A 72,089-nucleotide genomic window follows, 5' to 3' on the forward strand; every position below is an offset into this window, starting at 1 on the left:
AATGGATATACAGCTGCAGGTAACGAATTGCTAGTTATTTAAACATATGAAATGTACCAATGCCGCGTGAAATATTTTCATCTCCATTGGTGTTTTGTTCTGGGTTTTTTTTTTCAAAGGAATGTGATTGGTTGAGTGAAAATGACAAGATAGGAGGATTTGAATGGCGAGGTGGATCCGAGCGCGTTACGAATGGTATTCAAATGTGGAGCAAACCATTTGTATACCAAAATACATTTGGGGAAAAGGTACGCTTCACTATAACCTCGTTCTAGGTTTTTACATATATGGGTTAATATTTCAGTAAAAAACGGGACATTTTCATTTTGGCAAGTAAAAGCTGCTATTCGTGAAACATTTGAAGCATATTTCATAGTTTGGTTTCGCAATGAAATTGTTGAAGGTTAGTGAAAATACTGCGATTTCTTTATCTTTCGCAGGTCGCCGTTTTACTCATGGACACACAAGGGGTTTTTGACAACGAATCAACACTTCAAGACTGTGCCAGCATATTCGCTCTCAGTAATTTGATTAGCTCAGTGCAGGTGAAGTAAATGTTTTATCCTCTTGAACGTCTAGTATTTTATGAGCATTTTTATTTCACGTACAGAGCTGTAAATTAGTTCGGAAAACAACGATTGGAAATAAGATGCATAAAAAGTTAAAGATTGTCTACCTTTTAAAATCAGATTTATATGTAAGAGTACTTAAATACATTTCTTATGTTCTGTAATTGTTCATTGGTTTTGTCGTTTATCTCCGTATAGATATACAATTTAATGCAGCAGCTTCAAGAAGATGATTTGCAACACTTAGAGGTAATATATCAATTCTATTTTTCTGCTTTTACTATTCACAACGCTTTAGAAGTGCATTTCTAATGGTCATATAAAATTTGAGTCAGTAAAAGTCAGTGAAATACAGGGCGCATAATACTTTGTCATGAAAACAAGGCTCGTGTCCTGTTTTTGTTTAGATTGGTTCATTATACAAAAAAAATACTTTGACCCGTGTGTGCACAGGTTGACATTGTAATGATATAGGACATATACAAAATAGATACATCGACACACCGTATATTTTTTACAATAACTTAACCAAGCTTTAGTGCTACAATAATGCTAGTTATTTCACTACACTCAGCTTAGTTGGAATAATCTGTGTCTCGGGACTATGGTTTCACCACAGCTAAAATGCCTCCCATCAGAGACATAAATAACAGATTGGCAACCGATCGAAATCTTGCGGTCCCTATTGTAAAGTGTTTCCAGTTTAAATCAGTATATCTTTCTAATTAACAATTTAATCGAAATATAAACAGCTAAAACCTATTACCTATGCACACTTTTCGTTAAAACAATATACTTTGGTTTAAGACCATTATCTGAGTTTACTAAAATGTAGTTCTCAAGGTTGGTCCCGTATCATTTTTCAACAACAAAACACGCTAATGGCGGAGTTGCCAATCTCTGTTATTTATGTCTTTGCTCCCATATACCCGTAATGTAGCAAAAAATTGTAGAATCGCTCCGAAACGATTTTGAAAAAAATTAATGAAGCTGCATTTGAAAATAACAATTAAACTATTCATAACAAACCATTCTGAAGCTGTAAGTACCTTTCATCTAAAATCAATTCATATTAATAAAGAATTATACACTTTTTCACCAAAGTTTTTTACTGGCTTCCAATTTACCCACCATGCTGACATTCGGAACTCTCACGACTTTTCATATTAAATGCACTGAGTTAGAGCAATCGTAACTACTCAGCCATTTCCGCTGGCTAAAAATATTATTTTTCGCAAGCGGAAATGGCCGATTAGTTACGATTGTGACTTAGAGTTATCCTCCGTATTTCCTATGATAAACAGAATATATGACAAATTTTCAATTGAAATTTTCATGTATTTGTAATATTGATTTTTGAGTTTATCCGTGCAAATGTGATATTGTGGTAACAAAGCCTAAAGAGCCTCCCATGATTAAACGGGAATGTAATGCGCATGCGCAGGATTGTAAAACTCAGATGAATTCCGGATTATTTAAAGGAATTTTCATTGATTATTAACAAGCGAAGCTTGATTAAGAAAAAATGAAAACAAATTGGTAATCTTCAAATACCAATGATGTTTAAAATAGATAAAACAAAAGACATTACTCTTCTGATTTCTCGGTATTAAAGCCCAAAAATTCGAGTCTATTATTTTAATGTAGTAGTATACATTAATTAGAGTCTTTCATACATATGTTACTGTTTCGGACTCTAATGGATTTTTTCTTCTTATTTCTTTATTTGGGGGGTGGGGGTGGGGGGGGGGGGTAGGTGTGGTGGTTACACCGTACTTACTATTATCCTAGCATTTTATTTTTATCGAAAGCACATAATTATATTTGGACATGCATCTACATGTATATCAACTTTCTTTTTCCTTTTAATTTTTGGGCCAGTATTCCTTTAAATATGTAAGGTGCAAGCCCATTACTTTTCCAATCTCTGTACGTATAAATGGAAATTAACCAATATATATATAAATGTGTAACTATGATAAACTTCTCTTGCAATTAAATCGCCGTGTTGTGGAGAACTGCCAAATAAAGTATAAGTCACGGGGTGTGAGATACCTTAAAAAGTATCTTAAAATATAGATATATAATTATGGTAGAGTCAGTAGATATAAGATCAATTGATATACAATCCATTCTATATCTAGGCAACGTAAAAATTCTTTTAATAATGTTATTTATTCAATCTGTTTATGATTTTGTTCGGAAAATGTTTTATAACTGCTGTTCAAGTCTGTTGGAATTTAAAAATTTTCAATTTTTAATTACTAGATAAGTGCATTTTCCTGTCAGCTTCTTTTAAAAATATGATTGTTTGGTAATTTTTAAATGTAAGTGGTTATTAAAATCCTAATATTATCTAATTATTTAAAATGTAAACAATGCTCGTTTTTTTTGCACTTTTTATATGTTCATTTCTAGCGATTATGCTAAGATGGCATATTTTAATTCTTATTTAGATTATTCTACTATGCGATTCAAAAAAATAAATATACTGGGTTTTTTTTCGTTTTTTTCAAAATAAGACAATTTTATATCTCTATCCAAATTAGAGAATGAATAAATAAACAGAAAATTATGTTATTACTTTCAAATGCTATAACGTTTTATTTATTATCTTCGAAAAGTTTATTCATTTATTTATTAATATTTTCGTAGAAAACGCACATACTTATGATGATTTTAACATCCGGTTATATATTTTTACGAATATTTTATAAAGTAATAATTTCGTCTTGTATTCATAACAAATATTGGACCAATAAATTATCACGTTAGAATTGACATTTTAACAGCCCTGAGGGTGTAATACAGATTGTTTGTTGTTGTTTTTGCTGTTTTTTGTTTTGTTTTCTAATTTGTTTTTGGGGGGTTGGGGTTTTATTTCAAATTTTCAGTTTTTCACTGAATTTGGCAAGCTTGTTAGTGAACAAGCAGATAAAACTGGTGTCAGCAATTCAGTAAGTTTAAATTTTCGAACTTTATACATACATGTATCTCAGTACTTTATAAAACTACTTCCTCTAATATTAACTGATTTACTACTATTTACAAACTTTAATGTATAAATTATAAGTACAACTATAGTTTCACTGCGTTTGTTAAAATCCGCGAGCTCATTGTAACGCCTTCTTAAAAATATATTTCAGTTGTATTTTATTGCAGAGACTTATATTTTTGATACGAGATTGGGGATGTCCCTACGAATATCCTTACGGAAAAGATGGCGGGGAAGCTTATATTCGAAAAAAACTAAAGGTTTATATCTATACAGAGTAAAATGTATCTATCAAAAACATTTCGCAATAACGTGGTTTTTATTTTAAAAACGATATGACAAACATATTTAAATATTGTAGATATAAACTCAACTTTAGTCCATTTTTTTTTTCGTATGTGTAAATTATTTTGCTAAGTAAACTTATCTTCCAAGTGTCAGGGCTTACAATGCTTCTACTCTGACTTAATGTTAGCAATAAAGGAAGTGATTCTAGGAGTTGCCGTTGTAAAGATAGTATGTAAAATATAATCTATGATGTTCATGGGTATTTGTGTTTGTGCCAACAAAATGTTTGATCGAAATGCGTTTATTATACTTCTGTTAAAGATAAAATCAAATCATCACGAAGAGCTTAAGAGAATCAGAAGAAACCTCAGTAGGTGTTTCCCAAACATCGGTGGCTTTCTCTTACCACATCCGGGTAAGGCCGTTGTGACGAAGCAAACATACGATGGAACAGTTAAAGGTAAACTTTGTAATTTTTGTGACCACAGAAGTTATTTTTTTTTATTTACAGTTTTTCATTTTATAATACACTGTACATATAACACATTCATACACACATACATACAAGTCATGATCTCAATAGATTTTGAAAACTATTCAAGTTGATACAATTTTGCATATACTGAAATGAATAAAGCTCTTGAAGTTAAATATTAAGAAAAAGGTTTTTCCATTCAAACCATCTATCATTATGTTTATCATAAGAAGAGTTTCTTATAGGAACACATTTTTCAATTTCATATCTAAAGTTTAAGTGACATAGTAGACCTGCAAATATTAAAACTTTTTTGTTGTACAGACATTGAAAAATATATTGTTTTGTATACATGATCAAAAAGTTGATGACTTAGTTAGAATTAGAAGGAGGAGTCTCTCCAAATAATATGTTATACTCATTAAAGCCAACTCTTTTTGAAACAGCATGATATATATGCATACTTAAACTACTCCATAAATCTAAAGCAAAGGAACAGGATGTGAGGACATGTTCAATAGTTTCAACTTCATTATTACAAAAAGAACATATATCATTATCAACTATTATTATCTTTTTTAGATACGATTTTACAGGAAGAATTCTATGTAGAGTTCTATATTGTAGCCACTGTACAGTAGTATCTGTTGTAACTTTGAAACATACTTTCAAAATATCCTGTAAAATTAGTTCGGAGTAGCCTCTCATGACAATTTTTGAATTCCATCAAATGATTGAGTTTGGAATAATCCATTGGACATTTGTATTGATTAAATTATAAATAGGTTTAGTGTATTTCTTGTACAAAAGTAGTTCAACACAGTAAAAGGGTAGAAAAGGACCAACAGTATTGACATAGTTCTCCTTTGAAAAATTTGAGTCTTTAACAAACTTTCGAACAGCACGAATTGTGCTGTTTTATTGCATAAAACATCCTTTGTTCAAATGAAATCTGTTTTCAAATTCAGATTTTGATAAAAATGACCCATCATCATGTAAAAAGTCTTTAACAATTTTTACACCTTTTTTTTTACCATTCTTTATAAAACATAGACTTCCTCTCTACTTTGATGTTTGAGTTAGCCATATTGGAGAAAATATTATATTATTGTTAGAATCAGAAATTTGGTTAGAGTGTATGTTCATAACATTAAGCCAAGCATCAAAGACCTCTCTCCAAAATATATTATTGCATTGTTCTATAAGTATTTCAATAAAATTATCACCAAACTCTAAAAAACAAACCCCTATGTCACCAAAGATAGCTTTAAAAATGCTCATCCATGATTGTCCCCCTTGCACCACTATTTTGATCCAAGAACATTTAAGCAAAATTATAAAAATTTTAAAATTCAACATTTTCAAACCTCCACTGCAAAAGTTGTGGGTCAAAATTAAAGTTGGACTTTGTCACACTTGGATTTCCAAACAAATCTAAAAAAAAACTCATTATTCAAAAATGTAATTGTAATGTAATGTAATCTTTCTTAGGATTCGGTAGAAAAGTGAGTAAATGGTTTAATTTAGGTACAATAAGACTCTTAGGTACTGTAATTCTTCCAATGGGAGTAAGAACTCTTCTTTCCCATTGTTGAATCAAAGCAATAATTTTGGGAATTTGTATCTCATAATTGAAGTCTTGAATTTTTTCTAAGTCCACTGAAAAATGAATACCTAATAGCACAAATTCAGTGGCCCCCCAATCTAGTTTCCATCTAGTATGATGGAAAACTTCATAAGAGAATTTGTTTGACCACAGAAGTTATTTATTATTTTTTTAATTTTAAAAGTTAGGCATAAAATTATAGTGTTGATTAAACATACAAATCATTTCTCAGCGAGCTGTTCAAAATTACACAGATTGTCATTAGTTAGCCTTTAGTTTTATCAGTAAGATATAATTTTAAAATATTCTGATTTTTGGATTACATCTCTTGTTTACTGCTGTTATGTATTTCAAACTGTTATATAGAAAGAAAATTTATCTTTAATGCATACTTGTTGTTAAAAAAAATAGGATAGAATAAGCTTTAATGAAAAAGAATATGGATTATTATTATTAATGCTTCAAATCAGTTATTCTATTTTCCTAGCATAAACCTAATGGTAAATTTGCAGTGTTAAACATAGGCACATATATTTTCCCAAAGCTATGGAGTCTTTAGAAATGCACTGATATGCCCTTAAGATGGATAAACTTTGCTTTTATTTCTATGTAGTGAAGCGGCTTAGGTCGAAATTTCAGCAAGATATCTCAATTGTGGAGACAAGCACAAAATTTTGCATGAGGGTGCCATGAACAGAACTTAAATAAAAAATATCGTTGGCCAATCAAATTTTAGTCATTTTCAAGATGGCCGCCTTTCATTTCAAAATGAAGTCTTTTTATGATTTCCTGATTTTTCAAATATTTCTGGGTAACATATTTATTTTCTGTAAAATAATGAATAAGTATGTGTTATATAATATAATTTAAGGTTCATTCAATGTTTGAACACTCTGCGCATGCATATAATGACATGCTGGAGATTTTTCTGAACGTACATGATATGATCGTCTGAGCAGTTGCAGATGCAAAGAGTAGTGCAAAGTACACTGTAATTCGGACTTGAAACATTTGCATTTCCCAGAACAACTGATAGTGCATCCATATTTCAGTGGTTCTTGATATTAAGCCACAGTTGGTGGTGAGGATGTCCATTGTGAAACCAAAAACTCGCAATCTTTTCCCATAACACATATGCAAGGGAATAGTGAAGATTGCAACTTACATAGTGACTGATCCAATGTATGTCCAGATTGCAATACATATCTCTAAATGTGCTCTACAAGAGCAGATCTTGAGAGAGGGATGTCATTCTAATGGTCGCTGCTTACGAGCAAAGAAGTCAAGGCACGTGTCATTTACTCTATTGTTCGTACTTGACCTAACATACATGATGACTACACATTCTTCTAGTTTATTTATTATATGTTCTGTCACACTGTAACAGAGTAGCTTAAGAATGATTCTTCTGTTCTCAAACACATTTCAGCCTGTCATGCTGTCTTTTAACCTTTTTGCAACAACTGCTGACACTATACCACAACCTGTAAATGCATAAAAAAAATGACGGGTTTTGTTAATCTTGGACCCAGTGACCTAACAATATCATGAATTGGTATCTATCGCAAACCCTTGTCCTTTCTGAATGTCGTCCATAACTCATCAACTTTTAAATAATCAAAAACAGCCACACTTATAACAACATTTGTGTCCAAACCCATTATGTTGATTAAACTTATACCACGTACCCAAGGCTACATGCTGTGCATGTAGGAACATACAAGGTTCAGCTTCCTCGTGGTTGCAAGATGATATAAATTCTGTATTTATAGTTCTCTTACTGATATCGTTTTCTTTCTTTGTTATAACGATAGTTTCTGTCATAAAAGTTGCGGATACAATTTTGTCTGCTAAAAACCAAATGGTTCAATTTAGTTTTCCAAGTGTTCCAAGATTTTTGCGGGCTAGTGTTTCCAGTTATCTTCCTTCTAGATCCTACGTCTAGCTTTCTGTTAGATTTAACTATAATACTATCATCTCTATAAACATCGAAGACAATGTCTGCTCTCCAGTGGCCTTGGGCAAGAGAAATGATGTGCGGAAGGATAATGTCATTGGCATAGATGTTAAAGGTTTGACTGTGTTTGGTTGTTTTGAATTGACTAATGAGGGGTTGCCAATAACAAGTGAATTAACTGTAGGTACACTGTTTGGCAATATTTAACCACCTTTCAAAATAGGCATCGACTGAGATTTTACACCAGTATTTAACAAGCCATTTTGGGAAAGCGAGAAGGGAATTTCTGATTTTCATGTTTGAAAAATTCTTATTAATCACATCGCCTACTCTAACAGGAAATAAAAATCTAGAAAACACGTTACATACAGCCATCTTCCAAGTTTGCTAAGTATAACTTTGAAGATCAGTTTTTGTTTGGAAACTTTCTCATTAGAAAAACTGAGGCAAGTTTTTAAACATAGCCATTGAACAAGCCCATGAGCAGAACAATGCAATTGTAAAAGGTGATGGTGGTGCGATATGGCTAACTGTCAAAGGATCTAGAAGGAAGGTAACTGGAAACACTATAACGCCAAAGTCTTGGAACTCTTTTATTCGATTTATCAAGAACTTTTGGGTTTTTTAGCAGACAACATTGTATCCGCAACTATTACAACAAAAACTATCATCGCGGTAACAATTAACATAAGAAAATATTGTCAGTAACAGACCTATAGATACTGACTTTGTATCATCATGCACCGTAAAAAAGATGGCCCTTGTATGTTCCTACATGCAAACTAAAGCATGTAGTCTTGGGTGGTATCAGCTCAATCAACATAATGGGTTCGGATACAGATGTTGTTCTTACTGATGTGGTGGTTTTTGATGATTTAAAAGTTGTTGAGTTCTGAACGACATTCGGAAAGAGCAAGGATTTGCGATGGATACCAATTCATGATATTGTTAGGTCATTGGGTCCAAGATAAAAAAAAAACTGCCATTCGTTCATACATTCACAGGTTGTGTTGAAAAGAGTAAAACACAGCATGACAGGCCTGGCATTCTTTTGAGAACGTCAAAGAAATATTCAGATTTGAAGTTTTTCTTGTGACAGTGTAACCAATATAATCAATGAACAAGAAGAATTTGTAGTCATAATATACGATCAATCCACCACTGCCAATAGAGTAAATGACACGTGCCTTGACCTTTTAGCGCGTAAGCAGCGACCACAGAAAGATACCTTTCTCTCAAGAGCTGCTCTGGTCGAGCACATTTAGACATATGTATTGCAATCTGGACATACACTGGATCAGTCGTTATGTAAGTTGCGATCCACACCATCCCCTTCCAGATGGGTTTGGGAAAAAGATTTGGATTTCCACACTGGATATCCTCACCACAAATTGCGGCTTCATATCAAGAACTCTGGAATGTGAATGTAATATCAATTGTTCTGGGAATTGCAAATGTTACAAGTCCGAATAACATCGCACTGCTCTTTGCAGCTGCAACTGCGCAGGCAATAAGATCATGTACGTTCAAAAAAGGAAATGCCCCATGTCTTTAAACGCATGCACAGATTGTTCATATATAAAATAAACCTAAATTTTATCGTGCAACAAATTCTTATCCATAAATAAAAAATGATTTACTACATCAGGGGAAGTCTTTGGGTCTGACAAAGTAAAGACAGTTCGTAGGTGGAGAAAGTTATTTCTGACTGGTAAATAGTGCATCAAAGATGCAGCAATATCTGGCCGACCTTTGGTTGTAACAAGCAAGGTAAATGTCTCAAAAGTCAGGGTTATGGTTGAAAGTGATGGCATATACACGATAAGTAATATTATCAAAGCTGTTGGTATATGGCCATTGCGGGTACATTTCATTTTGAAGCCTATTTGGAAAGTATGAAAGATTTCTGTCAGATTGAAATCGCATATATTGACAGATGACCAAAATCGGTTAGGAGTACAACTCACTAAGCAATTGCTAAAAATGTTTTCCAAATTGAATTTCAGAGAATTTGAGAATATTGTTACTGGTAACAAAAATGTGTTTCATATTTCTAACCAGCAAGAAAAATTTAACGCAAAATACCATAAAGGCCTGTAGTTCACAAAAGAACCATAAGCACATAGAATTTTCTTTACTGCATATTCTTCTCATATGAAGGTATTACCATACAAACTCCAGTGCGGAAGGGCAAAAGTGTAACGCGTCAATATTACCGAGATGTTATACTAAAAAACGTTCAAGAAATATCATCATATTAAAACGGCGCCCTTTGTCAGGTATTAGCTAGGCATTTTTGTTTTCTTTAAAATGATGACAGTTTTACCGTCTTGTCGCACCCAACACACTCTCCAAATCTAGACCAATGCTACTTTTTCCTTTTTCCAAAACTTAAAAAATTATTATCTGGTCATTGATACAAGTCCCGACAATCTCTTGGTTCAGCCACCAACCAGTGCTACATATGTCTACATAAATCAGCTTGCCTTGACACATTTCATAAATTAATTAAGAGATTGAATTTAAGTAATGTATTTCAAACCGCGGGGAATACTTTTAAGATTAAAAATATTACGAATGTAGATTTTTAAGCAATATAATTGATTTCATTAAGTAACAGTGATTGTAAACTTTTTTTAACGTTAATTATTTTCCCAAAAATAACTCTGATACAAAATTTTTACCGAATTCATAACTTTCCCTCTTTACCTAAAACAGTTCAACAATCCCCTTTTGATATCCATGGCCCTTTTCTTTTGTTTATGATGATTGCAAAGAAAACACAAAGTCAAAAGTTTGACAACAGATATAATAATAATATAAATTATCTAAAAATTCAAAGTGTCAACTGCCAGGGCCTCGGAGACAAAAGTAAAAGAAAAGATGTTTAAACTACCTTCATAATAAAAAATATAACATTTTTTTCTGCAAGATACACGTTTTGTATAAGAGGACGAGAAAATGATACAAACACAATTGTGGTTTTGAAGCTTACTTTAGTTCCTATAGATCAAATGCCCTTGGAGTGGCAATTTAAAAAAAACAATTTTGAATTTAAGATGCATTTTCAGTCTAATGTTAGATGTAAGTATAGAAAATTATATGGACCAAATGAAGACAATCCACAATTTTATAAACCTTTAGGGAAAAAAATGTAACAGTATTAAATAATCACTATATTATTATGGGTGGTGACTTCAATATGGTTATGGATAAGAACTTAGATATTATGAATGAATAATCCCAAGGCTCGGTCTGAATTAATTTATCAAATGGAATCCCTAAAGAGTGATAAATTTAGATGTGCAAATCCACAATTAAAACGATTTACCTAGAGGAAAAAAATCCAATTTAACAAGCAAGAATAGATTTTTTTTCTTATATCATGTGAATTATCTCCCTATATACAAACTATTGAATATGAAAATAGTAATCGTTCAGACCGCAGCCCAGTTGTGTTACATATAAAAACTACAGACTTTGTACAGGGCAAAGGATATCGGAAGTTCCACAACTCTCTTCTTTCTGATAAAGAATACATACAAACAATAAAGACACTGATAATTGATACAAAAAGACAATACGCTGCTCTTGTCTACAACATAAATGAAATTCAAAATATCAAAGACTCCAAAAGAGTATTTCAAATATCCGACACTTTTTTTTTTCGATACACTATTAATGGAAATAAGGGGGAAATCTATCTCTTTTAGCACATACAAAAAAAAAGAAAATTAAAATAAGAAGAAAAAAACTTAAAGATGAGATTTAAAACTTAGAATTTTTTTTTAGATGAGTCTAGCAAACAAATACTGGTTGTAAGCAGATAAAATAGATAGATAGAAAAACTTAAACATTACAAAGTCAAACAGATCAAGAATCAAATAGTTTTGAAGGTGTAGACACCAAAGCATAGGTTTTAAAAACTCTAATGCAAATGAAAAATGATCAAAGCCCAAGTGCAGATGGATTGAGTGCAGAATTTTTCAAATTATTCTGGGCAGACATGCAAATTTATAACAAGATCAATAAATGATTCTTACAATAAAGAAGAATTTACAAAAATTAGGGATAATAACTTGTATACCAAAACCTGATAAAAATAGTCAACTTTTAAAGAACTAAAGACCTATTACACTCCTCTCCGTAATTTACAAAATTGATTCAGAAAGGTTGAAAACAAAACTCCTTACAATAATAAATGATGATCAAACCGGTTTTTTAAAAGGAAGATTTATTGGAGAAAATAGTATTGTATATGATATATTGAGTTACACCGAATTCAATTATATTTCAGGCCTATTGATGTTAATAGATTTTAAAAAAGCATTTGATACGTACACAGTTACATGGGACTTTATATTCCAAACTTTAACCTTCTTTAACTTTGGACAAAAAATGAATCAAGTGTTTTTATCAGAATATATCCTCTTTTATTATTCAAAGTGGTATACTCTCCCAGTATTTTAAACCTCAAAGAGGCTGTAGACAAGGAGACCCAGTATCTCCATACTTATTTATTCTCTGCGCAGAAGTTTTAGGTAATTTAATCCGAAACAATAGAGATATTAAGGGATTTGAGATTGACGGAGAAGAATATAAGATATCACAATATGCTGATGATACATCCTTGATATCAGATGGGTCATCATCATCTCTAGATGGTATTCTACAAACATTGGACTATTTTGCAGAAATATCAGGCCTAAAAATTTATTTCAGTAAAACAAAACTGATATGGATAGGCAGCAAAATTCCTCAAAAATTGTTTATCACCACACAAGATGGAAATTTAATTAGGAAGAAACAACGTTCGATTTACTTGGAATAAAGTTTTCTGTTAACTTAGATGAAATGATAGATCTAAATTATACCAACAAGATGGAACAAATATAGTTAATAAAACAGTGGAAAACTTACCCCTCTTGAAAAACTATCAATCATTAAAACCCTTTTTATTCCAAAGATGAATCATTTGATATTAACTTTACAAAATCCTCCAAGCCACTATATAACAAATTTTGAGAACAAAGTGTATGAATTTTTGTAGGATGGTAAATTGAACAAAATTTAAATAGCTGCAGTTATACAATATTATAAAGATGGTGGTCTAAAGATGATAGAATATTCAGATTTTATAATTGCTCTCAAGTCTAGTTATTAAAGACGACTAATATCATGCACGGATTCAAAATTGAAGAAATTATTTGAATCTGATTTAAATGTTAGTATACCAGACCTTATGAACTTTTGAATACAATTTGTCAAAATTATAAAAGACTAGACTTTGACCCGTGCGTGCACGGGTTGACGTTGGATATCGGACATTAACGAAATAGATCATCGGCACACCGTATTGTTGACATTTACATACTGACAAAGCTTTCAGCCTACAATAATGCTATTAATTTCACTACATTCTGCTAAGTGAGAATAATCTAACTGTGTCTCGGAACATTTAAATTGTCTCCCATAAACCCATAATGTAGCAAATTTGGATAAAATTAATGAAGCTATATTGAAAATAACAGTCAAATTATTCATAACAAACCATTTTAAGGTTGTAGATACCTTTCATCAAATGTTTAATTCATATTAATTGTGGCGTAACAAGAGAACTCAACAGGTGCAGTTCTTTATTACTTAAGCATACCTCCGGAGAGGGTACAAAACTGAAACATAAACAAACATGTTCTTAAAAACATGTTCACAGTAATCACATGAAAACTACATGAATGGCACACCATACTTTATCAAAACATCAGATTATCTGTACTAATCCATATATAGATCAAATAAATTCTTTGAATAATACTGAAATGGACTTTGGTAATTTGAAACATGGGCTTCTGTACACATATACAAATATGACAGTAGTGGCTTTCCATACAAAAATTTATAGAGATAAACTCAGAGTAAACAAATATCAAATGACTAGATTGACAACATAAATGACAATAGATTTATAACTGCATAAAAGGTATCAATAAGAAAGTGAAATCCACCCGCATGACATAATGAATGAACACATGATAAAGGTACATATTTATCCCTTACTGTCTAGATAACACGTGCGTTGTATGCAACTACGTCCATAATGTTTCAAACGATTTACTAGCACAGACAGCTTAACATAAAGATTGACTTACTCTAGAAAATGAATGAAAACTAACTCTGTGGTTTTAGAGCGCCGAATGGACTAGGTATTGAACGAAATGTGCACGGAGCACATCTAAACATTGAAACTTTGCAGAATGGCGGGGAATCACGTCTCTACTAAAATACAAACCGGACCTGGCTCGAATCCGTAATACACTACATTAATGAAGAATTACAGTGTAAACACTTTTTCCACCAACGTTTTACTCGCTTCGAATTCACACACCATGCTGACATTCGAACTCTTGGGATTTTTCATTTTAAATGCACTGAGTTAGAGTTATCTCCCATGTTTCCTATATGACAAATTTTCAATGATTTACAATGTACGTGTATTTGTATTATCATTTCTGAGTTCATCCATGCAAATGTGATATTGTGAAAATAAAAGAGCCTTCCGTGAATCTAATGCGCATGCGCAAGATTGTAAAATCCAAAATATTCAGAGGATTTTCGGATTTTTTAAAGGACATTTTGTTAATTATTAATTAGTGGAGCTTGATTGAGAAAAAATAAAAACAAATTGGTAATCTTCAATTACCAATGATGATTAAATTATATTAAACAAAAGACAGTACTCTTCCGATTTCTCGGTATTAAAGCTAAAAAAATTCGGTCTATTATTTTAATATAGTAGTATAGATAGAACAAGAAATAAATTCTGTAAGGATGTCCTTCAAAGTTTGATACTGGTTTATAAGGCAAATATTTCAAAACAATGTAAAAACATATCAAATGACCACTTATGGTGTAATCCGGATATTACAATTGATAAAGAAAAACTCTTTTTTAAAAATTGTTTTGATAATGGGATAAGATACATTGTTATACTTACATGTTAAATACTGAAATCTGATTGGTTAAGACGCAGTTCATAATCCTTTCTATTACCCTCAGCGTTAGCAACGCACTTAGCAACGGGTAACATGAAAAATTGTTACATGCGCGAAAATTATGCGCGTACGGTTCGCTGTAGAATTCACGATATTCCTATATAAAAGCAGTAAAATTTTCTTAAAATTAAGACATTCAGTATAACAAAATAAATAGTGCCTGTTTGGGAGGATAACAGTTGAAATTGACACCTCTCGAAAACCATTGTCAACCTCCGCTTCGCGTCGGTTGACAATGGTTTTTTTCTCGGTGTGTCAATTTCAACTGTTACCCTCCCAAACAGGCACTATTTATATATTAGTGACTTATGTAATGCAGATGGTAGTAAACTTCCTTTTCACGATTTTAACAATTTTTACAATGCAAAATTAAATTTTTTTCAATATTCAGGTCTTATTTCAGCAATCAGAAGTTATCAAAAGAAGGAGGGCAGATATATAAGAAAGGATTATAATCTAAGTTACCCAAATACCGTAATAATTTTAATGAACTCAAAAAGGGCTGTAAGGAAATGTATAATGCACTTATTTCAAAAAAGAAAGAGTTGCCCACATCTGAAAAAATGGGAAGAAAATGGATACTACTTAACAAGAATAGAATGGAACCTTATTTATAATTTGCCATTTAAATGTACTCAAGAAACTAGGTTACAATGGCTTCAAACCCAGTTACTTCACAGAATTTCTGCAACAAAAAAATTCTTATGCAATTGCAATTTAATCAACTCTGCTTCATGCTCTTTCTGAGGACAGTTAACAGAAACAATAGACCATTTATTTTCTGAATGCTACATGTATCTCATAAAAGAACTTTGGGGCAAAATTAAACCCTGGCATGATGATTTACAGTTAAACGTGAATTTTGATAATAAATCTATTCTGTTTGGTAAATATTTGAGCAGTGATACACATTGCTTTAAAAATCTATTATTCTTCATAGTAAACATATATATATATATATATATATATATATATATATATATATATATATATATATATATATATATATATATATATATATATATATATATATATATATATATATATATATATATATATATATATATATATATATATATATATATATATATATATATATATATATATATATATGCCTGTAAATTTTGTTTCTCTAAACAATTAAACGTAGAGGCACTGAAACATATCATTATTAACAGACTCTAAGTTGAATAATATATTCTTCTAAAAAAAACTGCAAATACCAAGTGGTCAAACATCTTCCAAAAGCTACAATCATAGATAATTGCTTTCATCTACTTCTTTTTTTTGAACCTTCCCCCTACCCCCTGCTTTATTTTTATTTTTTTATCTTCTCTCCCTTCTCCCCATGGGTGAATTGAATCAAAATCATATGCTGGTAAATCCTGATTTATGGAAACACAATTTGTTATGTATGTTTATCATGTTTGTGTCTATGTCAATGTACATGTCACACATGTATGTATTTAAGTATGTACAAAATATAAGAGCAAGATTAATTCATAGTAAGTCAGTGAATCTCCTTTTTACTATTATAGACAAATCACCCAATTTCTGCCCCTCCCTCATCCCCTTGCCCCAATTACATACCCCCAAAAATATAAACTTTCATGACAATAATAAATTATATTGCTGATAATGTACACTTGTGTGTATACATCTGTATAATCATATTATATTAGAGACATGTATCAACCAAGTTTATTATAAGTTTATGTGTCTTATATCACTTGTATCTGTATCTGTTCTTTCTTTTGTGAAAGTTGTATTTAAATAAAGAAAATTATTATTTTCATACATATTTATAAAAAATTATTACTGTTGAAAATAACAACCATAAAGGATGTGTTCTGTTGTCAATCGCTTTAAGGTAGCCAATTTTTGTAAATTCAAGTGTACGCTACAAATTCCTAAAAATAAGGGAGTGTTTTATGAAGCAGAGGCCTCAGTGCTTAAATGCATTCAAAACGATTTTTTTCTTTTTTCCTTTCCTTATTCATGACTTCTTCTCAGATGTCAACTTTTGGTTCAATTAAACAGTCCTTTTCCCTATTTTCTGCTTTTTAAAAATATGACTTTTCTCTTACGTAATACAACTGCTTGTGAATTCTTTTTTGTACCTCGTTTTTACTAGAGGTTGACGTAGGAAAATATCACGTTTTTGCAAATCAGAATTGCCGTAGATTCTTGAGTCTATTTAGCATTTCTAAACAATAACGTTAATGTTGGATTTTTTCAATTAATGTAACCTATTGATAAGATACTGGGGTTTCAGAATATGTTTTTAAAACAAGTTTCATTTCTATTATTTTTTTAAGCACTCATTCTTTAAATAGATTTACGTGAAAAAAAATTCATTAAAATCAGATTATCTCTTTTATTAAATGATCATTATATATATATATATATATATATATATATATATATATATATATATATATATATATATATATATATATATATATATATATATATATATATATATATATTCAATTTATATCTTTATACAAAGTCTTAATAGTATGTAAAAATCAGAAATATTTTAACATTGCAAGCATAAAAAAATTAAAGCCATATATATTCAAAGGCAACTATTTTTTTTTTTCGATTAAGTAGTATAAGCTGATAGACAATCTAATATTCTGTCATTTCATTGAAGAACAGCAACTTTATATCTTAAACAGGTTTCTACATAACTGCAGATAACTACATATGTTTTTATCATCCTTTAAGTTGAGGGAAAAGGTAGTGACCTTGACCTGACCTTTATGCGAAAACAAGAAGGTCAAATTTGATTAAGCTGATACAATCATTAGGTTACATGTATATCATGTGTCAAAATTTCATACTTTTTTTAATATAAGTCAGAAGTTTGTCTAAAACGATAAGACTCCTTTCTTAAGATACAAAAATCTTACACAATACTTCAAATAACAGAGCAATATGACGTTTTTTGATTTGTTTCAACTTGCCTGAAGAAGTCATAAATATATGAGTAATTTTAAAAAATCAACCCTAATTTCAGAAAGAAAGAAAGTGTAATCTTATGAATGCATAGAATTAACAAAGCTATAATGGGAGTTTATTGTGTTAAAGGAAATGATATAAAAGGGGATACAAATATTAACTAAGACAATGTTACTTGTTGTCAATAATTATGGCTCAAGAGCCTGTTAATGTTTTTCTTTCTTTTTTTAAATTCTGTAGAAATGGACGATGATTTCGTGGAAATGGTCAAGCTGTTGGTTCCTTATATACTATCCAGAGACATGATGATGACGAAACGCATCAACGGTATGGAGGTGACAGGAGAAGACATGTCGAAGTATGTCAGAGTAAGTGCATTTAATATACATAAATATATATATATATATATATAAATATATATATATATATATATATATATATATATATATATATATATATATATATATATATATATATATATATATATATCATGAATTTTATCGTTTTTTATGAATTTGATATTATCTTAACATTTTTTACTTTTAAAATATATTTACAATGCATGGCACGCGGATAACAGTTTTACTGGTTTCAACCTCTTCATAAATGCAACGTTTAGCTCACCTCAAGAAAAGGCTTAAGGGGACCTTTTCTTAATAAAATACATCTGGACGCTGTTGTCGTCGGTGACGATGTTCTATGAGGCCATTTTCCTTTTTAGCTCACCGAGCTGAAAGCTCAAGTGAGCTATTCTGATCACATTTTGTCTCTTTTCTGTCTGTCTGTCTGTAAACATCTTCTCAAGAACCACTGGGCCAATTTCAACCAAACTTGGCACAAAGCATCCTTAGCCTAAGGGGATTCAAAGTTGTGAAAATTAAGTACCACGTCTTTTTGCAAAGGGAGATAATTAGGAATTTTATTTTCGAGAAATTTTAAAAAATCTTCTCATGAACCATAAGACCAGTAAAGCTGAAACGTGTGTGAAAGCATCCTCAGGTAGTGTAGATTGAAAGTTGTGAAAATCATGACCCTCGGGGGTAGGGTGGGGCCACAATGGGGGGTCGAAGTTTAACATAGGAATATATAGAGTAAATCTTTAAAAATCTTCTTCTCAGAAACTAATCAGCCAGGAAAGCTGACACTTGTGTGGAAACATCCTCAGGGTGTGTCGATACAAAGTTGTGAAAATCATGACTCCCGGGGTAGGATGGGGCCACAATGGGGGTTGAAGTTTAACATAGGAATATATCTTCTCAAAAACTAATCAGCCAGGAAAGCTGAAACTTGTGTGGAAGCATCTTCAGGTAGTGTAGATTCAAAGTTGTGAACATCATGACCCCTGGGGGTAGGGTGGGGCCACAATGGGGGGTCGAAGTTTAACATATGAATATATAGAGTAAATTTTTAACAATCTTCTTCTCAAAAGCTAATCAGCCAGGAAAGCTGAAACTTGTATGGAAGCATCCTCAGGTAGTGTAGATACAAAGTTGTGAAAATCATGACCCCCGGGGGAAGGGTTGGGTCACAATGGGGGGGGGGGGTCGAAGTTTAACATAGGAATATATAGAGTAAATCTTTAACAATCTTTTTCTCATTAACAAATCAGCTGGAAAAGCTGAAACTTGTGTGGAAGCATCCTCAGGTAGTGAAGATTCAAAGTTGTGAAAATCATGACCCTCGGGGGAAGGGTGGGGCCACAATGGGGGTCGAAGTTTAACATAGGAATATACAGAGTAAATCTTTAAAAATCTTCTTCTCAGAAACTAATCAGCCAGGAAAGCTGACACTTGTGTGGAAGCATCCTCAGGTTGTGTCGATACAATGTTGTGAAAATCATGACCCCCGGGGTAGGATGGGGCCACAATGGGGTTTGAAGTTTAACATAGGAATATATAGAGTAAATCTTTAAAAATCTTCTTCTCAAAAACTAATCAGCCAGAAAAGCTGAAACTTGTGTGGAAGCATCCTCAGCTAGTGTAGATTCAAAGTTGTGAAAATCATGACCCCCAGGGGGTAGGGTGGGGCCACAATGGGGGGGGGTCGAAATTTTACAAAGGAATATACAGAGTAAATCTTTAAAAATCTTCTTCTTAGAAACTAATCAGCCAGGAAAGGTGACACTTGTGTGAAAGCATCCTACGGTAGTGTAGATTCAAAGTTGTGAAAATCATGACCCCCGGGGGTAGGGTGGGGCCACAATTTGGGGGGTTTAAAGTTTAACATAGGAATATATAGAGTAAATCTTTAAAAATCTTCTTCTCAGACGCTAATAAGCCAGGAAAGCTGAAACCTGTGTGGAAGCATCCTCGGGTAGTGTAGATTCAAAGTTGTGAAAATCATGACCCCTGGGGGGTAGGGTGGGGCCACAATGGGGGGTCGAAGTTTAACATATGAATATATGGAGTAAATCTTTAACAATCTTCTTCTCAAAAGCTAATAAGCCAGGAAAGCTGAAACTTGTATGGAAGCATCCTCAGGTAGTGTAGATACAAAGTTGTGAAAATCATGACCCCCAGGGGTAGGGTGGGGCCACAATGGGGGGGGGGGGTCGAAGTTTAACATATGTATATATAGAGTAAATCTTTAAAAATCTTCTTTTCAGAAACTAATCAGCCAGATTATTCTTTATAATTTTTAAGACTTTGGCCCCAGGACAATTCTTTGGCTTCACAAGAAGGTTCAGAGTTTGATGAGGTTTATATCCCATATATAAACTATTGTTAGGAATCTTTTTGAGAACTGCAATACTCAACATATAATATGACTATAAAATCACCCTGTTAGAAAAGGGACTAATGATTATAAACATAAGAATATCCAAGGGAAAAATGGATTTTTTAATACAGGATCTACATGTATTATTGTACATTGTCCAGATAGTTTGTATTATGACTCCATTAAGCTGATTTTATCATACCTATCGTTCCTCAGGTGAGCGATGTGGCCCATGGGCCTCTTGTTGAACTTCTTGTAAAGAAACCACGTATCAGATTCAAAATTTATTATAATTCTATAAGGGTTGACTAATCAGAGTTTGGTTTAACACGAAGTTACAACCGTGTCAACGGGAATATCATTTGCCAATAGATATACAGTGTGTGGAAAAGTGAATTTCAATTTTGTTCCCCAAACAATATGACAATCATTATTGAAATTTGACAATAGTTTCTTCACATAATGGTATAAATTTGGTATTTAAAAACCATCTAAGGGTAAGGGTATTTGTAATGGACAGTATTTTATTGCTAACAATCATCGAGAAATGCCTGATAAAAGATAATTCTGTTGAATATGATATTCATGAATCTAAACTCAAAATGCATTAGAGTAGATGAATGTTGTTACTTGAATTCTATTTATCTCTTTCGTATTTTAAAAAAGGCCTTTGTTAAATTATTGAAGAACGGCGAGTTTCCTTGTCCACAGACAGCTTTTAAGGTATGCAAAGTAGTTTATACAAGAAAATTTTTTATTATTACACTGTGTAGTTTTGGCAAATATTCATTTTTTTTCATTTTTAGTTTAATTTAGTTTTAGACTCATTACAGTACTGTTTTTGACTTCTCTTTTTAATGCACAATAGGATTACACATTTTAATTGTTTTAAACATGAGAATGATATAAGACAATATTTTTTAAAACATTATCTGCAAACCATTTTAATAATTTTCCTTTTTCTATATATATTCTGTGGTTGTAATAAAAAGGCAGTTTCCTATTGTTAAAGTTCATTGTCCGATGTGTTGGCTATTAAGTATCTCAGAATTTTCCGTTCAAACCAATTATCTTAAAAAGTTATTGATTTTAGTCTATTTATACCAGCAGAATCAATCTCCATTCAAAGTCAGAAATATTCAAAGTATTAATAATAATTGTTTTATTGGAACACACAAAAAAAACCAAATTCATCATTGGCATGTTCAGTAAAGGGAACCTTTTATTTCGTTCCCCAAATGATTGGGTTTATTCAATTCGCATGATACTGAGCATCGATTGTAAACAAAACAAACTTCAGATATATTAGTGAACAATATGTACACAGGTTTATTTATGATTTGCCAATACACTATGATCTTTATTTATGGCGATGTCGTACAACAATCATACCAGCCTCGGGCATTCAGAAGTTGGAGTTCTATTCGCTTTTCGCTATTCACTATTCGAATAGCGAATAGAATTCTCTGGTCGGTTCGCTATTCAAATTACCGTAAACATGCTAATAAACGTAAATTCAAAATTTCATATAAACCTCCATTTTAAATTGATAAAACAATTTTATAGTAAAAATTATTACTTGCTGACCTCACCTGAACATTGGCATAATGAACACGACCAGTAAGAGGCCTAGCTAGCCTGGCGAAAATAGGACATTTCGTACAATACAATTATAATGGGACATCTTTCAAGGGGTTGGCTAAAACCTTGTATTCCATATCTGGGCCTACATATTTGGCGAGGATGGGGCCCTGGGATAGACCAGTCGACCCTTAAAAGGAATTGGGTTTACACGGCCATTAACAGTCTTAGCTAGCCTGGCGAAAATAGGAAAATCGTATAATACAATTATAATGGGATATCTTACAAGGGGCTGACTTACACCCTGTATCCCATATTTGGGCCTTCATATTTGCTGAGGATGGGGCTCCGGGACAGTCCAGTCGACCCTCAAAAGGAATTGGGTTTACACAACCAGTAAGAGGCTTAGCTAGCCTGGCTAAAAATGCGACATTTCGTATAATACATTTATAATTGGTTTCTTTCAAGGGGCTGGCTAAAACCCTGTATCCCATATTTGGGCCTTCATATTTGGTGAGGATGGGCCCCCGGGACAGCCCAGTCGTCCCTCAAAAGGAATTTGGTTTACACGACCAGTAAGAGGCTTAGCTAGCTGGGCGAAAATGCGACATTTCGTATAATACAGTCATATCTGGCGGGGATGGGGCCCATGGACAGCCCAGTCGACCCTCAAAAGCTATTGGGTTTACACGGCCATTAACAGGCTTAGCTAAGCGTCTTACTTGTCATGTAAACCCAATTCATTTTGAGGGTCGACTGGGCTGTCCCGGGGGCCCATCCTCGCCAAATATAAAGGCCCAAATATGGGATACAGGGTGTTAGCCAGTCCCTTGAAAGAAATCCCATTATAGCTGTATTAAAGGAAATGTCGCATGTTTCGCCAGGCTAGCTAAGCCTCTTACTGGTCGTGTAAACTCAATTCCTTTTGAGGGTCGACTGGGCTGTCCCGGGGGCCCATCCTCGCCAAATATGAAGGCCCAAATATGGGATACAGGGTTTTAGCCAACCCCTTGAATGATGTCCCATTATAATTGTATTGTACGAAATGTCCTATTTTCGCCAGGCTAGCTAGGCCTCTTACTGGTCGTGATCATTATGTCAATGTTCAGGTGAGGTCAGCAATTAATAATTTTTTCTATAAATCTATTTTTTTTCAAATAAAATGGGAAGTTATTATGAAATTTTTAATTTACATTTATTAGCATGTTTACGGTAATTGGAATAGCGAACCGACCAGAGAATTCTATTCGCTTTTCGAATAGTGAATAGCGAAAAGCGAATAGAACTCCAAATTCTGAATGCCCCAGCCTCGACGTTTTAAAATCAGGCGAAATTGCGCGGAACCCATTTATGTCAAATCCTGTTTTGTAAATAAATTGTGTACACCATTGGTATAAAATTGGACCAAATTAAGAGCTTCAAAGATCAATATTTACCCTAAAAACATTACATCAAAACCTTACATTATAAACCCACCTTCGATGTTGCTCATTAAGAATAAGAACGTATGGTGAACAAAATACAGAGTGGAAATAATCTTTCGGTTGATTTATCGTATTGATGAATTTCTATATGAAAAAGCGATGATATGTACTACGAGGTCGTATTGATGTCGGTTTTAAATTAGCTTAATATATATGTAATTAAACATTACTTAGTCTTAATGTTTCGATGTATATCTAGGCTACAGTAGCGGTTGGTAGACAGTTAGCGATTAACGCAGCATATAAATTCTATAAAGAGGGGATGGAAAAGGTATGTTTGACGTTTCTACTTAGTCATCTTTCAATGTTTCCTGAAAAAGTTTTCTGAATAATAAGTATCGTCATGCGAAGAGTTTTAGAAAGCGCGAAGATTTTTCAAGTATTGTAAATCTTTATTTAAAAAAACAACAACATATTTTAGGTATGCAAATTCGATGATGGTGTGGCATTATCTGAAGCTGAACTAGAAAGTCATAATGAAACGATTAAAGATCAAGCAAGAAAAAAACTTGAAAAAATTCCTAGAATGCAGATATCAGAGCATAAAAAAGAATGTTTGAAGCAGCTTGATGATCTAATCGAACAGAAGTACATGGAGTTAAAGAGGCAAAATCAAGGGTTAGCAAAACAAGCCACCACCAAAGAAATAGTACTATCAGCGGCGAAGGGAGTCGGTGTCACTATTGGCGTCGGCGCAGTGGCTTTGGGTGCAGTTGTTTTGATGCATGTTATTTGAGAAAATAAAACTGTTGATGAAAAATGTAATGTAAACAGAAAGATAGATAGATGGATAGAGGCTAAGCAATGTTAGGGAGGACGTGTATACATGTATGTTATAGGTTGTTCTGACACTGCAATGCAAGTGTTTAAGCGCATCTTTTGTTTCTAAGCGGTGACAGATTATCCACGTTTTATGAGATGTGAATTGCATAACAACCATGTTTAATATATGTACTTGTTTTTATATTATTTTTAGTGTTTTTATTTCTCCAATTTTTAATTGTGCCTTTAAGATCCGACATTTTTGGATATTTAGTATTGATTTTTATCAGTACTTATCATATTTTAATTAGATATTCTGTTCATATTCTTTATTCACCTGTATTTCGGATTTTCTACTACATGTATAATGATTTTAATAGAAATATAATTTTGTATAACGACGTTTTATAACGTTATGCACAATTACCTTTATGTTGACTAGAATAATGGCTAGTCAGTTTTATTAATCATATACATGAACTTGCTTTGAAAAGAGAAATATTTAATATTTGTTAGTTTGATAAGATATTGGCGCTTCTGATTGGTTGAAAAATTTCTTTGATTCCTGCATCAGTGATGTCGGATCTACTTTTCTCAACTGTTCTGATCTAACACTATTTATCGATATAGAACGGTAGTTTCCACACAAAAAAACACTGTCAAAAAATGTAAAGTTGAGTCTGTTTAATTGTCAGAAAACAAAATACAACTTTAGAGAGATTAAAAGTTTCACCATAAAAAAATAAACAATACACATTATTTAATTCACTAAATAGAAGTTTTTCTCTTTGATATGTCAATCAAATTATTAAATTCATTTCTTAAAACAATGAAATAAAACCATACAGATAGGTTGCATATGAATCTCAAAACATAAAGAGTATGAGAACGTCTGAACAGGTCATTTAAGTTTTTATTTGAGTTTTGTTATTCGGACAAAAGACCGATAATTTCGTATCTATATCTTCAGATTTAGATAAGATCATCTGCAATGTAAACATTCAAAGTTCTCATAAATACGTTCTAATGTATCTATTGTTTATAAACATTTATGAAGAATACCTTCATTATTCAAAAAATACATATGGACATGTATAACTCTTTCATGATTGAAATAAGCATACATAAGGAATACTTTTATATTAAGAGGCATCAACTTATTTGTGCATTAGTTTCTATAAAACATATTTAGACTTTTTAAAATGTAGTTTGTTGATGTATAGATTGCATTGACTGGTTCAATTTTTTTTGTATTTATTTTACACTCATATTCAATATTAAGTTACATGTATCTATTTATGTATTCTAATATACGGACATCAGAAAGAAAAAAATATCGCATAATAGTAAAAGAATACCTTTGTAAGATAATAAACTCCAAAAAGAATAGTAAATACACACTGTAATAACAATTTCAAATAAAATAATTTAAGTAAATGTTAATAATGACCCTCATAAATATGTAAAATTAGAACAGATCGATATACAGAAAATTTAATGTATATTGTTTAAAGGTGGGGATCTCAACCCTTTTCAAGATATTTGGTCATTTTTTGTTTCATGGGGGTCACGACCACCTCCAAAGCTCATGTCCTACATTGTACATACCAATGCATGCCCCATAACGCAAGGAACAAGAATATATATATATATATATATATATATATATATATATATATATATATATATATATATATATATGTATATATATATATATATATATATATATATATATATATATATATATATATATATATATATATATGATTTAGGGGTGGAGATCTCAACTGTTTTCAAGATATTTGGTCATTCTTTATTACATTTTATTTCAATTTAAGAAATTTGAATTTTCCGGGGGCGGAGTCCTCCCTCCGACCCCTACCCTTTGCTTTAGATCCGCAAATGCATTACATGTAATGAATTGTAAAATGGTTACGCTGAAAATGTGACTGATTTCATCTCCTTTTCGAATTTCTTTTCCAAAAAGGCATATTTTTTTTCTCAAAATCCGAAGATGGAAGTACGCTTTTTAAATTTTCGCCTTTTGCATTTTCATCTTGTCTAGTATATCGAAGATTCTACTTTGCGGTTTTTTAAATAATTTTATCACAGGAGTTGTTACAAACTCAATTCAATTTGTAAGAGCAGCCTTTTGAGAGGATATTTGGCATTTTTTTGTCTTTTCATGTTAAAATGAACGGAAATTGGTAAACCATTTACATGTATAATTTATCGAAGAAATGATGATGTTTTCCGTTAAGAGAGTCCCGTTTACCTCGTATTCCATGATGACCGTATTCGGGCGAAAATATTGTAGTTTTCAGCACGTGTCAAAATTACTGTCTATCAAATTCCACGTGGTACAAATAAACGATATATTTACGACCCTTCAATTCCCGGAAGCTCATAATTACATTAATTTGTTATGTGAAAGGGATTCTATGTACTTCAACTGTCACAACCAATTTTATTTAGCTGTACTGTCTCTTTAAAGTAAGATAAGAACTATGATATATAGTATTTATAGTAAGCATGTGTTAGTTTATATTTGTCAGATGCATGCATTGGTGTATAAAAAATCAGGGTTTGATTGGATAAATAAAAAATAGCATCTAAAAAAATGCTATGCCTGCAAACTTCAGATTGCCCAAGACTTGTTGAAGCGTCATTCAAAATTCAAGCCGATTCGAATCTTATTCAATGATAAACACCTCCTTCCCAACAAATAATTAATTTTATACCCTCGCAAACGAAGTTTAGCGGGGTATATTGGTTTCACCCTGTCCGTCTTTCTGTCTGCCGTCTGTCAGTAGACGCAACTTTGTCCCCCCTATAGAATTTTTAATTATTACATGGAACAGTTTAAAAATTTGTACAAATGTTGAACACCATCTGAAGATGTGCACCTGCAATGTTTTTTAAGATCAGACAAGATTTAATGATTTTATGTCAGTTTTCAATTTCCTTATTCTATATATTGTACACTAATGTTGAAAAGTAAGGGAGGTAATCGTTACAGATTTTATTTATTAATTAATAGTATTAACACACTCTAAAATATATTAATATAAATATATCCAGATGTAGGTTTTTTGTCTTAATGTCTTAATTAATAAAAACAAATATTTTTATAAGTATTCTATCAACTGACAATGCAAAGTTTTTGTTTGTCAATAATAAATTCTTAGGAGCTAATAAGAACATCAAAGACAAGTGTGGCTGAATTCATTTGTCCCAAGGGAGCCATTATCTGAGCCATGGTTCAGATGGAGCATGTGTTTAGGGGAAATTGTTAATCTGTAAAATGGGTGATTGTTTTGGGGCTATTTTAAAACTGTTTCATGTAAATTAAAAGTTTATATCATTATAAGGAAATAAATAATATCTTTATCAATAAAGAAGTTAAACTATTTTTAGAAGTTGTTTAAATCTATTAGTCAAGTAATTTGATGAAGTGACCCTATTGGGCATTAATTTAAATGAAATTCAAAATTACTGATATGATTGTAGTGTTTTGGCAATTTTAAAATTGTTTGTAGTATTAAATTCTTTTTTTTTAGCTCCTGAGCTGAAAGCTCAAGTGAGCTATTCTGATCACATTTTGTCCGTCGTCCGTCCGCCCGTCTGTCCGTCTGTAAACTTTTTACATTTTGAACTTCTTCGCTAAAACCACTTATCCAATTTCAACCAAATTTGGCACAAAGCATCCTTATTGGGGGGGGGGGGGGGCAAATATAAATTGCAGAAATAAAAGTCCGATCTGTATTCAAAGCGGAGAAAACCTTGAAATTGTAGAAAAAGGGGGGGGGGGTGCATTTTTAAAAAATCTTCTCAAGAACTACCGAGGCAAATTCAACGTAGTTTAGCATAAATTATCCTTATGTGAAGGAAAATATAAATTGCAAACATTAAGGGGTAATTCTGTTTCAAATCTGAGTTATTAAAAAATAGTAATAAAGGAAAGGCGTGTTTCAATCAATTAAATAGCTTCGGGTTCGGCATCCTGTAAAATGGGTAGGCAAGACTTGGCCAGGGCAAAACAAAAGATTGGCAGTTATTGATCTGCCAATCTCATTAAAATTTCAGGATATTTGATGGACTAGTATATTTGTATTCGCTGTAAATATTGCTGCAAAAAATGCGTATTTGGAATTGACGATTGCCGATCTGCCCCGGCTTTTATTTTGCCACGGCCCGGGTTTGCATACCCATTTTACCAAGACTCGTATTCCATACTTCTAAAACGAGGTTCTTTGTTTAAAGCAGCATTATACGAAAAAGGGTCGATCTGACTATGGTGAATTTGCTTGTTGTGCAACAGTTCGCGTATGAAGGGAAATTTTGAAACATGCAAAATATATTGGTGCCGATTTTGTGAAGTAAATTGAGGCTAAATATTTCAATGCGTTGACAGTTTTCACACATGAAGTTGGTGTTAGCTTGTTCTGATTTTCGTTTCGTTTTCATTATTTATGTTTTGTAACTTGGAAACTATCGTCTGTATTTCGTGATTTTTACGTATCAAATCAAACAGAGACTTCGGTAAATCAAACAGTTAATTGTTTACCTGCGCAAATTAAGCAAAATCTGATGTAGGGTAGTTGCCTACCGAAATACAATTCATTCTATCGGTAATTCGGCATTATCTTTTGCGTAATAGTAGATTAATGCAATAGGTTTTGTTGAGATGCTCGGCATTTTCTCGAGTTTATTCAGTTTAAATAGAGTTTGATATCGCTGACGGAAATATGTAGGTATATACATGTATATATATGATTCATTTCGAAAAAATAAAATGTGTTCTTTATTTGTTATACATGAAGTGCATGTTTCTTGTGTTTAATTGTTTACAATTTCTATTTACTAACCATATTTGAGTGTTAAGCTTCGAATTATAAGCAAGATACAGAGATTTGCTCACAATTCTATGTTTGTACACAGATCTTAAAAGCTAAAAATTAAAAAAGTTAAAAAAATTGTCAATATTTATTACGAAAATTTTCAAAGTCTGTTCTTCCAGAAACCAACTTTAACAACTTATTGTATTGTAAACTTATAGACCTTTTTACCTCACCTGAGGGTGTAAACAGATGACTATAAGGTGACCTTGATTAGAACTGTTAAATGAACACGTAAGTTGTATATGAAAACTGCGCAATTATTAATATGTCAGTAACTATGTTGGAAAGTCCTTGGGAAATTATATTTTGGAAATTAATTGCGCAGCAGCATGATCTCACACATCCAGGTGTGGGACAGTAATGCTATATTTGTCATATCTACAGACTCTATGGAGTCCTGATATTGCAAGCTTGTCACAAAGTACATGTTTTCTGTTAATCTTTTAACCTATACTCATGTTTTGTACTGATGCGGGAGATTGTAAGCCCGCATCCCACGACGCTGTGATGGGCAGTTTGACAGTTTTGATGCTGTATTTAGAATCAAAATATTGTTTAGGAATTTGATCACTAAATCTACACTCACAGGGCTCACACTGGACCAAAATAATGTGTCGCAACCTTGCGCGGCGTATCGGACTATCCGCATATCTTATTAAATGTATATCATTCTTTTTACTGATAACCAACTAAACAACTTAAGTTTAACCTTTGTTTTTGTAGCTGTTTTTTTTACCATAATTTAACTCACACTGCAACAGCATGTACATGTATATGTTTTCAGTTGCTATTAGAAATTATTCTTAAATAAAATTAATATTTCTCCAATTGAATAATAGAATATACTGATCTTTGATCATTCTAAACAAAACTTTAAAAAAAAAACCAAATGAAGATAAATAATTTTATTTATTAATCTCATTCATAAACTCATAGCACAACAAAAGGAAATAGTCAATAAATAACACACCAAAGTCACACATTTCACAGTTAAGATTAAGAAAGTCTATGAAAAGTCCAATAGATAATCACATCAGTCACATTTCACTGTTCACAATATTCTTCTTGTCTTCACACTGGCCCACTTGTTGAAGGCATCCTCAAATGGGAAAGATTCTGATGTGGGTCCCTCTATGGCTGTCATCATAATGCTGGATAGGGACTCTATCTTCAATGAGTTGCGCAGGTCTGTTTTGATGAGGTTCTGTCTGGAGAAGCCCCTCTCACAGTCAATAGTCGATAGAGGAAGAACCAACAGTCTCCTACCTAAATATCCTACCACTGAGTACACTGAACTATGCCTAAAACTAAACTGAGCTATATCCTTAACTGAGGTCAATCCTGCACTACAACCTACATGCCTAACAAATTCATGAAACCCAACTACTTCAGAACATAAATCCTCTGAATTTGAAAAAGAACACTTCTGTAGGAAATCAGACAGAGAAGTCAAAGTCTCCTGAGAAGGAGGGATTGTGGAAGAAATGAACGAATAATCAAAGATAGAACACAAAGCTGACATGACCTTACCATCCACTTCACTAACAAACATATCCCTTAAGTTACATGTAGCAATGACACCTGAAACAAACTTCTCACATGCTGAAACAGCCTCAGCCCTCTGCTTTGAACTATCTCTAATACAGTGACCTTTGAAATCAAAAGTACAGAGTCCAGAGGAGTCAACAGATGGAGAAGAAGGAGCTTGTTGTAGGAAAGAAGACAGGACAGTTCCGTCTTAAATCCCTTAACCTCTCTAGAACAGAAACTGTGGAATGCAGAAGAGGATTAAAATTTCTAAGCCCTTATCTGACAAAATCTTGACAACCTCTTCCCTAATGCTATTTGAATTTGCTGAGGCTAGCTGCCTAATACCCATGAAGGAAGTTTTTGCATCTAACCTACCCAAAGACTCCTCTAAGTACCTAATGTACAACACTAAGTTTTGATGAACTGAAACATCAGAGGACTCATCTATCATGACACTAAAGAAGCCTGATTCCCTAACCCTAACCCTGTCTAACAACCTATCCTCAATAACCCCTGCAATAGACTGCTGAAACTCCTGTATCGACTGATTGTGAGTGTAAGTTGTGCGACTATCAACTGCAAGGTCTCTCAGCTGAGAAGCACCCTGAAAATTTTTTTTAAAAAAAATAACTAACAGTTTTCCAGTGTTTACACTAAAGTCTTTACGTATTATCATTATAAACTTAGCATTGATCGGAAGTATAATTTATGAATAATTTGCAAAAAATTAACTATGATTATCACCTGGTCTATGCATAACTCATGGAGTTTAGGAATCAAGCAATTTGGCATGTCTGTCTCATGACCAGCGCAGGTGGTCATGAGTAACCGAAACTGTCTGTCCCAGCTTAAAGGGTATATATATGCATGTCAAATTGTTAGAAAATCAGAACTGAATTAGATTAGATCAGAACTGAATTAGAACAGAACAGAATTAGACCAGCTTTGATACCACTATACGATCCAATAAACTTGTGAAGCTTTTTACCGGACTTTTGACTTTGTCAATAACAAGTACAGACGGGGACACTTTCTGCGGTAGAAGTCTTACATGTACATCTGTCTTAGTTATTTTGGTGCCGTGACCAGGATAAGACGAAGTACAAGAAAGGATAAGGAACACGTCTCAGAAAACTTCTTAAGGTAAGAATCTTTTTACATATTACTATATATCGTCTCTATTTTTAGTGGTAATTTGATCAGCGACTAACATGGCAACTGGTTATGATAGGGAAGAGTATAGAAATCAAATAGAACAGTTAGAACAAAGTATGGCAGGTTTAGGCCAAGATAAAGGGGAACAGGGTAAAGGTCCCTCAGATAAATCACCATCAAGTAGTCAAGAATCTTTTTATGACACTAAGGAATATCAGTTCCGTGAACCCAGACATCCGAAGCCGGATGACGAAAAAGATTTTTTATGAGTTAAATGAGGGAAGTAACAGCCGCTCTATCAGTACCCTTGTCCTCAGTAATCACTCCGTTTTAGGGGGACCCTAGAAAATTTTTAACTGTGGCTTAAAGAGGTAGAGAAATATGCATTAATGCCAGGAAAACCAGAGCATGAAATCCCGATGTTAGCTTATGTAACTAGTAAAGAGTCCGTGGGAGATTTTATAAAAAGATATCTAGATGAAACGACAGCAGCCGAGGAAGTGCCATCATGGCATGATCTTAGGGCCTCATTACAAAATAGATTTGCTGAGATAACAGACCCACAACATGCATTAGCGATAATGCGCAGGACAAGACAAAACTCTAACGAGAGCGTGCAATTATTTCCCAAAAGATTATTTAAATCGTGCAAGACGTGTACAGCAAAGAAGGAATTAAAGACCCTTTAGTGCAGCAACAATTGGTTGACATTTTCTGTGACGGACTGACGTTCGATTATCTAAGGATGAAGATTCTCCGAGAGAATCCGAAAGACCTAGAATCAGCGATTCAAGTTACTATGAGAGAGCAAAATTTAATACAGAGATTGGCCATTCGAGGGTCAGATATAACCGAAAGACAGAACATAAGAAATGGTTTAATTACCTCTACTTTTGATACTACTTTTCCTTTCTTTAGAGATCGTTTGGATAATCCCGCGTCAGTAGGCATGAAGAGCCCATGGAAATTGACCATGCGCAAAATAATAGATGTTTTAAATGTAAAAAGACAGGCCACCGAGCCAGATTCTGTAAACAAAACAAACCTCAGGTTAGGTCCCGCCCCATATAAATAAACCAATCAATCAAAACAGGCCTGTACATACTGTTGAATGAAGCCCCCGCTCACCTGTGGAATGTTGGAACTGCGGAAAAGTAGGTCATGTGCGTGCTGACTGTTGGAGCTCGCGTAGCTATCAGAGAATGCAACAAAACCGTGGGAGAATGATAGGTCGTCAGAATAAGTCACGCGACAATCAAAATGAAAACAATGAGAGGTCGACTTCAGGATATACCCTTCGCTCTTCTTATGAACAAAATCAGGAAAACTAAGATGTTCTTCCTTCGTTAAAGCCCGAATAAAGAACTTTAAACAAAGACCTAGAAATGAAAATAATTTTACCAACAATCCCAGTAGACTAGTTGTTTATTAAAGATAGGTATTAATAGATTCAGAACTTAAGTAGATACTGGTGCTGCTGTATCTTTAATCAGCAAGAAAATGCTGAAATTGCCTAAATTATGTAAAAATGACATCCCCACTCTTCAAGCAGTAAATGGTAATTCCTTAATTGCGATAGGGTACGTAAATATTTCTTTTAAGATTATAGGTTTAGCGTTAGAACATAAGCTTTATGTGACAAAGGGACTCAATTGGAATCTGATTCTTGGCCGCGATTGGCTCAAGAAGAACAATGTTCGATTATATTTTGACTTAGGACTCATGCGTATAAATGGTAAAACTTATGCGGAACTCAAAGACTTATATATCTCAGCAATTGTGAGAACCCCAAAGAAACTATTTGTGAAACCAAATACTGTAACTGTGTTTTATGGGAAAGTGAATAACAAATTCCCTTCTCCATAAAGTGACTTGGTTGAAGTGAAGTGTATAGACAATGACTGTATAATGGAGGAACCAGGACTTTATTTAAAAGACTCTGTTTGTGAAGTTCGCAAGGACGGAAAAATTCCCTGGATCATCGTAAACCAATCAAATAAAGGCTATAAAATTCCAAGAGGGTATATCATAGGACGTATTACCAGCGTTAATCCGAAGGAAATCTCAGAAATATCCTCCGGACAAGACACCAAGGAAAAGATTGACGTATCTAAAAGATTTGAACAATCTGTACAAAGATTAGTAAACAAGAACAAAGACTTATTCGCCAAAAAGGATAGTAATCTTGGAGTTACGGAGACAGTGAAGATGAAGATAGACACAGAAGGTCATCACCCTATAAAGAATCGACCTTACCGAGCCCCCCTAAATAAGAGACAAATCATAGATAAGACGATAGCAGATATGATGGATGCCAAGATAATAGAAAGATCACAATCACCTTGGTCATTCCCTTTAGTGGTAGTGAAAACAAAAGATGGATCAGATCGGATTTGTGTTGACTTTAGAAGTTTATATAAGATTGTGAAGCCAGTGTCATTTCCAATACCATTAATAGACGACATCTTATGCTTGCTAGGAAATGCCAAGTATTTTACAGCTTTAGATCTTAAAAGTGGATATTGGCAAGTAAAACTATAAGACTCTAGTAAGGAAAAGACAGCCTTTGCATGCCACAAAGGACTGTTCCAGTTCAATCGGATGCCATTCGGGTTGAGTAACGCGCCGGTGTAATGAAGAATAATGACCCCCGTAGAATAATGACCGGGGGTCATTTTTCTACGTAGAAAAATGACCCCCCGGTCATTATTCTACGCAGAAAAATGACCCCCCGGTCATTATTCTACGTAGAAAAATGTCCCCTTTGCCTGAAGAATAAGTGTCATTTTCATAAAAATGAGCACATTCCACATGAAGAAAAGTGACCCCTGTAGAATAATGACCCCCTTGTAGATTAAAGTTTTTCAGTATATTTTTTTATTATTTGTGAAATAGTCTTTACACTTTTGCAATTTTTACTGCTGCAGTTTACAGAAAGTAACAGAAATTATAATTCATATTCAAATAAACTTAAAGTGAAAGAAGGGATATATCTTAGAATATAAAAATCCTTCCGTTATAACAAGATATTGACGTATTGCATCGGGGTATGGTTGTCATCTTAACAATTACATTTACATATATCTATGGTGTTCCGATAGGGCCACTTCGATAGTGCGAAGGCGAAAGAGCAAAAGTGCGAAGATGCGACGACGAAGCGCGAAGATGTGATGCCTAAAATGCGAAGGTGCGAGGGGCGAAGGAGCGATACTTCTATCGCTCCTTCCCAACTTTGCACTCTGGCCTTCGCATCTTCGCACTTTCGCCGTCGCCTTTTTTGATTGCATTCAGCAAGTCTCGGTCGATTACATAGAATTTTATACAGGCACCGTACTCGCCAAGGTTTTCAGATTAATCCATGCTATTATTGGTACGCATGCGCTAGGCCATCGCGCTTACTATGAATGTTTATAAATATTTAAATGTGTAAATGTAACATATATGTTTACCAGTGCTGGCTATGCCTAATCATTATCTACTCCACACTAAATGTAATGTCCGCCATAATGTGTACAAATGCACTTCCAGACTCAGGACTGTCACTTACCAGCCGTCTCTTAACTGTGGACCAAACCCAGTAACAATGTAATTTCATTATGCGACACTCCTTGCTCATGCATGGATCTAGAGGGGGAAAGGGGGTCCGCCCCCCCCCCCCCCGGAAAATTCAATATTAATAATTTCACGCAGTAAAAGGGGGGATAGGGAGTTCGGACCCCATCCCCCTGGATAATTTTATTTTATTAATTTTATAAAAATAAAATTTCCAAAATATGCATCGGAACCATTTCAACGATGGAGAGCTCCGCAATTATAAAACATAGGTAATCACAGATTACAAAGCTCACCGAGACGAGGCATCACCTTTATGAGGCATCACCTTTATGATACCACCTTTCTCATATTATATGAAAACCATCCTTTATGATCTTGGATATTCATGGATTCTGTTTGGAAACAATATCGTATATCATCTGTTAAAAAATTGTTATTCATATGTTCATATGTTAATCAATACAATAATATAAAATTAAAATTGCATCCTATCATAATTACAATATATATCATATAATACCATAAAATACCGTAAAAAATTGTGAGATATGATATTGTAACGTATGATATGACATTGTATTGTGTTATACATTATTGTATTTGATCAAACAATACAATATCATAAAACATAATACAATATAGTATTATATGAAACAATATTAAACTGCATCAATACATCATAACATTGAAACATATGATATTATATTGTATAATTAAGCATTGAATCATTATTGTTTGAAAGATGTGGTCTCATAACTGCAACGGTGTGTGCATACAAATTGTATAACGCGCGCTAGCGCGTTATGAAAATTTGTTGGCACGCATTGTTGCAGTTATGAGACCACATCTTTCAAAAAATAATGATTCAATGCTTATATTTACGTTTTTTAAACATGTATTTCCTTCCCGCAAATACGATTTTTTTTTAAAGGCTCTGTCTTATTCAACAAGTAATGCGAATTTAACAGAATGGCCACTGGAACAGCCGAAATATACTGACAAAAATAGTACGCAGCGTTTTAAATTCTAATAACACAATTATTTTTTTTTTCTTTCTGTAATTTAATGATTTTACTCTTGGTATACCAAGAAATTAATCAATTGAATTAATTTAAGTGTCAAAATATATTTACATCAATGAAATATTTATCAGCGTAAGTATAATATCAGGTCGTTATCCGGTTTGAAGTCGCGAGAAGAGACAGTTCCTGTTCTTCGAGAAATACTGACGAAATACTGAATGTATTCATACGCACCAGATTTGGTGATTGGGTCTTCTGTGTTGTGTGTAAATATCACTAAAATTAACTAATGCAATTTAATAGAGGGAAAGAAAGTGAATGTAAACATTATAGTATGATATTGTATTTTATGATTCTGTATCACATTTGATACGTAATATGATATTGTATTATATAATACAATATAATTTGATAAACATTCTATCATATCAAATGATACAATATCATGGGATAAAGGAAAATATTATATAATACAATCATACTATACACATTGTATCATATGATACAATAATATATATTAAAATCTCATAAAATACAATTTCATGTGATATGATAATATGTCATATAAACCAATATCATATTATACAATATCGTATGATACGATATTTTATAATATTACAATATCATAGGGATCATGTTACATCATTTAACAACAACCATATCTATCTATCAAGCAGGTTTGAGTGAGGTAGGAGATTTCTTTAGCATCCTTGATAATGGAGATCAGGCTCTGCATCTGAAGCAACCTCTGCGTTTCATTTATAATATAGTTAAATCAACTATGCAAGCTATCTATCTAGCTATAAAACATGTGACCTGTTCCAAAAAACTAAACCTCATCAAGAATCATAAACCTATGGCTCTGATTCAGCATTCAAGCCTGTCAGGTGCATCAGTATCATAAGACTATATCAATGCAAGATTGGTGAAGTTAGGACCAGTACTAATACGATATCGTCATCAGAGGGCACATGTTTCAAAAACTTTAACCAGGTCTTAAAATCTTAACCTCCTCCAGCATCCGAAACCTGTGGCTCAGATTCAGCATTTAAGCCTGTCAGGTGCATCACTATAATAAGACGCACCATCCATACAAGTTTAATGAAGTTAGGACCAGTAGTAACTAAGGTATTATCATTAGAGGGCACCTGCTCCAAAAACTTTAACCAGCTGCAAAAACCTTTACCTCCTCCTGCATCTGAAACCTATAACTCAGATTCAGCACTCAAGCCTGTCTGGTATATCAGTATCATAAGACACACCATCCATGCAAGTTTGGTGACGTACGGACCAGCAGTAACTTAAATATTGCTATTTAAGGCACCTGCTCCAAAAACCTTAACCTCCACCAGCATCTGAAAGTTAGGAACCAGATTCAGTAGGTCCAGATGCATCCTCCATGTAACTTTGGTGAAGAGAGGACAAGTAATAGCTTAGATACAGGAGCTGCAACTAAAACTTTAACCAGCTCCGGACGCCGACGCCGGGGGTATAGCATATGCTCCCATTGACTTCGTCTCGGTAATCTAAAAAGGCGAAAGCGCGAAGATTCGAAGGCGAGAGTGCGAAGTTGCAAAGGCAAGAAGCGGTAGTCGTATCACTTCTTCGCCTTCGCAACTTAGCACTTTCGTCTTCGCATCTTCGCGCTTCGCCGTCGAATCTTCTATATTCTCCATATTATTCATGAATTATACTTGCATTGAGGATTTCCGCAATACAAACTGCTCGGTATACAAGTGCATCACTCAGAATTAATGATGAAACCAAAATTATGAAAAGTGTACTCCACTGTTAGGCATTATAGCCAAGCTGAAGTTAGAGCCATTACGCCAGTAGAGGTTAACGGCCAATAAGGAAAATCGTCAAAGTGCTGAGAGTACTCGTACAGAAAATATATTTTACTTTATCCTCGGCATACTTTAGTAAGTTTAGTTAATATCAAGATGATTAATGCATCACTAGTTTGTATGAGCATTGGTAACGTTGGTTACAATAAAGATCGTGTGATCAAAATCAAGCGGGATATAAACCCCTAACATGGGTGTTAACCTCTTATCAACGCTTTTAGAAACAATCTTTTCTTATTATAATCGATCAGTGTTTATTATCTATTAAGATTTACTATAGTCAGGTACTCTTCACAAATTTGCTCTAAAAGAATAAAGTCAATCTTTGATCACAAATACAACATTACAACAAATGTTTAGAATATTGATGTTCATGTATTACGCAGAAGAAAACAAAACTAACGCAGAATGCTTTTTTTTAAAAATCACTTTCCCCAAGAAATGTAAATAAGAAGTATTCGTTACCTGCCCCTTTAGTCTTTTTCCATAAAGATATATACAAATATCATTCTTCGATTGACAATTCATTCACCAATGAATATTGCTTATATTATTACAACAATTATTCTTTCATGATTATTGTTCGTTAATTATTTCACAATATGCTCATTGTGTATGAATTTTTCTTTATATGCGTCATTTCCCGCCGTTTGTCGACGAGAGAAGTAACGTAACTGTTAACAATCAATTTGTGGCAATGTAAGAGTGTTTTGCGTGTGCTTGCTACGGATAGGAAAAACTATATACAGCGATTTATTTACAAGATCGGTGTTTATAACTTCAAAATCAGTTGAACAGAGTGAAAAATAAAGTAATTTCAAAGTCATATCTTGGATACGGGGTAACCAATTTCTATTCATGTTTACGGGGGGGGGGGGTCATTTTTTTATGGGGGTCATTTTTCTTCATGTTTAACATGAAGAAAAATAACCCCTGGGTCTTTTTTCTTCAGAAAAATCCAATTATTCTTCAGCTAGGGGGGTCATTATTCTACGTAGAAAAATGACCCCCGGTCATTATTCTACGGGGGTCATTATACTTCATTACACCGGCAGTCTTTCAAGAACTGATGAACATAGTTCTTCAGGGACAGGAGGAGTTTGCCATTGCATACCTGGATGACATCTTGATATTTTCTGAAACACCACAAGACCCCTACGCCATATCCAAGACGTATTCCATCGCTTGAGACAACACGGATTGAAATTAGAGTTGAAAAAGTGCAGTTTCTTTAAAGAACAAACAAAGTATCTCGGTTTTATCATCCATGAACACGGAGTTAAACCCGATCCGAAGAAAGTAGAAGCTATACAGAAGTTACCTGCACCTACTACTGTCAGAGAAGTCCGTGGTTTCATAGGAATGTGCAGCTATTATCGAAGATTCATCCCCAACTTCTCGAAAATAGCAGAACCTTTGATTGACCTTACAAGAAAATACGCCAGATTCAAATGGACGCCTTACTGTCAAGAAGCGTTTGATTTCCTTAAAGAAAGCCTAACAGTAGTACAATTATTGGCATACCCTGACACCAATAAGCCTTACATTTTGTATACCGATGCCAGTCACAACTGCATAGGAGCCTGTCTCACGCAGAAGACTGATGAAGGAGAAGACAAACCAATATACTACCTGTCTCATAAGCTAAGCAAAACTCAAGAGAAATGGTCAACTATTGAAAAAGAAGCTTTTGCCATACACTATGCCTTTCAGAAGTTTGATCACTATCTTTACAGCGCTCAGTTTACCATAAGAACAGATCATAAACCATTGAAGTATATCCTAGGATCACTGATGCAGAATAAAAAGATTCAATTATGGGCACTAAGTATTGCTGGGTACAACTGTTAAGTGGAATACATCGAAGGCAGATTCAACTGCTGTGCTGACCTCTTGTCGAGAGTACCATCTGGAAGTAAAGATGATGAAACGGAAGATCAATCTGATTGTGATGAACCAGATGTGAAAGATAATTTCTTTGAAGTCAATGTGCTAAATTCAAACGCCTTCTCACCTAAAAGTCTAGCCAAATGTGAAGTAAAGCAGCCCGATGAATTACTTAAGCCGTTTATCGACCTCCCAGCAGACATCGACGTTCAAGAAAGTCAAATGAACGATGAACAAATAAAGAAATTGAAAGATAGACTCAAGAAAGGAACAGCGACAGCAGTCGAAGAAAAGAAATTTCTAGAAATCGACGGATTGATGTACTATCTGTCAGACGGAGACGCAGAATGCCCAAGACTTCGCTTATACGTGCCACGAAAATTAGAGTCCTTAGTGGTGCAACAATATCATGACGCACTCGGACACATGGGAGTGGACAAGACTTACGACGTCATCAGACAGAAATATTATATGCCTAACCTGTTTAAAATGTTACATTCCTACATAGAGGGATGTGTTGTGTGTCAGACCAGAAGTAACAAGAAAAATCAACCCCCATTGCAAGAAACGGGTATACCACCTTTCCCTATGGCTAAAATGGGACTTGACTTGTCTGGACCATACCCAACATCTTTATCAGGAAATAATTACATAGTGTCATTCATCGACATCTATTCTGGATGGCCAGAAGCTTTTCCTGTACCCGACAAGTCAGCAGACAATATAGTACACTTGATATTAGAAGAAATATATCCAAGATATGGTTGCCCTTTACAAATTCTTACGGATAATGGAACGTAAAATATCAACAAGAAAGTAGAAGAAACGTTAAAGGAACTTAACATCAACCATATAACTACATCCTATTACAGTCCCCAAGGAAATGGCAAAGTGGAAAGATTCCACAGAACTTTACATGATGTCATGGCTAAGAAGTTGGTAGACAGTGCGGAAACTTGGGATATTCATCTTAAACAAACGCTAGCCGCAATCCGATTTCACCCCAATGATTCTTCAAAGTTCTCTCCGTACTATCTTATGTATAACAGAGACGTGGTACTACCTTTGGATACCTTGTTGAAGCCTCGACGAAGATATATGGGAGAAGATCAACATAAGATTGCTTTACAAGAACAACATAAAGCCTTCATGTTGGTACATAAAAACATGAAAGAAGCCAAGAAAAGGCAGAAAGATCAAGGAGATAAAAAAAGTAAAGACGAAGAATTTCAAGTAGGAGATCCAGTCTAAAGTCTAAAGTCTAAAGAATAATAGGAGGCAGAATAAATTAGATAAGAAGTGGCTTCCGTATTACAGGATCATCGAGCAAAAAGGACCAGTTAGTTTCGTTATAAAGGACCAATTGACTGGAGCAACTACAAAGTGCCATGCACGACAATTAAGATTAGCTGACATCTCGCATTGGCCACTTTCATTTTCGCAAGGAAGTGCTGAAGATGGTCGAACCTTAAGAAAAACAATTACGTGGTACCACCTGAAAAAGAATCTGATTCTTCTGAAGAAGAAAAAGACATGAAACCAGAATCACTGGAAAGGGAAATCCAATTTAAGAAACGTGAAAGAGAAGAATCTTCCGATGAAGAAGATATCCCTTTAGCAGAACTTCAACAACGGATAAGAGCCAAAAAGATCATGGATGATCGGCAACATAATACTGAATCGACAGAAGAGACAATTGAGGACAATGAGTCTGAGTCTGAAAATGAGTACCCCGAGTCACAAATGCCCTTCGATGAGTCACAAATTCCCTTAGATAAATTTAGAGTTCCCTTGAATGAAGACATGGAAGTAGATGAAGTTAAAATAGGTCTAGGCTTCACCCCAACCCCTAAGCAGCGAAAACCAATCCCTAAACCGCGTAAATCAATCCTTAAGCCCTGTAGACAAAATAACAAACAAGAGTATGCGTTGGCTATTATGAAGGAATTAGCCAAAATAATAAACTAAATAATTTATATCATCGTACAATGTAGATGTAAATAATCTTGAATAAGCTTATCTTTGTATATATTGCACGCTTTTAAAAAGGTATGACAGGATGACCCCCTGTGACATTAAAACATGTATTGAGATACGCCGACTAGCAAACGCGGACTCAGCACCTCGGTTATTTGTATGTATATGCGATGTTAAAGAGATTTAACATATACTCGAAATACATGAGACAGCGAATAAGTAAAGAAACTGTAATTTTTGTAAGTGATTCAAAATTATTGGTAAAAACAATCAAATATTACGATCGACATCTTGCGTATGGGACAAAGTTGTTCGAGTTTTCATTGTCCTTATCAAGAAAGTAATTTCAAAATTCAAGACACATGCACTCCCTGGGATCCTCTGAATATAAGATACACAGAAATGAGAAAAAAAAATTCCTGAAAAACTAAACATATTAAAGTTTTCCCTATGAATACACTTATGGCGGAATTGCCAACAACTAACTTGCAACCCATGAAATCCTCGTCTTGGGTGGGAAGCCCATGGGTTTGTGTGTGGCAGTAGCAATAATGTTAGGGCTTTGTGTTAAGAAACGTAAAACTGTTAGGAAAATGGGTAGTTGCTGTGGTGGTTGTTGGACACGTTGCCACGAGAGACATAGTGACGGAGTTGAAAGGGATTCTCCTTCCAAACAAACCATCGAACTAAGGGACATTTCAAACCCCAAGAAACCCCGTCGTAGTGGAAAGTTGGCAGCTCGGAAGACCATTCATAGCATAGGAACAATCTCCGAAACTTTAACACAACGACTTCCTGGAAAGAAAGACGACTTGGAGTCTCCTTGGAGCAAATATTACCAACCGGACCCCGAACTCGCGAGAAGATACCTTGAGGAAAAGGCCGCTATGTCTGAAAGTCAGAGGAACGTAGGAAACGTTCCGCGAGAGGTCATCTTGCCATCCGCGCCAAACCTCTATCCAATGATACCCCCCATGATGTACGAATAATGAAATCAGGTGAAACCTGTGAAAAGTGTATTGTGTTATGTGCTTAAAAAGAAATATGTGAATTCATTTCTGGAAGGATCCTACTCCGATGTCGACAAACTAGACGAAAACTACGGCAACTGTGTCAACTGATTTACATGTGGTGCTTTAGCAATTATTATTGTATATTGTAATATTGTCATGAGATTGTATTCGTATGTTCTTATATTTCAAGAATTCTAGTCGTTGAATCCTGGTCAATTCTGACCATTATGAACTATGAAATATATTACTATGATTGTTTGAGATGTATAAATATCATATAACAGTTGATGCTACTGATTGAATTATGTGCATTATCCTGATCACCTATATGTATCCTAGTCACCTCTAATACGATTAACATCCTGGTTACCTTTGATAAGTTATATATCCTGGTCACCTTTACTAAGTTTAACATCCTGGTCATCTTGATTGTTTGTATTTAATTGTTTTGTTTGTTGTCCCTAGCCAGGAAAGAAAGTGTGTCACTTGATACTACCTCTTAAAGAGATGTTCCGACCGGTATGACACTGGAAAGCTCATCCGAGTTAGGGGAGATCAAGGACACTCTCCTGCTCTGGGCACTAGGCAGAAGAAATCTCCCTCCGGGATATTTCTTTTGTTTGGGGGACGTATGTAAACAGATGACTATAAGGTGACCTTGATTAGTACTGTAAAATGAACACGTAAGTTGTTTATGCAAACTGCGCATAAATCTGCGCATAATCTAAATTAATCTGTCAATAACTATGTTGGAAAGTCCTTGGGAAATTATATTTTGGAAATTAATTGCGCAGCAGCATAATCTCACACGTCCAGGTGTGGGACAGTAATGCTATATTTGTCATGTTTACAGACTCTATGGAGTCCTGATATTGCAAGCTTGTCACAAAGTACATGTTTTATGTTAACCTTTTAACCTATACTCATGTTTTGTACTGATGCGGGAGATTGTAAGCCCGCATCCCCCGACGCTGTGATGGACAGTTTGACAGTTTTGATGCTGTATTTAGAATTAAAATATTGTTTAGGAATTTGATCACTAAATCTACACTCATGACCAGCGCAGGTGGTCATGAGTAACCGAAACTGTATGTCCCAGCCGAAAGGGTATATATATATGCATGTCAAATTGTTAGTAAATCAGAACTGAATTAGATTAGATCAGAACCGAATTAGATTAGATAAGAACTGAAGTAGAACAGAACAGAATTAGACCAGCTTTGATACCACTATACGATCCAATAAACTTGTGAAGCTTTTTACCGGACTTTTGACTTTGTCAATAACAAGTACAGACGGGGAGACTTTCTGCAGTAGAAGTCTTACAAGGGTGGGACCACAATGGGAGATCGAAGTTTAACATAGGAATATATAGAGTAAATCTTTAAAAATCTTCTTCTCAGAAACTAATCAGCCAGGAAAGCTAAAACTTTTGTGAAAGCATCATCAGGTTGTGTAGATTAAAAGTTGTGAAAATCATGACCCCCGGGGGTAGGGTGGGGCCACAATGGGGGTCGAAGTTTAATTTATGATTATATAGAGTAAGTCCTTAAAAATCTTCTTCTCAGAAACTAATTAGCCAGGAAAGCTGAAACTTGTGTGGAAGCATCCTCAGGTAGTGTAGATTCAAATTTGTAAAAATCATGACCCCTGGGGGTAGGGTGGGGCCACAATGGGAGGTCGATGTTTTACATAGGAATAAACAGAGTACATTGTAAATCTTTAAAAATCTTCTTCTCAGAAACTAATCAATCAGGAAAGCTGAAACTTGTGTGAAAGCATCCTCAGGTAGTGTAGATTCAAAGTTGTAAAAATCATGATCCCTAGGGGTAGGATGGGGCCACAATGGGGGGGGGGTCAAAGTTTAACAAAGGAATATATAGGGTAAATCTTTAAACATCTTCTTCTCAGAAACTAATCAGCCAGATGATTCTTTATAATTGTTAAGACTTTGGCCCCAGGACAATTCTTTGGCCTCACGAGAAGGTTCAGAGTTTGGTGTAGGTTTATATCCCATATATAAACTATTGTTAAGGATCTTTTTGAAAACTGCAATACTCAACATATGATATGACTATAAAATCATCCTGTTAGAAAAGGGACTAATGATTGTAAACATAAGAATATCCAGGGGAAAAATGGATTTTATTTATACAGGATATACATGTATTATTGTACATTGTCCAGATAGTTTGTATTATGACTCCACTAAGCTGATTTTATCATACCTATTGTTCCTCAGGTGAGCGATGTGGCCCATGGGCCTCTTGTTTTGACATATTTTTACATATTATGGTAATTATGGTAATGTTTTGGGAGTTTATTAAATTTAACAACCTCATCAAAGAAAATCATAGACTAGTCCTATGGGATCAATTTTCTGATATGGAGTTTTATTGTGCCATAGGAGAAAGTGAGGAAAATTTGAAACAACTTATTGCATCGGTCAAGACTCTTATTAGAAAGATATTGAAAGTTTTATCAACAGAAGAGCATTGCTTGGCTACCGGTATTTCCATTTATCAAAGACGAAATACAGAAAACAAAACAAGTTTGGGGAATCGCCCAATGAAAAACAACTACACAGTATTTTATTTTAAGTTTTATTTGGCGATGATTAGCCATGGCTGCTTAAAAATGAGGGAGCCACGCATCCATTCTTGCCTTATAGGGCATCCCTAACAAACAAGCAAAGCAAAAGCTTGAGCCCTGGAAACAGATGCTCAACTGCTTGCTCACCTAGTCCATAATATATATATACAAATGCGAATAACTGTCAATTAATATTGTTGACATAAGCACTACTGGTAAGCCAGAATGCCGCCAACTGTTGGAATTGCGTGGGATTTCTCTCAGCAGCCATGACGATTGGAGGCCAACAAATACAAAGTCACAACGAACCAGGCTTCAGCTTGTCCTGCAATGGTCAGAAAGAAAAAAACAGCAGCAAAGAAAAGAAACGAAGTACATTTATTAATAACAGTTTATCAATTAAACAGATAATAGGTAAAAGCATTGACTCAACCAGGTATAAGGGATATGGGAGGGTGGGTGAATTTTTGGAAGGATGACTGATGCAAGTACAAAATGACGTCACGGGTTTGGCTAATAGCCCAAAAGTTAAGGCCGATGGTAAGGCTAATACCAGGAGGCGCAGATTATTGTGGGAATAATAGTTGTGAAATACGTGCCTAGATTTACGAGTTGATAATAAAATAAAATGTTAATATGATGAAATCTAAACATGATTTCCCTTTGATAAATGGATTTAACTCTGATTAGTGAAATTGTATTAGTGCAAAAGGAAGGGGTTATTGTCATTTTGTTTGTTTTTCTTTAAATCAATTAAATTAAAAAAAAAAATATCATCAGATACGTACATTTGTATATGTATTACTGTTAAAGATATGTATTTACAGTGAAATTCTGACAATTTTGATTTTATTTTTTCTTTGTTAACTAATTTTTGTTTTAACAATTCTAGAAATTTTTTTTTGTATGTGTTCCAAACCTTTATTATTCAATTCAATTATTTGTCCCATTTGAAATTAGCCTTGCGGGGGTATTAGTCCCATTAGGACAGTTCTAGTTTTTTAGCGATTTTTCTTTTCCTCCACAACATTTACACTTAATAGGGCCCACCTTTGATCAGTACTTTCATTTTTATGTTAACATTTATCTTTAAAAGGTTTTTGTCAAAATATTGAAGACCGGGTAGTTCCCCACATACAACCTTAAAGTTATACAAAATACTAAGAAAAAAAATACAGAGTCCTTTTCAAGTTGTTGTCGTAAGGTTGATTGACTATAATCTACGTTTAAAGTTCCATCGAATCTTATCAATGACTTTTTCTTTTTCTTTTTATTCCACTACAGGGATAACACATATACCGCTATGTTGAATATAATATATATATATAAATTATGACTTTCCAAAATCATGAAGATATATATTAATAGTTTTGCTTTTCAGTATGTTTTTAATGCTTTAACAATTTGTATGTGTGATTTGTTGTTCATTGAGGTAACCATATTTTTTTTCTAATTGAAAACGTATTTAGACGTTAAATTCAATACAGTAAAATTAAAGGTTTAAACTTGTTAAAGCTGACGAATTCATAAAAGCATTTGGTCGCCATATTAGTTTCGATCGCACCTCTACTGCCACTGGCGTTTTTATGAGAAAGTGTTTGAAATGAAGAATAAAGTAAAGTGCAAATATATAATATAATTGTGTAATTAAGTCTTCGAAATTTCATTCCAACATTTGTGAATCGTCGTTTGTTTAATGTATTCTATTTCAACAAATTGTTGATTCCAATTATTCTGCTCGATGCAAGTTTTGATATTTTTTGTACTTGCGTCCATTGTGATTTTTATCGCAAAATTTGTAAGGTAATGCACCACGTAACATCGTTTTTTAAAAGGGGGCAGGGAGAGAGTGAATGAGAGTAGGTTTAGTTTTTAACTTCAAATTAACTGTTTATTTATTTCCTTATTTTCAATTCAATTGTTCAATGGACACAGAAAAGTGGGGGACCAACTCCATCTAATTTCAATTTTTTGTATGTAAATTTAAGAAAAATCTTTGCAACGCAAAAAAGTGGGGAGCCCCCCCCCCCCCAGATGCTAGGTGTCTAGGCACGTACACAGGCACAGGCCTTCACCACAGTTAAAAGGCCTCCCATATACCCGTACTGTAGCAAAAAATTGCAGAATCACTCCGAAATGATTTTGGAGAAAATTAATGAAGATGCATTGATAATAACAGTCAAATTATTTATAATAAACCATTTTGAGGCTGTAAATACCTTTCACCCAAAATTTCAATTTATATTAATGAAGAATCAGGAACTGGAAGAATTCACCATTTTTTCACCAACGTTTTTACTCGCTTCGAATTTACAAACTATGTTGATGTTCGGAACTTTCAGGATTTTTCATATAAAATGCACTGAATTAGAGTTAACTCCCGTAATTCCTTTGAAGAACAGAATGTATGACAAATTTTCAACGAAAATTTACACGTTTTTGTAATGTCGTTTCTGAGATTATCTATACAAATGTGATATTGAGGAAACATAAACCAAAGAGCCTACCATGATTTAGCGTGAATGTAATGCACATGCGCAAGATTGTAAAATCCAAAAAAGGATTTCTAGATTTCTAACGGAATTTTCGTTGATCATTAATTAGCGAAGCTTGATTGAGAAAAAATAAAAACAAATTGGTAATCTTCAAGTGCCAATAATGTTTAAAAAATATAAAACAAAAGACAGATGAATACTCTTCCGATACCTCGGTATTAAAGCCCAAAAATTCAAGTGTATTATTTTAATATGGCAGTATAGATTATTATTATAATCTTACAGATACGTTTTGCCTGAAGTGCCAAAGGATGCGCTACGGCCGTGCTTTATAATTAAGAATGCGAAACTTTTAGTAAAAAAAACCAAATGTTTCCAATCCCTTCTGAATCATTAAGGCTTTTTATGGAATATCAGAACACAAAGAGTATGATAAGATCAGAACATTTTATTGTTTGAGTTTTCTTATCTTTCTTATCGTTATTCGGACGAAGGACCGTTTGTTACCTAAATATTATTTAATATTCAAAGATATCAGACACCTGAAAAAGTTCACTTCCTTGCCTTGCAAAAGTTGTCTTCAAACACTTGACAAGTTTTCACATGATTAAACTCCGCTAATAAGTCAACTGAAATTGGACTGAAATGTACATGTATCTAAAAGTTGAATGGCGTACATGTATCACCTTTCCTGACCTTCTGGTTAACACATAGTTGACTGAATGGCAAAGCTCCGTCTGGTGTTTTTTTTTCTTCTTGCATCAGAAATTGAACAGTGACCATAAATAAGAATGGTTTACATCGTTTTTAGAAACAAATTTAAAAAAATGCTTTACGGTGCGATCGTTGGGGCGAGCGCAGCATGTGATCAAATAATGAATTATGAAAATCAATAAAAATAAAAGTATCAACGTAACGTAAATGAATTTTAATGCAAAATAAAATATAAACATGCCTATTTTTTCTAGTAAATTTTCATTATTCATAATTTATAAGATTGTTTATTCATTTAAATAGAATTTATCTCAGATACAATGTTGTTGAATAATAAAGATTTTAACATAATTGTTACATTAAAAGTTTAAAATTTATCAAATTAAACTTAACTCCAAACAAACATCACGACGGTGAAAACCAGAGTGTGACATAATGTTTATTGCAGTTTATTTCCTCTTTTCTTGCAGCAGACATTTTTTTTTAAACTTACATATAAAAAATTGACTTATCAAAGAGTCCCCCCCCCACCCCACCCACCCCCCCCCCCCCGTTTAAAAAAAGATATAATTTACGTATTAAAAAAATTGGCTGATCATATAAGAAAAACGGTTTTAGACCCCCCCCCCCTCCCCGGGAGGATGTAATAATTGTGAAAATAAAGATACCATTGAGCAGTTAAAGAGCTAAATGCATACTACGCACTCACCATTCCTCACCCGGATTAGAATTTCCCTGATTTTGAGGATTTCTTTTTCATTTTGCTTGTAAATATTTTTTGAATGATGCTGCCGCGCCCCCATTTAAAAAACGTTCCTAGAAATTACTGTAAATATATAGTGAATAAAATAAATGTGAGCATTCATCTAAATGAGAGCAAGTTACAACTGTTTCCTGTTTAAAAAAAAAAAGATGTCCCAATTCGTAAGCTTTGCATGATTTTGAGAAGATTTTGGTATTTATATTTCAGCAGATTTACAATAACTACTTAGAGTTATTTCCTCTTATTGTGACGTCAAAGTTCCCGTCGGTCAAATGTCGTCTGTCTCTTTGAAAAAACCCTGAAAAAAAACCTAAGTGAAATATACTGTTTTGTTTACTTAAAAATCATGATATTCTTGAAATTACACAATTTATCTATTTCCCAAAAGTTTTACTTTGATTCTCGCGAGAAGGAATCAAGTCTAGTGAGATCGTTCGACATTGATAAATTGCATTGTGGGTCGAAATTTACTGACGCCGAAAAATTATTTGGGATCAATGTGCAAAAAATCCATTGTGACGTCACTCGAAGGAACGACAACTCTGTTAGTCTTATGTAATGGAATTATTTTATTTACAGTGCATGATGTACATAGTCTTTTATCTTGTTCTCGTGAGAGTGTGAAATAGGAAACCATATTTACAGGGAATTACTGGGACGATTAAAACAAGGCATTACTGGTCCGATTTACTGACGCCAAAAAAATCCATTGAATGAATTTGCAACTAGTCCGAATTTTCTATTCACACACGCCTTGCAGGTAGAGCTCGCTTCGCGCCGGTGTAACGAAGAATATTGACCCGGGTTGAAAATTGACCCGGGGGTCTTTTTTCAACGTTGAATATTGACGCGGGGGTCATTTTTCAACGTTGAAAATTGAGAACAAAATCGTGAAATTTATACCCGGGGTCATTTTTCAACGTTATGAGAAAGATTTTTCTAAACTCTGATGACCACGACACGTTGAAAATTGATCCTGTTGAGAATTGACCCCAACCTCAGACTGTAACTTACTCTATACGATTTAAATGTACAATCATGCACATATTTGAAAGTTTCAGTTTTTAAATTTTCATACTGTCTGATACCTATGTGGACGTGGCTGATTTCTTTTTAGGTTGATATGCCCGATTAATCATAAAATTAAATCTTGAGACTGATAATATGATATCCATTTATTATCACAATACTACATAAATAAAGCTAAGAAGATGACCGTTGGCTTTGGAATGAAACAGGCGAGTCGGGCTAGAATACTGTTTGACATAGAACTGATTTTCATTGCAACAAAGGGACGAACTTTTTATACAACTTATTGCCATTAGTATACCTTTTCATATGAACCATATACTTTATGGTAGTTCTGATTTTTCATATAGATAAAATTGTAAAATTTTCCCCATGTTTATAGTTATATTAAAGCTCCCAAGCGTTTTTGGTTTTCTTAAGTTACACTTTTTAAACCTATTTAAAATTATACAGGCATATTTACTTATTATATTGTTTTTTTTTATTTACTGTTCTTTTAAAGTGGGCTGAATCATGAAAATCTCATTATTATGTTTGTATCTCTGCAAGTATAAATAAAGGTGATAGGTTTGTTAATGTAGGTGTGAGTGAAAATGTTTACCAACAGTCTTACAATCATATTTGGTAAATGTTCAGATAATTATTTAATATTTAAGTATCGCCTGTCTTTTATACACATAATATCAAAATATTCTTTAAACTTGTAATACTTTTTTTATGCCTATAGATAATTTCTTTATGACTTTGTAGGTTTGAAAGGGTTAACAGGCTATGTCTGTTATCAAATCCATTCAATAATTTCAACATTCCGTTGAATAAAAAACGTTTAAATTAAATTAATAATGTAGGTGCCTATGATAGGAAAGTCAACCATCTACTCCAACGCTGTTGTATGATTTTCTACTACATATTTCTATAATAAATGTAATTTACCAATTTATTGACGAAAACAATTACTGTTAGTAAATATGTTAAAGTTTTGTGATCAAAGCAATTTAGACACTATTAAAGCAAAATTATTTTATTGTCATCCTGTACAAAAGTTAGGTTGCTCACTTGCTACAGATTCCATGAAGCAGAATTGTTAATGCCTAGAAAAATTAGCGATTTCATAATATTTAGTTACATCAGAAGTTATCCTAACGGAACAAATTAAAACACTTAAAAACATCGGCTTTCAAGATTTATAGTTACTACAGCATTTTTCAGGAAAGTGTACATGTTAGCGTATCACCATTTTGTAAACTGTTATTGGCTGGATGGGTGTGAATACAAAATTCAGAATATCACAGTTTTTAAAAAAATGTGTGGATGCAAACAGAAAAAAATCAATATGACATACTGTAAATTGTGTATATACACCCACCCAGAAAATTCACAACGAACAATATCAAAGTTTCAATTTACTTGGTGAATGTAAAACAAAAATTAAACAATATGGCGTATTGTAATTTTTTTAAATTAATTATATTTGTACACTTCTCCAGCAAATTAAATACATAGGTAATCACAGATTACAATGCTCACCAAGTTGAGACATCACCCTTATGAGAAAACACCTTTATGTGACCACCTTTATCATATTATATGAAAATCATACTTTATGATCTTAGATATTCATGGATTCTGTTTTGACACAATATCATACACATCCGTTAAAAAATTGTATGATAATCAAATGTTCATATGTTAATTAATACAATAATATAAAATTAAATATTGCATCCTATCATATTTACAATATATATCATATAATACAATAAAATACCGTAATAAACAATGATAAGATATAATATTGTAACGTATGATATGACATTGTATTTTGTTTTCCCTCAGACTGAAATGTCACACTTTCATTAGTTTAAACATAGCACGTGATTGCCTGATATATCTCTATATGTGTTCGATGAGAAATAATATTAGGCAATATGGCCGTCATTGGTCGACGCCTCGCTTACTCATTTCGACATTTCATAGTATTTAATACTAAAAGCGCATGCCGTACGTTCTGGAGTAGTTGCCCTTTGAAATTCTTTAAAATTAGAGTAGTTCCCCTTAGAATATTGACGTCACATTGTTTTGTCTGGAGCAGAACAAAATGGCAGCATCGAAATTTGCTCAAATCTCTGCAGAGGAAAGGGAGAAAACATTTAAAATTAAATAGCAACAAAACATTGTAAGTAAACATGGGTGAAGCAAAGATTTTTAAAGACTATTTGAAATGTGAGATTGAAAATTTTGAAGAGTTTAAATGAGTTAAATTGGACGAGATGTGATAGGCATCTTGTACATGGCTTAGCGTATAGATCATCGCTATTTGTAAATAAATATGTCGATTGATAGTCCTCGGGAAAACAAAACACTTATTAGGTTAGTTACTGACTCACTACGGAAATATATTTGGTTGATCAATCTTATAGAAGGCTCGGCTTCGCCTCGCCATCTATGAGATTGATCAACCCAATATATTTCCGTAGTGAGTCAGTAACTAACCTAATAAGTAATAGTGTTATACATTATTGTATTTGATCACATAATACAATATCATAATATATAACACAATATAGTATTATATTACTATATCATATTACATTACACATCATAACATTGAAACATATGATATTATATTGTATAATATGGTATGATATTGTATGATACTGTATCAATTTTGATACATAATAGATATTGTATCATATGATGCAATATAATTTGATACAAAATTGTATCATATCAAATGATACAATATTATGTGATAAGTAAAATATTATACAATACAATATTATATTATACATGTTGTGTCATATGATACAATAATATATATTACAATATCATATAACACAATTTCATGTGATATGATAATATATCCTATTTATTAACCGATATCATATTATACAATTATAGTATATAATTGTACGCTATAATATAATATTACAATAATATCAATACAATTTCATGGGATATAATTCTATAGAACAGTAAACAATATCATATAATACAATATCGTATGAAACAATATTATATAATATACAATATTGTATCATAGGAAACAATTTGCAATATCTTATGTAATAGTTTCATGTGATAAAATAACAAATAAATTATACAATATAATATTATACAATATTGTATCATAATATACAATACTATGCATAACAATATCATGATACATTATCATTTAATAAAATTTGAAAAAAATTGATACAATATCACATCGTATCATATAACTTTTAATAATATAACAAATGATATTATATTGTTTCATATTAAACAATATTGTTTCATATCATACAATACTATATTATAGGAATCATGTTATATCAATTATCAACAAACACATCTATGTATTTAGCCGGTTTGAGTGAGGTAGGAGATTTCTTTAGCATTTTTGATAATTGAGATCAGGCTCTGCATCTGAAGCAATCTTATATAGTTAAATCAACTATGCAAGCTATAATCTATAAAACATGTGACCTGTTCAATAAAACTAAACCTCATCCAGCATTCAAAACTTATGGCTCAGATTCAGCATTCAAGCCTGTCAAGTGCATCAGTATTATAAGACGCATCATCCATGCAAGTTTGGTGGTGTTCGAACCAGTAATAACTAAGAGATCATCATCAGAAGGCACTAGCAATTAAACCCTTAACCTCCTCCAGCATCTGCAACCTATGGATCAGATTCAGCATCCATGCCTGTCAGGTACATCTGTATCATAAGACACACCATCTATCCAAGTTTGGAGAAGTTAGGACCTGTAATAACTAAGATATATTTTTTTAGCATCCTTGATAATCGAGATCAAGCTCTGCATCTGAAGCTACCTCTGCAATTCATTCATATTACAGTTTAATCAACTATGCAAGTTTGAAAGAGTACTATTATCTATTAAACATGTGACCTGTTCCAAAAGACTTAACCTTATCCAGCATCCGAAACCTAAGGCTCAGACTCAGCATTCAAGCCTGTCAGGTGCATCAGTATCATAAGACACACCATCCATGGAAGTCTGGTGAAGTTAGGACAAGTAATAACTAAGATATAATCATCAGAGGGCACCTGTTTCAAAAACTTTAACCTGCTCCAAAAACCTTAACCTTCTCTAGCATCCGAATCCTATAGCTCAGATTCAGCACTCAAGCCTGTCTGGTGCATCAGTATTATAAGACACACCATCCATGCAAGTTTGGTGAAGTACGGACCAGCAGTAACTTAGATATTGCTATCAAAGGGCACATGCAACAAAAACTTTAACCTGCTCCAAAAACCTTAACCTCCTCCAGCATCCGAAACCTATAGCTCAGATTCAGCACTCAAGCCTGTCTGGTGCATCAGTATTATAAGACACACCATCCATGCAAGTTTGGTGAAGTACAGACCAGCAGTAACTTAGATATTGCTATCAAAGGGCACCTGCAACAAAAACTTTAACCTGGTCCAACAACTTTAACCTCCTCTAGCATCTGAAATTAGGGACTCAGATTCAGCATCCAAGTCTTTTAAGTCACTAAGTAGGTCCAGATGCATCATCCATGCAAGTTTGGTGAAGATAGGACAAGTAATAGCTTAGATACAGGACCTGCAACAAAAACTTTTAGCAGGTCCGGACGCCGACGCCGACGCCGGGGGTATAGCATAAGCTCCCCTTGACTTCGTCTCGTTGAGCTAAAAAGGAGTTATACTGAATTTAATTGTTTAAGGTGTAACCATGTATACAAATTTTTTATAAAAACATATTTTTTTTTAAATATATGGATACCACACAAAACAGCAATTATATGCGAAAAGTTTATTATGAATAAAATAGTTATAACATATTTAAAGGGATAATATGTAAATTCAAAAAATAATCATTATGGTCTCATTCCCCCCCCCCCCCTCCCCCCGTTAAAACATGGTAACATGTAAATCTACAGAATAAATAAGTAAAAACTGATAAATTTTAATTAGATAAACTCAAGTTATAAACATTGATTCGTTAATTTGCGCTTCTTTGCTGTTGAATTTTGAACCGGTTCCATGATCAAAATTCCACGTTGCAGGTCAATTTTCAACGGATTAGGGTCTTTATTCAACAATTTTGGTCTCAATATTCAACGTGGAAAAATGACCCCCGGTTCAATTTTCAACCCGGGTCAAAATTCTTCGTTACACCGGCGCTGCGCGCCGGCGAGCTGCGCTCGCTATTAAACTTAAAGTTGTACCCAGATCAAATTACCTATACATATATGGTTTTAGCTCCCCTGAGCTAAAAGCTCAAGTGATCTTTTCTGATCACATTATGTCCGTCGTCCATTTGTCCGTCTGTAAACTTTCACATTTTAAACTTATTCTCCAAAACTACTTGGCCAATTTCAACCGCACAAAGCATCCTTATGGTAAAATGAATATACATTGCAGGAATGAAAGACCGATCTTTATTCAAACCGGAGAAAAACTCGAAACAAGGGTGTGCATTTTTTAAAATCTTCTTCTCAAGAAATCACATTCAACGTAATTTAGTATGAATAATCCTTGTAGAAAGGAAAATATACATTGCAAAAATTTATGTGCGGATGTGTTTCAAATTCGAGTAACTTACGAAAATATTAATAACTAGACACGATCTCGTTGCTCGTCTTCCGTGCGATTTTTAGAATAAGAAATGACCTTACTCTTGATCTTCGTCAACAAAACTTATCCGGTAAAGGAGGCGGAATCTATGAGTGTAATGGGTGAAAGACTATTTATCCCTTTGGTGTCCCTTATTTGAAGGATCAGCTCATTTTCATTCATTTTAATTAAAAGGTATTTTTGTGTACCGCTAATAAGTGTTTAGAAATTGGTTACCGTTTTTGAGATATCTGGGAAAAATCGTTTTGATATTCGGTCCTAAAACTCTTTCTAGGGTCCAGATAACAAACAAAATATGGTTGTACATTGTTAAGCACATTATTTTGAGCATCTTTTGTTAAATACTGCTTTCCAGAATTTTCCTCTATATCGAGATATTGAAGATCAAAGTGTTGGACTTCTGGCCCCTTAAAATCCCTAATTACGTAACATAGGAGTAAATGATTACCATGTATAGGTAAATAACCTTAGAATGAACATAATTGGCCCTATCACGTATCACAAAATATTTCACAGTAAAAAGTTATCATTAAAAGACTTTAGAGCCCCCTAAGCCCCTTATTTGAAGGGCCAGCCCCATTTTCTTGATTTCATAAGAATGTTCTTGTCAATTAAAACACATTTGTTCAACAAGTGTTTGGAAATTTTGTACCGTTCTCGAGATATCTTGAGAGGGTCGTTTCAGGGGCCGACCCTGTAACTCCTTTTAGGGACAGCATAACAAAGAAATTATGGTTGCAGATTGTTAAGCTCAATGTTTTGAGCATCTTTTGTTCAATATTGCTTTTCAAAATTTTCCTCCATTTTGAGATTAGGAGCATCAAATTGTTCGACTTCTGGCCCCTTAAATCTCATAATTATGTAACATAGGGGTAAATGATTGCCATGTGTAGGTAAATAACGTTAGAATGAACATAATTGCTTCTATAACGTATCACAAAATATTTCACGGTAAACAGTTCTCATTAAAAGACTTTAGAGCCCCCTCAGCCCCTTATTTGATGGGCCAGCCCCTTTTTCATGACTTCAAATGAAAGCTCTAATCAATTCAAACACATTTTGTTCAACAAGTGTTTACAAATTTTGTACTGTTCTCGAGATATCTTGAGAGGGTCGTTTTAGGGGCCGACCCTGCAACTCCTTTTAGGGACTGCATAACAAAGAAATTATGGTTGCAGATTGTTAAGCTCAATATTTTGAGCATCTTTTGTTCAATATTGCTTTTCAAAATTTTCCTCCATTTTGAGATTAGAAGCATCAAATTTTTGGACTTCTGGCCCCTTAAATCCCCTAAATATGTAACATAGGAGTAAATGATTGCCATGTGTAGGTAAATAACGTTAGAATGAACATAATTGCTTCTATAACGTATCACAAAATATTTCACAGTAAAAAGTTATCATTAAAAGACTTTAGAGCCCCCTAAGCCCCTTATTTGAAGGGCCAGCCCCTTTTTCATGATTTCAAATGAAAGCTCTAATCAATTCAAACACATTTTGTTCAACAAGTGTTTACAAATTTTGTACTGTTCTCGAGATATCTTGAGAGGGTCGTTTTAGGGGCCGACCCTGCAACTCCTTTTAGGGACTGCATAACAAAGAAATTATGGTTGCAGATTGTTAAGCTCAATATTTTGAGCATCTTTTGTTCAATATTGCTTTTCAAAATTTTCCTCCATTTTGAGATATTGAGCATCAAATTTTTGGACTGCTGGCCCCTTAAAATCCCTAATTACGTAACATAGGAGTAAATGATTGCCATGTATAGGTGGATAAAATTAGAATGAACATAATTGCTTCTATAACGTATCACAAAATATTTCACAGTGAAAAGTTATCATTTAAAGATTTTAGAGCCCCCAAAGTCCCTTATTTGAAGGGCCAGCCCCTTTTTCCTGATGTCACATAAAAGCTCTTGGCTTTATAAAGATTTTTTGTTCTACATGTTATAACAAAATACAATCGAGGAAAGAGATATTGAAAGAAAACCACGAAAAATCACGACGCCTTTTTAACTGTAATTTTCGAACTCGGGCGAGCTTCGGTGCTTAATATATATAGGAAAATATATATACCACATGTCAGATCTACAACCTTTTGTCTACAATCCCTGAAATTTTGAACTCAATATCTCAAAGCGTTTAGGAGTTTACCCCTGGAAAAGCCGACCCTCTGAAAATCATCAAATTGTTAATAACTCAAAACCGGAAGTGACGTCATCATTAAAAAAAAATTCCAATAAGGTTCAGATCATTAGCTATCAGACCTGAAAGTTTCATGTAAATCGGTCGAGTAGTTTTAGAGAAATCGCGTACACAAAATTGGTTGGAAAAAAAAGAAAAATAATAATAATAGGGAAAAAGAAACCGAACGAAAACAATAAGGTCTTCCGTTGGAAAACGGAAGACCTTAACTAGAGCAAAGCTCGTTGCAAAGCAACGAGTGGGTTTTCCGCTAATGTTGAAAGTAATGCTAGAAGTAGCTCTAAGAAGCAGTGTTCTTAATCTAATGATAAAAGTAACTTTGGTACAAAAAAGATTTTAAAAATCGAATTATTCTTGGTACGACTTAACAAAATCCGAATGGTTTTAAATACAAATTAACAAAAAAACATAATCATTTCAAGTCAGAGTTAACAAAAAAAATCCGAATGTGTTTAAGTACGACTTAACAAATTTGACTTCATTTTAGGTAAAAGTTAACTTTACCTGGAACTAACATCTAATTTCATAACCCAGAATGCAAAATTTAAATTTCCGTAAAAAATCAATTTTGTTTAAAACATAAATCTGAGCAACATTTCCTCTACACTGCTTTTCAAAGGATTGATTTTTCGTACTATGTGCTTGTTGCATCATCAATTGTCAAAAACTTATCGATGTATAGTTTACTTAGTTTTTTTATTCCTCTGTGAATATTTTCATTTAAAATTACAATGAACCAGACAACATTGAAATGGTGAACATTTCAAAGGGCCCCGCTGATGTTATTTAAGAGAATTTTGCTTTGACCTTGACCTATAACTTGAAATTTTTCCAGCTGGCATAGAACTTCTTATTCAATTTCATTGCCCCTAACATACAGACATTTTTGTTCAATCTGACCAAGATTAAGCATATCCGGGAAATAATCTACTGTCTAAAACTAATTTTATTAAGATCTGCTATGACCTTCACATTGACATGGTTCAAGGTCACTGCACGCCATTAACCAATAAGCTCTGTTTAGGCAAAATATTAGCCAATTAGGGGCTAAAAGGAGAGTATATATATGCTCTTAAAATATGGATTTTTGTGTGATCTGATATGACCTTGACACTTGATCTACAAATATCATTCGAGGTCATTGCATATCCTTTGATCAACGGCATCATGTGGGTGAAGTATGAGCCTTATTGGAGCAAAGGGAGATAAGATGTACTCCAGACAAGGATTTTTTAAATATAGTTCTGCTATGACCTTCACAGTTTACCTTGAAAATAGGTTCAAGGTCACTACACACCCTTTACTCAAAAGCTCTACTTATGTGAAGTCTGAGCCAAATAGGGGTTAGTAGAAAGTATATATGCTCTGAAAAAAGGATTTTTGCATGATCCGATATGATATTTCACCCTTTACCTAGAAATTTCATGCAAGATCACTGCTCATCGATTAACGATAGAGACAGTCTGTGAGTATTAGCCAGATTAGACCAAAGGGAGAGAAGATATGCCCCAGACAAGGATTTTATATATATAATTCTACTATGACCTTAACCTTATACCTAATAACATGGTTCAAGGTCACTGCACATCCTTAACCCAAAGGAACCCTGTGGATGAGGTATGAGCCAGATTGGGCCAAGGGGAGAGAAGCTATGCTCCGGTCAAGCAATCTCGGATGGACAGACGGACAAACTGATCACTAGAAGGTGCCCACACAAACTTGCTTTTCTATCTAATTTGAAATAATATCCATGCTATCTGCCCATGGTGAATAGTCATCAAAGTCATTCATCAGCAGAATTTGATTTCCCTCCTTTTTAAACTCGGAACACCTCTGACCTAATCAGATCACCGCATTAAATACAAAGTTTGATAACTCTAATTTGTTTATCATCAAGAAATTCTGCATCGCTGAAAAGTAAAGTTTTATTCAAAATAATAATATACCAATTAACTGACTATTTGGACAATAGCAAGTTTATTATCCCACCCCACAGCAACTATTTCCCTTGGCTTTGCCTCATGAAATAGTTGCTGTCTTGGGGGACAATAAACTTGCTATTGTCCTCATACCCAGTAGACACTAAATAGGCGTATAATATCTCATCCACCTCCATTTCATGTTATATAACCTCCCGTTTGTAACCTTCAATTTCACTGTGTAAAGTCAACACAACAGTCAAAGCCGCAAGTTTCACAATTTATTACTGCTTCTCATGTACTTAAAATTAGGGGCCTTAATATTGCTTAGGCCTAAAAAAAAAAGTTGTGTGTTTTGGGTAACCCGACCTAACCTACAGAAATGGCCCAATCCTACCATTTTTAGATGCCTGATTTTATCCGACTGTGAATTTTATCTTATTTCCAATAAAAAATACGTTTGTAAATATGAAACAAACAAACATTCTTAGGATTCAGGCAAAAAAAATAGATAAAATTAAAAAAAAATCTCCACCTACCTAACCTAATTTTTTCATCAGTGTTACCCTAAACACACTATTTTTTTTTTTAGGCCTTACCAATTCCAACAAGAGACATCCCATTAACTATTGATAAACATTAAAATTCATTTTATGAATCTACGCAACACTGGTAAATCTTCAAGTACAGTCACTATCAATTTTACAAAAATATTGACGGTTCTTTATCCGAAACTGTTCCTTGTACCTTTAACTTAGTACACTAACATTTTACGAAAAGACGGTTTGTCTTAGAATAAGAAAGCTAATGCAATTCTGAGAAAAAGAATACCACATATTGCAAATTCCATTGAGGTTTAATTAAAATATGGCCATTTAAGTGAACCCCCCATTTCCAATTTCCATTAGTAAACACATATTTACAGGGTTCTCCATAGTAAAACATCTTTACCTGACCTTTTAGAGGTCAATTTTGTTCAACCACCTTTAAAAAGAAACCTTATTCAATACAACATGCATCTACATTATATAATCATGATAAAAGCTTCACATCACTTAGAAATATCCTTACATGTATACCCCCCCCCCCTCTTTTGATTTTCATAAAAAGTCATGGTAAAAAATGTTTTACCAAATTTTATGAAGCTTATGGCAATTTCCTTGAGTCATTTCTCACACATATTTGAAAACAATCATCAATGATTCTAAAATTTGATCCTAATTATTTGTTTATTTTATGATTTACACCATTTTAATTAACAAATAGACAGCTGCCCTGCTTGTGATTTCTTGTTTTTATGAAAAAAAGTAAGCTAACAATCATATTTAGTGAATATCTAATCTATTTTGATTTCTAGTCTCCTTCTAACCATGCTAAAACAGTAAGATACAACCTACAAGTTAGACATCTGCCTTAAATTAAAATAAAATTCAAACACCCAGGTATCTGGAGACAGAGTTAAATAATGATTTCCATGAAAAATGTTCAAAATTTGACATGTTTTTCTCCTTTTTTATGCATATATACCTTAGAAAGGTAGAAATAGGTTGTTTCTTGTTCATTTCAAAAGTAATTATCATAGCAGATGTTATTTCAAAGTCAAATGTACATTTACATATCCTACATGTAATCTTAATGCAGACAATTGGATGGGGGAGGGGGGTTCAATTATGTAAACACATCTAAATACCTTTTTAAAATAAAAAATAAAGGAAACATAATTAATTTTAATTTTTTTTTCATAATTTCTTATCAAACACAAACCACAACATGGGATGAGGCTTTCTTCAAGTTCCATTATTGTTCATGCATTATCCGATTTAATTTGAATTACCGGTAAAATGTCTGTAGAACACAAGGAATATGCATGTGGATAGAGGTGACAGGTTAATCTCAAGAGCTGACCCACAAGAATCAACAAGTAAAAGCCATGTGGTGCCATGTCGGAACAAGAGTCCGTTTTGAGCTGAAATAAAAAAAAAAATAATTAGCTGTGTTTACATACATGTACTAGTAATAGCTGTGTTTACATTAACACATGCATATTATTTCTGGAAAAAATACACTGACCATGCAGTGTAATAAGTATTACCGGTACATATCCCAATACATGACATAACATTTAGGCAGTACAAGATCAAAAATTTGCATATCAAGTCATAATATAATATTCAAAAAATTTCTTAGGTATAGACACTTATCAGATTGAGAGAGAAAGAGAGCTAGAGTTTATTTCTTGTAGTGCAACAGTCAAAAATTTCAATTCGAAAATTACAAAGGAATATTACCCATCTGAACAGCGTCAAAGTACATGTATGTATTTCCTTCTGGTATACTATGTTTTATCAATTCTACCGGGGTTTTTTTTTTGCAAATAAATTTGGCGAGGGTTTTGGTTTCTTTTCTTTTAAATTACATGTTTTAAAAACAATACTATGTGTAATAAGCATAAAACATGTATGAGTAAACTTAATGAAGAATTTTTAATAGATTATTTTTCACAGAATGTGTTACATTACATGTATGTCAATCTTTATAAAAGTAGTGTATATTTCGTGCGTCATAAATTGGAAGTTTTAGTAAATATCATTTACTTGCATGGTAGCTATATATATGTCAAACCCAAATTTTCTTCATAAAGATACAGCTGTACGTACCACATAATTATATGTTTTGTCACAAGTATACATTTTTAAAAAATACCAAAATTCCAACAGTTGAAAGTAACTCGATGAATTTTTCATTCTCTGATAAGTTCATTGTGTTTTGTGCGTGCATATATTATAAGTCTGCTGCCAATCAGCGGTAAGCTGAATCCACTAATAAGAAAGTTTGTGGTTTAGGAGCGGGTAAAACTGTTTATGCATAATGTAGCTGACACTGACTTGAATGCGATGCTGTCAAGAACACCACACCAAATAATATCAAGAGACATAAATATTCACTTAATGTATTGTGTTGTAAGGAGAAAGGTTTTAATACAATTATTGCATCTTGCAAAACATGTGATGACTCTTATAATCATCTGTAATATATCTGATATATATGTACAAGATGGGAGAAATAATGACAGAACAGACTGGGATTCGAACCTTGCCCTCTGAATCTCTAGTCAAGTGCTCTACCAACTGAGCTACATGTATCTGGCACCGGTATTCAAACCAGTCTGACCGTCACATTCCCCCCCCCCCTTAAATGATCTTCACCCTCAAAGATCACCCCTGGCTCTTCCCCTGGCAGGAGTTAACCTGTCAGTTCCAGGGGTTGGTTACAATACCAATATTGTATAGGGATGGAACGATCCACCGATGCACCACGATATTTATTTTAACGATATTTGGATTGTTACATTTACCATTTATACATTACGATACCTATGCGAACTTTTTTTTATTTTCCAAAAATATCTGAGCTTCATATATCGGCTATTTTTAGTCTGCGCGCCTAATATGAAAGTACAAAGATGGCCGAAAACCTCGTAAAGTTGTCAAACCTGTTAGGAAGCTAAATCTGGAGTGTGGACAACTTTTGGATTACTTGTTAATGAAAAAGTAGTGTATATGAGACTTAAGTAATTTGTAAATTGTGCAACGCTCATTTTAAATATATCAAAATAACTTTGGACATGCGGTAATACATCGACAGATTGAATAAATTTTTAACCCTTATTATGTTTTCATTTAGTTGCAATGTATAGCGATATGTATCGTATCGCATCTCATGTATTGTGATATGTACCGAATCGGCTAAGTACAGAATCGTCCAAGCCTTAATATTGTAACAGGATGGGAGAAATAATGAAGGACCAAACCAGGAATTAAACCTGGGCCCCCTGAATCTCTCGTCAGGTGCTCTACCAACTGAACACTGGTATTTAAACCGGTCTGACCGTCACATATATAAAAAGTTATTTTAAACAATGGTGTTCAATAAAAAATAACACTTGCAACCTTCAGTTTTTGTCTGTAATTAATCAATATTGGCGTGCGATCAGTTATCGTTGAGAACCATTTTTCATCAGTGCATTGTTACGTCATTTTATCAACACATAAAATTATATACGAAAATATGATGTAACATTGCACCAGCGAGAAATGGTCCTCGACAAGAACTGCTGGCATGCCAGTACTGCCAGTAGTCAGATTAAAAAAAGAGAATATAAATGAAAAATTACATTTAAAACATTAACAAGGACAATTCAAGTACACATCAAAACTGCTAAACAAGAAAAATTATGTGAACTGGTAGAGTGGTACGCATAGTTCTAACTTGTAACCTACATGTACAAGTACATGTACCGGGTACCCGTTGGTCTGCTAAACCTCTCTAATGATACATTGATCGGCATCATAAAAATATTAAAGACTTTTTAGTCATGTTTTAACTCTGAAGTCTGAAGTATACAATTTTATTTACTTGATGTTACATGTATGTCTACAGGGTATTTATGCCTACATTTGGAGTCTTCCGCACAAGAACATGATCATATGTTTCTAATTAGATCCTGCTTTGAATTTTGAGTTGAAAATTCACAATCTGATTTTTTTTAAATAGATAAATTTGGTCATTCTTTCCAGTCACCCATGAACCTCGAGCAAGTCTAAACATCCAGTAAACAATGTAAAAATTACACGTTAGTAAACAAACACCCACACCATAACAAAAACATCTAACTCTGTAATTCTTCTAAAATTCTTAACCCAGCAAATGTTAAATCATCAAGACATATTTGTAAATTCATACGTGATGCACATATAATATAAGAAAATCTATGTTCAGTACCAACTACATGTATATTTGTATATATACTGTATGTATGACTTTCGCCACATGTGGATTTTCTCAATAACACCCCTGCGAATGTTATTGTCATTCAAATTTTAGACCACGTGGTTTTATTTGACCCTTTCAGTTTCGCAGTAAAAATCGTACCTCGTGTAAAAGTCTATTTCACAGTATTTACGTTCTTGTAGTCAAATATAAAATCTAGAGGTTTATTGATTTTAAACTTTATCTTCATTAATTGGTGAATTGAATGTGTTCTAGAAATAAATGTGACTATACAAAAATAAGTTTTTGTCTGCTGTTGCAACAACTAACATGCTTAAAAGAGATCCCTCCTGAGGATTAATTTTCGATCCGCGCCTGGCCTAGTAATAACATCAATAGTGAAACAGACTTTACCATTTTATGCAGAATGTTCCTTGAAAATGACTCGATATACTAAGTTTTAATGCAAAACAGACACCCATTATTCTTTTTTAAAACATGGTATTGCACACCACAAGCATCAAACATGGCTATGATTTTATTAAGCAACCCAGTGTTTATATTTTCAACCACTCTACATGTGGTTGAACACGAACGATAACTCTGTTCTGAATATTATCGTTTAATATAAATAACTGCTAGATGATGAAATAAGACATACATCTTGAAAGCTTTTCTCGCTTTAACATAAATCAAAATAGGATATAATATGAAAAACGACCGGTACTTACGTATTTTGAAAATATTACCCGAACACTTATACTTCCGCTTGAAATTTCACAGGAACTAAACAATCTCGGTGAAGTCTCGTGAACTTTCATTCGAGCACCTCTGGATTCATTACTTACTTAGCAACGATAAAGAAAACATTCCGAACACATTCGCAGGGGTTAATAAATTGAATTGTAATTTACACAAAATTCTGGTAAAAAGGAAAGAAAAAAAAACAAGTGAAAGGTAAAACATTTGGGATTCAATTCTGTTAAAAGGATTTATATTGTCTGGACTAGAAAAATAACATACATCAGTGACAGTGTGCACGTACAGAACTTACATGTACAACTATAGACTAAATGTTAACCAGTTAACATGCTGACATTTTAACCACTATAGACAAGAAACTTTAAAAGAAATAAAAATCCTCACCTTCTTCAGTAACATCCACATAGATCACACACTTTAATGTCCATCTTTTCCCATTTATTACTCGTAGCTTATCAACGGCTGATTAAGGTGGCTCGACACACCAATGCATTATTTGATGGATCGATGAAGAATTCTCTTTGAGAAATGATTATTCAAAAATGACACCTATATCGGCCTCTGATTATTTTATATGAATTTTTTTGTATTTTTTTATTGAAACCGGAAACATCGTTTTAACTGCGAACACGATATATTAGAGCTAAAAATTTGTTATCAATTAATGCACAATACAATTATCTATAAATACATATCAAAAACGGCCAGATAAACTTTGAAATATTTTTGTAAAAAAAATATTTATGAAAATGAAAAAAAAGGATTGTAGATATTTTTTAAATCTATGGATAAAAACTGCAGATAAACTGTTACTCGCATTAAACAATTGCTGTACAATCATATTTCAACAAGAAATTGAAACCAAATAGTGAAATTAAAGTATAAATGGAAAATTTTAAAATCGAACCGATCCCGATTGTAATTAAACTGATCCCGAACGAAATCACATAAAGTTAGAATGAATAAGAATTTTGCAAAAATTTCAGGTTGTTTAGCTGTAAAATGGTTTCGTCATTTACTAACTTTATAACTTATATCAATTACTTAGAAAAAAAACTGCAGTTTATTTGTAAAATTTCAATTTTAAAATAATTCTAATCGGGATCAGTTTTTTTCAATCGGGATCGGTTCAAATTTGATAAATAGCAATTTTTCCAAAATTTCGCATTTTCATTTCAATTTCCTTGTAAAATATCATTGTTTAGTAAATAGTTTATGTGACTATATGTTATTTTTAAAATTTTATCCATAGATTAAAAAGATATTAAAGAATTACAATTTTGATTTTCAGAACTATTTTTTTAATTAAAAAATTTAACACGTGACCAAACGATCTTTGGCATGAATTTATTTATAATTATATTACACTTTAATTGACAACAAGTTTTAAGCTCTAATATATTCTGTTTGTCTGCAAAACAGTTTTTCCTATTTCACTGAAAAAATACAAAAAAATTCGTATAAAATAACTGAAAGCCGATATTGATCTCTGTTTTGTGGAATCATGTTTCAAAAAAGATTCTCTATCGATCCATAAAATAAAATTTTGGTGTGTCGAGGAACCTTAATGGAAACATAAACATCCGTCGACATGGTCGACAAAAGTGTGGCTGTCAGAATTTCCTCGTAAACGATTCACACGAGAATATATCCCTCCTTATACAAATATGTAGTATCTTTCCCTGTGCATGTTCATATGTTCCACAGTAACTTGAAAATGCATGTGTACACCGAAAGAATACACAACTTCTCTTCTGCATTACAGCTCTCTCTTTTCTGCAATGCCGTTCGTTACTGTTTACATTCGGCGCGCGCGCAGGGTGTTACAAACAGGGGCGCCCCGGCAAATAGTTGCACATGGAACGTTTAAATAATGTGTGTTCATTGAATTCATAAATGATATAGTTGAAAAAAATGAAATTGAATCACAACAATTTATCTAAGACGCAACACAACGTAATGCAGTAAATGCCTGAGCCTTAAAGTGGCATTTGTTCGCTTGTGTGTCTATGTAGACATATTAACTCGTTCATGTACGATTCTCGCATATTTGTTTTATGAAATTTAAAAAAAATAGGGCACAGAACTTTTTAAATTTGATACCAAATGACATCATTTAATGTATTAACAATAACTGAATTCATTTTTTTCATAAAATAATAACGATTTTTGCTATCAGAAAAATACGTGTATGAGCTGCTGACCCCTAATTATAGGGGCCAGCCCTTTTTTTCTTAATTTTAAATGAAAGCTCTCGTTATTCTAAAGAACTTTTGTTCTATATGTATTAACAAAATATTTTAAGTTTAAACAAAATTTCAGACCCCCCAAAACATTAAACTTTACCGGCAAATAGCTTAAAAACTAATAAACATTTTGCCAAAATGTTCATGCCAGCAAAACTATAAAATGTTACCAACAATTCTGCTAAATTTCATGCAACTATCTTTTGTAGTTTCCGAGATCAACTCTGGACAAAAGACCCCCCAATTTTCAATTAAAGGGCAATAACTCATAACCGGAAGTGAATTTTAAAAATTTGAAAAAAAGTCACTAGACCTAAACATTGTCTACATACCCTGAAAGTTTCATAATAATCAGACAACAAATGTACGAGAAATGGCCTGCACAAAATTTGCGGGAAAAAAAAATAATAACTAGATTCGATCTCGTTGCGAGCAACGAGTGGGTATTCCGTTCGATTTTTGAATAGATTAGATCAAACTTATCAATTCAAAGATAAAAACGTAGATCTAAGCGAAAAATAGAGAAAAAAAATTTGCGGCACTCGAGGCTTGAACCCGGGTCGCCTGGGCCATGTCCACGACTCTATCGACTGACCTACTCGGACTCTCGCTTCAGAACTTTGACGCTTAATTTCTCGAGAATGCATTGATCGATTTTAAAAAAAATTACATATTCTGAATCAGTAAAAGGGTCACTATCAGGTGTAAAAATTTCAAAGAAAAATATTTTTAAAAACTAGAGACAAGCTCGTTGCAAAGCAACGAGTGGGTTTTCCTTCAATGTCGAAAGTAACGCTAGAAGTACCTCTAAGAAGCAGAGTTCTTAATCTAGTAACAAAAGTAACTTAACAACAAAAAGATTAAAAAAAAATCGAATGATTCTTGGTACGACATAACAAAACCCGAATGGTATTAAGTATGAATTAACAAGAAACCTTAACCATTTCAAGAACGACTTAACAAAAAATCCGAATGTGTTTAAGTACGACTTAACAAATTGATATAAACTACATTTAAGGTACAAGTTAACTTTACCTTGAACTAATATCTATTTTCTTAATCCAGAATGCAAAATTAAAATTTCCGTAAAAATCAATTTTTCAATGCTTATATCCCACAATCAATCGTCCGAATAAGAAATGGATTTTAGTTTTAAATTGAGGTTGATAAGCTCTTTCAGCATTTAAGATTAATGACAAAATATTGCTCCGGAAAAACTTAAGCTTTTGAGCCTTCCTAGCCCCTGACTTGAGGGACCAGTCATATTTTTGATATCAAATAAAAGGTCTCGTAAATATAAACATATTTTGTTCAACAAGTGTTCAAGAATTGTTGACCGTTCAAGTTATATCTGAAACACTGTGTTTTAGGGGCCGAACCCTTAAACTCCTTAACAGGGCCACCAACCAACAATTTTGTTTAAAACATAATTCTGAGCAACTTTTCCTCTTCATTGCTTTTCAAAGGGTTGACCTTTCGTACTGTGTGCTTGTTGCATCATCAATTGTCAGAAACTTATTGATGTATAGTTTTTCTTTATTATACCTCTGTGAATATGTTCTATGTAAAATTACAATGAACCAGACAACATTGAAATGGTGAACATTTCAAAGGGCCCCGCTGATATTATTTAAGAGAATTTTGCTTTGACCTTTACCTATAAATTGAAATTTTTCCAGCTGGCATAGAACTTCTAGATCAATTTCATTCCCCCTAACATACAGGCATTCTGTGCAATCTGACCAAGATTAAGCATATCTTGGAAATAATCTACAGTCTAAAACTAAATCTTAAAAAGATCTGCTATGACCTTCACATTGACTTGGTTCAAGGTCATTGTACGCCATTAACCAATAAGCTCTGTTTAGGTAATTTATTAGCCAAAAAGGGGCTTAAAGGAGAGTATATGTATGCTCTTAAAATATATGGATTTTTGTGTGATCTGATATGACCTTGACACTTGATCTACAAATATCATTCGAGGTCATTGCAAATCCTTTGATCAAAGGCATCATGTGGGTGAAGTATGAGCCTTATTGGAGCAAAGGGAGAGAAGATATACTGCGGACAAGGATTTTTTAAATATAATTCTGCTATGACCTTTACAGTTTACCTTGAAAATAGGTTCAAGGTCACTACACACCCTTTACTCAAAAGCTCTGCTTATGTGAAATCTTCGCCAAATAGGGGTTAGTGGAAAGTATATAAGCTCTGAAAAAAGGATTTTTGCATGATCCGATATGATCTTCACCATTTACCTAGAAATTTCATTCAAGGTCACTGCACATCATTTAACCATAGAGACACTCTGTGAGTATTAGCCAGATTGGACCAAGGGGAGAGAAGATATGCCCCAGACAGGATTTTATATATATAATTCTGCTATGACCTTAACCTTATACCTAAGAATATGGTTCAAGGTCACTGCACATCCTTTACACAAAGGAACCCTGTGGATGAGGTATGAGCCAGATTGGGCCAAGGGGAGAGAAGCTATGCTCCGGTCAAGCAATCTCGGATGGACAGACAGACATCAACTGATAACTAGAAGGCGCCGACATAAACATGCTTTTTTATCTAATTTGAAATATTATCCATGCTATATGCCCATGGTGAATAGAATTCGATTTCCCTCCTTTTTAAACTAGGAACACCTCTGACCTAATCAGATCGCTGCATTAAGGATGACGTTTACTCAGAATGAAAAAAAATTCCACTGATGATAATGAAAAACCAACTATTGTGTGTTATAGACCTTACATGGTAGTGTTATTCTTCACTTTCATAAAAGTTGGTCAATGACCTACTTTTTGAGTTAATGACCAATGAATATTTTTTGAAAATGTAAGAAAAATCCATAAAAAATTTACACTATGATTGAGATTTTCTTAATTGTGAAAGAAATACAAATTGCTTAACTCTTTAACAAATGAAATACAGTTTATGAATGGTAGTGACATTAAATAGATACAAAGCATTAAGTTTTCATTCACAATTTTTAAAGACATTCTAGTCCGAATTTCCTCTATCAGTTTTCAAATTATTACCCAATTTTGATTCAATATAACAAAAAACTAATTGATGATAATGCTTTCACATTTATAGTATCAAACTAAGTATATTGACCTTTCTCTGCTGGCATAAAATTTATATGAGGTCAATGATCAAAATTTTGAGATATGGTGTCTTTTATCATTTTTAAGCATTTTTCAATATTTTTGTTGTGTGTACCATACTTTTATATATACGAAAAGGCAAGATAAAACCAACAGAAAATATGCAAAAATATGTTGACTAACAAATAAAATCTTAACTTTAAATATTATAGTACTACCAAAAATATTTCAGTGGAAAACAAAATCTGAAAAATTTAGTCAGAATTTCCTCTGTTTTGCTAAAAGTCAAACTTTGTCTTAGCCTAATTCCATAATTTAGTATAAAAAATCGATTGTTATGTCAATAATAATTCATTTCATAAATTCTTTTTGTATTTAAAACAAATTTTACTCATGATATTGAACTTTTTAACAATCCGGATTCGAGAACTCAAACCCTGAGTAAACAACATCCTTAAATACAAAGTTTGATAACTCTAATTTGTTTATCATCAAGAAATTCTGTATCGCTGACAAATAAAGTTTTCT

General features: G+C 33.4%; 1 protein-coding gene across 1 annotated transcript; it reads left to right on the forward strand.

Annotated features, from left to right (window-relative positions):
• Nucleotides 1–417: 417 nt before the first annotated feature.
• LOC117693016 (atlastin-1) lies at nt 418–30,671 on the forward strand. The gene is made up of 9 exons (XM_066077723.1): nt 418–545; nt 768–818; nt 3,464–3,526; nt 3,732–3,824; nt 4,174–4,312; nt 18,150–18,277; nt 21,294–21,350; nt 23,892–23,963; nt 30,450–30,671. Exons 1-9 carry the CDS (start codon nt 456–458, stop codon nt 30,669–30,671), a joined length of 915 nt encoding a protein of 304 aa, XP_065933795.1. The 5' UTR covers nt 418–455.
• Nucleotides 30,672–72,089: the final 41,418 nt, after the last annotated feature.

The sequence above is a fragment of the Magallana gigas genome, chromosome 3 (assembly GCF_963853765.1).
Source record: "Magallana gigas chromosome 3, xbMagGiga1.1, whole genome shotgun sequence".
Classification (NCBI taxonomy): Eukaryota; Metazoa; Mollusca; class Bivalvia; order Ostreida; family Ostreidae; genus Magallana; species Magallana gigas.

What these genes read in the sequence shown, in the direction of transcription:
- LOC117693016 (XM_066077723.1), top strand. Translation starts at nt 456, where the DNA reads ATGGACACACAAGGGGTTTTTGACAACGAATCAACACTTCAAGACTGT. An exon ending in ATGATTTGCAACACTTAGAG is followed by an intron (nt 819 to 3,463) that starts GTAATATATCAA and finishes TCAAATTTTCAG; the next exon opens with TTTTTCACTGAATTTGGCAA. An exon ending in ATAAAGAGGGGATGGAAAAG is followed by an intron (nt 23,964 to 30,449) that starts GTATGTTTGACG and finishes CACTTGTTGAAG; the next exon opens with GCATCCTCAAATGGGAAAGA.